Here is a 72,089-nt window from a genome sequence, read left to right on the forward strand (position 1 = left end):
CTGAAAATATATCTGAATGGCCTTGTCCTGCGAATCTGCAGAGAGTCCAACAGGTAAATGTGGTTCAGTGAGAAATATAGTATTTGTTTACAATCTGGCCCTGCTTTGAGTTTGGAAATAATAGAGAGGTTGTCTCTGGCACAAAATGTCAGCGAGAGAGTAGTTTACATTTTTCTATCTTGAATAAGTCTTTACCCAAATAGGACAGGATCTCTGTCAATGTGTTTCATTATATAAACGTCACAGGCCACTTCCCCTCCCTATTCTATCTCCCTGCTCTCGATCTCCTCCCTATCCAGTTCATTATTAATGCTGATCATTATATTGGCATATTTATTCTCTTTCATCTCAGACAGTCCCTCGGGATCAAGGATGACTTTTTTCCACTCCAGTTTGATGTGTTCTGAAATGGCTGATAAGTCCAATGCATGATCTGCAGACTCTGTCTCATCAGGGACAGGTGGTGCTGGAAGGGTCAGGTAAATGACTGCTTTGGCGGTGTGGGTGCTGCCTTCGCTGCGTCGAGTTCGCATTTGCATGCTCCTGACAAATATCCCTGAAGAGTACAATGTCTTCCCAAATGAGGGATGATTTGAGGACATCTTGATGTGTTTCCACTGTCCACCTGGGGTTCTCCTACCACGACCAAGTTCTGAGTAGAGCAGCTGCTTCGGGATATTGGATTTACAGGTTCTTGGAGAGTCGCCTATTCATGGTAAGTGAAAGACTAACACTGACTGTCTCAACACATGTCAGTTGTTGTCTGCGAGTGTGAGGCACTGGAATACTTTCCCTTACAGAATGTCCCAGATAAAGTAAGGAAAGATGGAGTGGACAAGCCTCTGTCATTCTCCATACTGAATTATAGTGAGTTGGATGTTTAGTCAGTCCAAAACTGTTCTTGTTGGGTGAGTAGGCAACGGAATCGAGATCAGTTCCCGTCCCTGTGTGACTGTCACTCAAACTGCCCTGTGTGTGCAGGATTAACCCTGAGTCCCTCTATCGAGCTCTGTCTGCTATATCTGGAAAAATGCTGAACCTTTCACTTGTTGGTCTGCTCAAACTGAGTTCAAGGCCTGAGTAGTGAACAGAATGTCTCCTTAATTATTGCTATTAGTTATTGCTATTACTGAGAGTTATTGCTATTACTGAGAATTGGTTGAGGGAAGGGCATGATTGGCAACTAAATATCCCAGGATATCGATGCTTCAGGCGGGATAGAGAGGGAGGTAAAAGGGGTGGAGGAGTTGCATTACTGGTCAAAGAGGATATCACAGCTGTGCTGAAGGAGGGCACTATGGAGGACTCGAGCAGTGAGGCAATATGGACAGAACTCAGAAATAGGAAGGGTGTGGTAACAATGTTGGGGCTGTACTACAGGCCTCCCAACAGCGAGCGTGAGATAGAGGTACAAATATGTAAACAGATTATGGAAAGATGTCGGAGCAACAGGGTGGTGGTGATAGGAGATTTTAATTTTCCCAACATTGACTGGGATTCGCTTAGTGTTAGAGGTCCAGATGGAGCAGAATTTGTAAGGAGCATCCAGGAGGGTTTTCTAGAGCAGTATGTAAATAGTCCAACTCGGGAAGGGGCCATACTGGACCTGGTGTTGGGGAATGAGCCCGGCCAGGTTGTTGAAGTTTCAGTAGGGGACTACTTTGGGAATAGTGATCACAATTCAGTAAGCTTTAAAATACTCATGGACAAAGATGAGAGTGGTCCTAAAGGAAGAGTGCTAAATTGGGGGAAGGCCAACTATACCAAAATTCGGCAGGAGCTGGGAAATGTAGATTGGGAGCAGCTGTTTGAAGGTAAATCCACATGTGATATGTGGGAGGCTTTTAAAGAGAGGTTGATTAGCGTGCAGGAGAGAAATGTTCCTGTGAAAATGACGGATAGAAATGGCAAGATTAGGGAACCATGGATGACAGGTGAAATTGTGAGACCAGCTAAGAGGAAAAAGGAAGCAGACATAAGGTCTAGGCGGCTGATGAAAGACGAAGCTTTGAAAGAATATCGGGAATGTAGGACCAATCTGAAACGAGGAATTAAGAGGGCTAAAAGGGGTCATGAAATATCTTTAGCAAACAGGGTTAAGGAAAATCCCAAAGCCTTTTATTCATATATAAGGAGAAAGAGGGTAACTAGAGAAAGGATTGGCCCACTAAAGGACAAAGGAGGAATGTTATGCTTGGACTCAGAGAAAATGGGGGAGATTCTAAATGAGTACTTTGCATCGGTATTCACCGAGGAGAGGGACATGATGGATGTTGAGGTTAGGAACAGATATTTGATTACTCTAGGTCAAGTCGGCATAAGGAGGGAGGAAGTGTTGGGTATTCTAAAGGGCATTAAGGTGGACAAGTCCCCAGGTCCGGATGGGATCTATCCCAGGTTACTGAGGGAAGCGAGAGAGGAAATAGCTGGGGCCTTAACAGATATCTTTGCAGCATCCTTAAACACGGGTGAGGTCCCGGAGGACTGGAGAATTGCTAATGTTGTCCCCTTGTTTAAGAAGGGTAGCAGGGATAATCCAGGTAATTATAGACCGGTGAGCCTGACGTCAGTGGTAGGGAAGCTGCTGGAGAAGATACTGAGGGATAGGATCTATTCCCATTTGGAAGAAAATGGGCTCATCAGTGATAGGCAGCATGGTTTTGTGCAGGGAAGGTCATGTCTTACCAACTTAATAGAATTCTTTGAGGAAGTGACAAAGTTGATTGATGAGGGAAGGGCTGTCGATGTCATATACATGGACTTCAGTAAGGCGTTTGATAAGGTTCCCCATGGCAGGCTGATGGAGAAAGTGAAGGCGCTTGGGGTCCAAGGTGTACTAGCTAGATGGATAAAGAACTGGCTGGGCAACAGGAGACAGAGAGTAGCAGTAGAAGGGAGTTTCTCAAAATGGAGACGTGTGACCAGTGGTGTTCCACAGGGATCCGTGCTGGGACCACTGTTGTTTGTGATATACATTAATGATTTGGAGCAAAGTATAGGTGGACTGATTAGCAAGTTTGCAGACGACACTAAGATTGGTGGAGTAGCAGATAGTGAAGGGGACTGTCAGAGAATACAGCAGCATACAGATAGATTGGAGAGTTGGGCAGAGAAATGGCAGATGGAGTTCAATCAGGGCAAATGCGAGGTGATGCATTTTGGAAGATCCAATTCAAGAGTGAACTATACAGTAAATGGAAAAGTCCTGGGGAAAATTGATGTCCAGAGAGATTTGGGTGTTCAGGTCCACTGTTCCCTGAAGGTGGCAACGCAGGTAAATAGAGTGGTCAAGAAGGCATACGGCATGCTTTCCTTCATCGGACGGGGCATTGAGTACAAGAGTTGGCAGGTCATGTTACAGTTGTATAGGACTTTGGTTCGGCCACATTTGGAATACTGCGTACAGTTCTGGTCGCCACATTATCAAAAGGATGTGGATGCTTTGGAGAGGGTGCAGAGGAGGTTCACCAGGATGTTGCCTGGTACGGAGGGCGCTAGCTATGAAGAGAGGTTGAGTAGATTAGGATTATTTTCATTAGAAAGATGGAGGTTGAGGGGAGACCTGATTGAGGTGTACAAAATCATGAGAGGTATAGACAGGGTGGATAGCAAGAGGCTTTTTTCCCAGAGTGGGGGTTTCAATTACTAGAGGACACGAGTTCAAAGTGAAAGGGGAACAGTTTAGGGGGGATATGCGTGGAATGTTCTTTACGCAGAGGGTGGTGGGCACCTGGAACGCATTGCCAGCGGAGGTGGTAGATGCGGGCACGATGGAGTCTTTTAAGATGTATCTAGACAGATACATGAACGGGCAGGAAGAAAAGAGATACAGAACCTTAGAAAATAGGCGACATTTTTAGAGAGAGGATCTGGATCGGCGCAGGCTTGGAGGGCCGAAGGGCCTGTTCCTGTGCTGTAATTATCTTTGTTCTTTGTTCTTAATTCGTTAAATAATACTATGATTGAACAGCAGGTTGTGATCGACTCAGCCAAAGTTTGTAAAAATTCCTGTCAATAAATCTTCCAAAAGGGAGTGTGAGGATCTCCTGGTTCCGACTGTCTAAGGGATACAGGACTAGGAATCAGCAACTAACCCCAGAGATTCACAGTAAAGACTGTGTAAATGAGGACATTTAACAACCGGGAGCTGAAACTCTGGGACGGGCTCTATTGTCACTGTGTTTGTGTGTCCGGTATAATCGCGGCAGGTCCGTGTCTCTTGTTTAGAATGAAACTATGAAGATCGCCATTCCGTATTACACACATTGACCGCGGGTTTCACTCCGGTTAGACAAACCTTTGCTGACTGAAATTAATTCTTCAAGGTCCCACCAAACACACCGGCTCCCTCCTTCCTCCCATGTTTCTGTCGGATTGTTTTGAGAGGAGAGTTTGAATAATAACAAACACCCTCCAGGGAGAGGCGGCAATTTGAACATCTAAATGGGATCAGCTCCCGGCTTTCTAGGTTATAGATTCCCTGCACCCCTCCCCACCCTCCCTCCACCCTAACCCCATGTTCAGTTTCATTGTTCAGACATTGATGAGGGTGAAATGGGCAAAGTTCCCTTAAATAAAAGCAAAATACTGCGGATGCTGGAAATCTGAAATAAAAACAAGAAATGCTGGAACCACTCAGCAGGTCTGGCAGCATCTGTGGAAAGAGAAGCAGAGTTAACGTTTCAGATCAGTGACCAAAGTTCCCATTGAGTTTTGAAGCTGAATTGTTGCAGAGATCTGCGCACGCGCGATATAACCCAGCCCACTATGACGTCATCATGAGGCGAAGACCGCATGCACACCCCTCCCCCAGCTGTGCCTGTGAGCGCCATTCACCGAGTGAGTGGAAGATTGTTTAGTCATGTCAAGCAGGAGAAGATCTTAAGAACATAACAAAGATGACCAAGAGTAGATTATTTGACCTCTCCACCCTACTCTGCCATTTAATATGATCATGGCTGATGTGATTGTGCTCAACTAGACTTTCCTGGCTGTCCCAAGAACGATTTGCTGCCTTGCAGATCAAAAATCTATCCATCACAGCCATGGACTAACAGTTATATAATGCACCCCACACTCAATTACATGACGTGAAACAGATGGACACAGTACAAATATGATTCACATCGATTAGGAGTGCCTAAAAACACTGAGTCCACAATGCCATTCAATAATATTTCCTTACAGGTACAGAATGAATGCCACACTCACAAACTCTACCAGTCACAGAAAAACACAGAATAAGCAACACATTCACAAACAATACCAGAGACACAGAGATACTGAATGAATCACATTCTCACTGTCAGTTGCGGAGATGGATGAAAAATGAACTAATCCACACTCACATTCAGTTTGAGAGACTGATGGATACAGAAATATATTCACACTCACAGGCAGTACCAGAAACTGACATACAGCACATGAATCCTACCTCATACAGAGTACCAGAGGCTGACATGATGAACTGGAACCAGACATAGTCGCATAACAGAAAATAAATGTTACAGAATAATGTACTCATTTAGATACGTCAAACTCACATAGTGTTGGTGGTATAATGCTGAGAATATCTGCTTTCCAAGCAGTTGACCTGAGTTCTCTGCTTCAGGTCAGACCTCAATTCTTGTATAATGCAGCTTCATTTTATAACTTAAAGATGATCAATGTGATTTCCAAATTAAAACTTACAAAAGACTCTCATCATCCATGTGCATCTCCCACAATGCTGAACTTCAATTTTCTTTCAACGAAATTTATGTTGAAGAAGACATGTCCTCTAAACTAATAAATGAGTTCACAGTCAGAAACAAGAGTGTGCAGATCTTTGTTAAATAATAATAAAAAGGGAGATAGGTAAAGTTCAATTCACACACGGTGCTCTGGGTAAAGATTGAACCTACATTCAGATAACAGAGAATGAATTAATGTAAGGTAAACTCACACTCTCAGACTAGGAACTGACGGGGACAGAGTACAAACTACACACAGACAAAATATTTTAAAAAAACTGTTTTAAAACCGAACAAGTCAATGCAATTTATAAAATGATTCTCATCATCCATGTACGTCTCCCGTAAATTTATCATTTTTTGAATAAATATAGATTTAAAATAGCCTTTAAACTGATCAGTTTTCAGTCAGAAACTAATAGTAAACATAAAGTTATTTACAGCACCGAAGGAGGCTATTTGGCCCATCGAGTCCATGACAGCTCTCCACAGTGCAATCCAATCACACTCACTCCACCGCTCGATCCCTGTAGCTCTGCAAGTTTAATTCCTTCAAATGCTGTGTCAATAATCTCTTGAATAATTGATTGTCTCTACTTCCAGCTCCCTTGTGGGAAGTGACTTCCAGATCATCACCACTCACTCCGTGTTCACCCGACATCTCCTGCCCAAAATACTGAATTTCTGTCACTGTGTCCTTGTACAATGAGCTAATGGGAAGTGTTTTTCCTTGTCTCACTTGTCATGATGTTTCACACTTGATGTAAATGTCCCTTCAGTCAGCTCGTCCACTGATCTTGCCTGTCACCTTTCCACCAATATGCCTGACTTTCTGACTCCCTCTACTACTGTCTCTTCAACTGTTTCAATGTTGTTGATTCAATGGAGAACAAACCCATCTCTATCGACTTCACACATTCTGATAAATCTACTCTGTACCCTCAAATAACCAGAACTGGATGCAATACTCCACTACAACACTGTCACTGTGCTTATTTTACACATCCGTATTTCTTGCTTTGAAAGAAGCAGCGAACTCGAATGGAACACGAAGCCGGTGCTCTTATTTTAAACATACAGAAACAAGGAGTATGGAATTCAAACCCACGCATGCAGAGCACAACAGATTAGCAGTTCATCGTTTTAATCACTCGGCCACCTTGTCTTCTGTGAGTAAGCTGAAGTGCGGAGGAATGATCCGTGCAGAATGAAAAAGGTGACGGGCTGGTGCCAGCAAAACTGAAACAGTTGAAGAGAGAGTAGCAGAGGGATTGAGAAAGTCAGGGATATCGGTGGATAGGTGACAGGCAAGAGCAATGGACTGAGCTGACTGCTGTGAAATGTTGTGGCTTCGCAGAACACTAAATTTGATTTGTTATCTAAAGTAAGCAATCAGATAAATACAGAACCTCAAGAATTGACTTCATTGTAAACCAGCCAATCACGAACATGGTTTTCACCCATCCTTCATTAACATAGATCTCTGGGGATGTGTATAAACTGCGAGTTCCGAATTTAAGAGCCACCCACAACGTCTCTCAAAAAGCTACAACATTATCTCTATAATATCAATTTGTTTTGATATTTTTAGCAAGTGACTTGTATTTTCTAAATGCCTTTGTGATCTCTGTTTTAATCCCACAGATTCTGGTTAACACAGTTTCACTGCCCGTGCGATCTTCCTGTCTCTACTTAATAATGTCCCGATCATTAATTACTGACCATTTGTGAGCTTTGTTAATGGACGCGTTCATATTCGGCCCCTTTGCTATATTTCGATAATAAAATCTGATTTAACGCACATACATCATTTCTCAGTCACTCATATCCCGAGATCAAGTTTGTCCTCAATAAGTAATCAGCACATTATCTAGAAACCCCGGTGGTGTGGGAACCCTCAGTCTCACTCTTTGACACCTGACACTAAGATTATAAACTCCGCTGTTGTCTCTCACCAATAGGGTTCAATCTATAATCAGCGATGCAGTATCATTCGGAACATTGAGCTGAAATGGTTACAGAATGCTGTGAAAGAGGCTTTCTGTCCGCTGGTTATACAATGTTTCAAAAAGGATAGAGAGTGAACTCGAATCGATGGCGGAATGTGAAAGCCAATCTGGAAATTGTTACCACATGCAGAATAATACAATATAAAAAAGATTTTAAAATATTTGCGGTAAAACCAAGTTACCTAAAAATGTGATGATCTATATTGAAGCCGCTCTGTGTTTTACAAATATATTGGCGGGATTTTCAAATTTGAAAAATCGTTTGCAGTCTGACAATTTCGCGCCGTTATTTTCCGCCCTCATCTCCTTGGCGTCTCCGGATTGGTGAATTCAGCCGCTCTCTGATTGGTCACATGAAGAGTACAATGACACCCAATACAGAGTGACAAATCACCAGTGCCCCCGACACCATTCCTCTCGAAGGTATAAATGGGACTATTGTGGGCGGTTCTCAGCAGTCTTCCTGAAAGTATTTGTCAGATTGTGGAAATGTCTGGAAGAGGGAAGACCGGTGGTAAAGCTCGGTCCAAGGCCAAGTCTCGCGCCTCCCGGGCTGGACTGCAGTTCCCTGTGGGCCGTGTTCCCCAAGAAAACCACCGCTCGGAGCACAAGAGCAAGTGAAGCGGCCTGACTTAAATCTGCGAACCCAAAGGCTCTTTTCAGAGCCACCCACTTTATCTGTTAAAAGGCTGCTTGCTGTCTGAGAAGGCAATTTTATAATGCTAGCGCTGCTTTGTATTGGCCTACAACGAGGGCACTTGCCCCATCGTGTATGTCCCGGCCGAAAAACGGCCCACCTATTCTCATCCCACCTTCCAGCATTCAGACCGTCGCCCTGCAGATTACAGCATTTAAGATGCATATCCAGATTCCTTTTGAATGAGTTGGGGGTCTCTGCCTCAACTACCCTTTCAGGCAGTGAGTTCCAGACCACCACCACCCTCTGGGTGAAAATAAAATTCTCGTTTTCCCTCTAATTTTTCTGCCTATCACTTTAAACATATGCCGCACAGTCACTGAACTCTCTGCTCAGAGTCTTCACCTCCACTCTCTCCAGGCTCGCCAAAATGTTGCACATTTCAATCAGATCTCCCCTCAGCCATCTCAGTACTGGATTCGGGCATTTAGCTGCTCGCCTCTGGCGATATTTGTCAGGGAGTTTAGCAAATCTACCGTTTATGCAAACGTAAGCTTTTACACAATGATCGGCTCTCTAATAAAATGATCTACTCTAAACCACATTTCTCTGACAACAGGAGATCGCAGATCTTTGTTTTGCCGATTTGGTGGCTGTTAAAAGAGATGTTGTGTTATTTGATGCCAATCTCAGATCAGGGCAGGGTGAGTTTAGGCGCGCTCCCCGCGGATACGGCGGGCCAGCCGGATGTCTTTGGGCTTGATGGTGACTCGCTTGGCATGGATGGCGCACAGGTTGGTGTCCTTAAAGGGCTCCACCAGGTAAGCCTCGCTGGCCTCCTGCAGGGCCATGACGGCCGATCTCTGGAGGCGCAGGTCTGTCTTGAAGTCCTGCGCGATCTCCCGCACCAGGCGCTGGATGGGCAGTTTGCGGATGAGCAGCTCGGTGGATTTCTGGAAGCGGCGGATCTCCCCCAGAGCCACAGTGCTGGGTCTGTAACGGTGAGGTTCTTCACTCCGCCCATGGCTGGAGCGCTCTTGCGGGCCGGTTTGGTCGCCAGCTGCTTGCGGGGAGCTTCCCCTCCGGTCGATTTGCGCGCTGTCTGCTTGGTTCTGGCTATTTTGGTAGAAGATGTGGAACAAAGACACTGCAAATGTTGAGGCTGCTCAGGGACTGTCTATTTAAGACAGTAGAGGGACCGCCCTTGTGTTGTGATTGGATGCAGCCCCGTCCATCAGTCAAGTTTGAAATCAGCTCCGGGAAGTCAAAGGGCGGCGGGAAATGCTGTGCACTGATTGGTTGAACTGTAACTGAAACTGAAATTTTATCAATTTCAAAAAGGCCGCTAATTTCAGATGAGCAAACAAGGCAAAGATTAAAAAGCACCTAATTTGGCGGGAACAATTATAAAATCTCACTCCTTGCACGTTTATTTCTTTCCTCCTAGATCCCACTCTGTGTTTTACAACACAGTTTGAATAGTTTTCTCTGGCGGGAATAAAGCGCCAGTCATTACTTACTATAACGGCAGTAAATTCCGCTTCGTGCCGGCAGTTCAGACCCTCAGGAATAAATTATCAAATGCAAACGTTTAATTCATGACGCGTTCGATAAATAATGAAGAGAAAAAGACAGTGAAATTTATGTGACATGTAAATTTACTGAGAGAATGGAATGATGCATAAAAGCCGTTGTTGATAAAGATAAACAATATTCAGATAACTTGATCTTATTAATTCAAGTTGCCATGTCACTGCTCTCTCTGTGAGTCTTTGGGTGGCTCTTAGAAGAGCCTTTGTGTTTGGTACAAAGGGTGGATTTGTTTAGCCGCCGAATCCATAGAGATTGCGGCCCTGGCGTTTCAGAGCGTACACCACATCCATGGCGGTGACCGTCTTGCGCTTTGTGTGCTCAGTGTTCGTGACCGCATCTCTGATCACATTATCCAGGAAAACCTTCAGCACCCCGCGGTTCTCCTCATCGATCAAACCCGAGATGAGCTTTACTCCACCACGGCGAGCCAGGCGGCGGATTGCTGGCTTGGTGATACCCTGGATGTTATCACGAAGCACTTTGCGGTGCCGCTTTGCTCCGCCTTTGCCCAATCTTTTGCCTCCTTTACCTCTTCCAGACATGACATTTCTTCACTCAACTCGTTGCTGAATGAGAAACGAGCTGTTTCTGCTGCCTTTTTTATGCAGCTCGCCCGGACCTGACTGAAAAACGGGCAGAGAGTGAGAGGCAGGGCAGGGAGGAAATTGAGTGACAGACAGAGCTGTGAAATGTCTTTCATCCTCCAGCTCCGCCTCCCACTTGCTTCAACCGCCAATTCAAAAACAAAACTCTCAACAATAGAGCTCAGCACAAAACTTCCAGACTCGGCCTTTATAGTCAAAGATAACAGAAACCCGGAGCTGTCAAATAAGGATCTATAACAATTAAAAGTTGATCATCTACCCGCCTAAGCACAGTGCTTCCGATCACAAGTCAACCCGTTTCCACACACCTCCCCTCCCAGACGGATTGAGTATTTTGCTAACACCTTACCCCAGCTGAATTAGAGAAACTCATGTATTGGGGTTTGAGTTGTGACGCGGGAATTCTCGCCAGTATTCCTGTGTTAGACCCTCTCACTCTGAATTAGTGAAAGGAGCATGAACTGTGACTGTACCGAACATATCCCCAGTTGCAGTGAGGACGGGACATCCCTCTGTTTTGTTGCAGAGAGTGGGGGAAGGGCTGAGTGTAGTGTATGTCAGCGAGTCACCAGGGATCCTGTATTTACTTCCCATCATTTCTATGTGAAATGTGCACACGGCGGCGTGACAGGGATCATTTGATAGGGGGATCAGCTCTTTCCTGAGAAATGTGGGTGGCTCTGAAAAGAGCCTTTGGGTTCAGATGACTGCAAGTTTCCCGTGCAGTTTCACTTCTTTCCAGGGGCTGCTTTCTGAGCCTTTGCTGCTTTCGGCTTTGTTTTGCCCCTTGATGATTGAACTTTCTTGAGCACCTTTCCGCACTCTTGGGTTTTTTGGCCTTCTTCACAGGAGACTTTTTCGGAAGCGCTGCTTACTTCGCTGGGGATTTCTTTGGCGTTGCCGCCTTCTTGCTGGTCACTTTCTTGCCTGCTGCTTTCTTCGCTGCCGATTTCTTGGCTGCTAGTTTCTTGACTGGTAATTTCTTGGCTGCTGATTTCTTTGCTGTCACTTTCTTGCCAGCTGTTTTCTTCACGAAAGTTTTTTTGCCTGCTCCTGACTTGACTTTCTTTCCCACATTTCCCTGGGTTCCCTGCTTAGGGATTCTGAAGGAGCCGGAGGCGCCCGTTCCATTGCACTGCACCAGGGAGCCTTTATTCACATTCCTCCTGATACTTTGCTTGATTTGTGTCCTGTACTTCCCCACATCCACACCGCTCCGACCCAGAGCCTTCTTTATGGCGGGCAGTGAGGTCCCCTTGCGATCGGAGCAATCCGCCACAATCTTGAGGATCTTCTCGCTCAACGTGGGACCGGCTGACTTGTTCCGGGGAGCCGCTTTCTTCTTCTTGGGAGTCTTGACTTCAGCGGCGGCGGCTGGAGGAGCCGTTTCGGCGCCTGCTGTATCGGTCATGTCCGGGACTCTGCACAAATTCTCCCTGTCAGTCAGAACTGGGTCAGAAATGAAGCCGGTGGTGGCGGCACAGAGCAACTTAAAGGCAGTGAGCGGACGGGGGCGGAGACAACCTGCTGTTTCTCTCTGGTCCTAAACACTCAAATTCCACTGAAATTCGGGTACTGCAAAATCCCAGACTAGATCCTTCCTGTCTCTAACATCAGAATCCTTGCTGTCGAAAAGTTTGTACTTGAAGTAAAGACTCAATTTTTGACTGAAACCCGTTTTTTACTGCACTGATGGCGCTCTCTCCCCCGATCGCTGACATGTTCTCCACTTTTGGACTGAAATCTTGAAATCAACAAAGAAACTACACTGAATTCCCACTTTGGGGATGAGAAGGGGAGCAATGTGCTTCTGTGACTGGAAAATCTTTTTATTTTACACAGGAGGGACTCGGACTCGGACCCACAAACACAGTGACATTAGACTAACCCGTCAGCACCTTTAATACACTCTCTCCGACACAATATTCACATCTACACATTTTCATGTCGAACTGTTCGCTAAATGTAGAGTTCCCAGGACAGGTTTTGATCTCTCTGCTGAGGTCAATAGACCCTTCAGCTCTACTCTATCCAGGCCGTTCAACATTTTATACATTTCAATCAGATCTCCCGTCAGCCTTCTCTGTACCAAGGAGAACAACCACAGTCTTTCCAATCTTTCCTCATAGCTGCATTTTTCAGTCCCAGCAACATCCTCGTAAATCTCCTCTGTACCCTCTCTGGTGCAGTTACATCCTTTCTGTAATGAGGTGACCAGAACTGCACACAGGACTCAAGTTGTGGCCTAACCAATGATGATAAGGTTCCAGCATAACCTTCCTCCTCATATATTCTATACCTCGGCTAATAAAGGCATGGATTCCATATGTCTTCTTAACCATATTACCGCACTGCCCTGTCACCTTCAGGGATCTGTGGACATTTACTCCAAGGTCCCTCACCTCCTCTGCACCTCTCAGTATTTTCTCATTAATCGTGTATTCCTTTGCATTGTTTGACCTCCCCAAGTGCATCACGTCACACTTCTCCGGGTTGAATTCTATGCACCACTTTTCTGCCCTTCTGACCTGACCATAAACATCTTCCTCCAGTCCACAGCAATCCTCCTCTCTATCTTCCACACGGCCAATATTGGTGTCGTCTGTAAACCTCTTGATCGTGTCCCTCAACATTTATGTCCAACTTGTTCATATAGATCATCAAAAAAACAGGGGACCCATTACTGAGCCCTGGGGAAAACCACTGGAAGCAGCCCTCCAGTCTCAAAAGCAGCCGTCAACAATTACTCTGCGTTTCCTTCCACTGAGGCAATTTTGCATCCACCTTGCTGCATTTCCCTGGATCCCATGAGATTTTATTTTATAAAGAGTCTGCATTTTGGGGGCCTGTCAAAAGCTAAAATTAATGTAGAATCCATCAACTGCACTACCCTGATCTGTCATTCTTTTTAAAATTCAATTCAGTTGGTATGTGCCTTTCTAAGTGACAGTTTATCTTGTCTCAGAATAGATTTCAATAATTTACCCACTGCTGAGGTTAGACTGACTGGCCTGTAATTATTGAGTTTTAGGCTGAACTGTAAGATTCGTTTTATCTCGAAAGATCCGCCTGGGGAAACAGACGTTACAATCTCATTAAATTGATCTGTGACTGTAACTATCAGATATTAACTCCTGCCCCATTCCGGCAAACACATCGACTCTCTCGGAGGATCACTTTGAGAATTTGAGCTAATGAACAGCAAACATAGTGCAGAGAATGATCTCAAGTTGAGCTTGGTAAAGGGGTCATCTCCCAGCTGGAAACCTTCTCTAATCTTGCCCACAGTCCCGGTTCCATTGCTCAAAATCAGATAAAACTGAACTGGAGAAAGTTCCGATTGATTATTGTTGTTCAAACTGTTGCCGAATGAAGCACATGCGCGGTACAGCCCCGCCTCCACCGGTGATTGTGAATGAGCGAACGGGCGCATGCGAGCTCCCCTACTCCAGCAAATCTGTTGAACGCCATTTACTCAGTGAGCGGGAAGAGTTTGTTTTTAACAGAGGGAATGGAGATATTGCAGCCTAGGGGTAAGGCAGTAAACAGCAATCTGCTTCCAGCAGCACATTGCTTTGGGATACTGTCCGCAGTCTGGACCAGAGATCTCCATTGACTCCGGGGCAAGTTCAGGGAGAGTCGCGGGCTGTTTGTGAGAGGCACTGTGGAGGATGAACTGATCCCGGAACATGGAGTGAGCGGCGGAATGGAGAGGCCTTTCTCGGCCTGTGTGTGCACTAGGTAAGTGAGACCGAACGTGAATAAGCTGCTGTTGAAAATCTTTTCTGTTTCTCGCCTCAGTTCTGTAATACATGTTCGTGGTTTAACTCCTGTTTCACGCTGTTTACTGTGAGTGTACCTTTCAAGAATTCACCTGCCTCGGCTCAACTATCACCAGTAACCTGTCTGTAGATGCAGAAATCAACAAGCGCATGGGTAAGGCTTCCACTGCTATGTCCAGACTGGCCAAACCTGATCTGCACAAACATCACTCAGGTAATCGCAATCTTGGAAGAGTGCAGATGTTGGCTTGTTTCTGGATGTCACTAAATTGTTGTAAATCGGTTAAAACACCTGATCAGCAGATGCTGAGATCTGCAGTGAAATCAGACACTGACATTCTTTGTATTTCTGGTGAGTATTTGTGGTTAGTAATAATGATTATTAATTGAAATGTTACATTAATCTCTTTTCTCGCTTCCACCTCAACTGATCTTCAGTTACAAGATATATTGTTCTTCCTTTCTGTCGGCAAATACTTCCAGGGAACAAAATGAATGTGATGATTCCCAGGCACAAGGAAATGTGCAGTCAGCTCCTTGCAACACAGAGTAGGTTTGTTATCACTCCCAGAGGCCATCAGTTAATTCCAGAGTCACATGGAGCAGAAATAGTCAAACTCTCACTGATCCCAAGTTCAGAGACACATTTTCAATCCAGCAATCAAACAAAGCAGAAGAGACAGACATTGTTTCGAATCCATTCCAATTCTGTACTGCTGAAAGTTAGGTGCCTCAATCTCAATTCAAAAGCACACCCACGATCAAAGTGAAAGACACTATATCAATCTCACAAGAGGGACACATCCTGGAGACAGTAAGATAGAGAGTGAATCTCACCCTCACATACCTGAAACTGTGTGCAGTTCTGGTCACCTAATTACAGAAAGGATGTAACTGGACTGGAGTGTGTTCAGAGGAGATTTATTTGGATGTTGCCAGGGCTGGAAAAATGCAGCTGTGTGGAAAGATTGGATAGGCTGCGGTTTTTCTCTTTGGAACAATGAAGGCTGAGGGGAGATCTGATTGAAATTTATAGAATTTTGAGGGACCTGGACAGTTTGGCGGTGAAGGGTCTATTCACATTAACAGAGAGGTCAGTGACGAAGGCCAGAGATTTAAAGTGATTGGTAGAAAAATTAGTGGGGAGATGAGGGAAAGAAAATCACCCAGAGGGTGTTGGGGGTCTGGAACTCACTGCCTGAAAGGATAGTTGAGGCAGGAACCCTCAACTAATTCAGAAGTACTCTGGCTCGGCACCTCAAATGCCGTCAACTGCAGGGTTCCGGACCAAGTCCTGGAAAGTGGGATTAGAACAAGTGGCCTCTTTCCGTGCCTTAAACTTTCTATGATTCTGTGGAACTGATGATTAAAAGAAAATAAACACATTCCTATACTGTAAACAGACAGACACAGAGTGAAATTCACAATTACAAATTATTAAAGAGTTAAAGTAAAGATTAAAACCTCCAGCCACAGAAGGGAGACTGACAGCTACAGTGAAGAAAATAAAACCACTCACATGCAAGAGACTGTCAGATAGAAAATAACACCAGAGTCGCCTAACAGAGACAGACAGTTACCACGTAAAACACATGGACACATACCAGAGACTGAGAGGGACAAAGGAAAATCAATTCTCCAATAAGAGAAATTGAATGAGAGGAATAACACACATACTTGTGCAGTAGACATTGATAGCTGCAGAACAAAAGAAAATGTGCACACACACCTATCAGGAACTGTAAGCTGCAGATTAAAACACACAGACCAAAATAGAAAGGTTCAGAGAAAAGCCCCATATCACACACTCGAGTTTGAAAGATACAGAATAAATCCACACTGTTATATATTAATTTACAGGTGCAGCTTAACAGTGACACTCACATACCAGAAACCAACTGGTGCAAAGGAAAACTCACTCAAGTAACAGAAACTGACAGGTAAAGATCAAAAACCATAATTATATACAGAAAATGGCAGGTATAGAATAAAACAACAATCACATATTGGAAGTTGGCAGGTGGGGGGGCGGGGGGGGGGGACCCCTGCATGTTCCATAAACTGACAGGTACAGAGTAAAATAAACATTCATATACTATCAATGGACAGGTGCAGATTTAACCCCTCATTCAATTAACAGAAGCTGAAAGGTGCTCACTCAAATTCCAAAATTGAAAGATACAGAATAAACCCACATTCACACACCAGATACTGACAGGAACAGAACCCACATGCCACTCACAGAAACAGATAGGGACAGAACAAAGGCCACAATCACATACCAGAAACTGACAGGGAAAGATAAAAACCTTCACACATTTCAGAAAGTAACAGGTGCAGGATAACTGCCTCCCTCACATATGAGAAACTGACAGATATAGATTGACACCCAGACTCGCATACTAGAAAATAACAGGTAAAGATTAAAATCTACATTTACATATCAGAAAATAGCAAATGCAGTATAAAAGCCACACTCAACTAGCAGAGACTGACAGACACAGAGTGAAATCCACAGTGAATTCCAAGAAATTTACTGTTAGAGAGTGAAAATCTCTCATCCATAACTGACAGACACAAAGAAAACCCAACACTTGCACTTCACACTCTGACAGATGCAGAATAAAACACACACATAATTAAGAAGATTTATAAACCAGATACTGACAGATACAGACTAAAACTCAATGTCACTTAACATAAACTGACAGATGCAGAATAAATTCAGCAGTCACAGACCAGAGAATGAAATGTACAAAGTAAACCTCACAGACACATGTCAGAAATTGCCATGTACAGATTAAAAATCACACTCACATTCTAGAGAATGTAGAGATGTGGTGTACAATCCGGACTCAAAAGCCAGACTAAAAATCGTACTTGTATACCAGACCGTGACATAGACAGGTTAAAAACCATAAGTGCACATTAGAAATTTAAATGCACAGGTTAAAACTTAAATTTACAAACCAGACAATCAAAGATAAAGAGTGAACACCACTCATATACAAGAAAGTGTTCGATTAACAGTCAAACCCACATTCACATGCAATAAACTGAGGGGCACAAGTTCAAGAAACACAAACAAACATCAGAAACTGAAAGATACAGAATAAGATGTTTCTCACATAAAACAAAGTGACAGATACAGATAAACCAACACTCAAAATCAGAAACTGACAGAGATAAACTGTAGACTAGGGATTGAGAGAGAAAGAGTGAAACTTACACCCGTGTCCAAGAAACTGAATAATACAGCAAAAGAAGTGAAAAAAAACACTCACCCACGATAAAAGAATAAAACTGCACTAACACACCAGAAACTGACAGGCATGAAGCAAACCCCCGTGCCACCCCCCACCCCCTCCCCCCGCACCCAATACAGAAAAACACAACAGAAACTGACAGCCATGAAATAAAAGCTACACACACATACCAGAAAGTGACAAGTACAGTTCCATACTGAAAAATACAAGGAAACAAGATAAAAACCAACACTCACGATTCTGAGTTAGACTGAGGTCGAGTAAAATCTTGATGCAAATTCCAGAGACTGACTGGTACAGATATAAAACTCAATCAATAAGAAAGTGCGAGGTGCAGAGTAAACCCCACAAATGGGGATCAGAATGAAACTGGTACAAAGTAAAATTCAAACCAACTTTTCAGAAACAGACAGGTAACAAGAAGAAAGAAAGACACAACCTCAAAGACCAGAGTATGAGGGTTACAGAGTAAAACCCATGCTCGTTAATCAGGAATTGCCATGTACAGATTAAAAATCACACTCACATTCTAGAGAATGTAGAGATGTGGTGTACAATCCGGACTCAAAAGCCAGACTAAAAATCGTACTTGTATACCAGACCGTGACATAGACAGGTTAAAAACCATAAGTGCACATTAGAAATTTAAATGCACAGGTTAAAACTTAAATTTACAAACCAGACAATCAAAGATAAAGAGTGAACACCACTCATATACAAGAAAGTGTTCGATTAACAGTCAAACCCACATTCACATGCAATAAACTGAGGGGCACAAGTTCAAGAAACACAAACAAACATCAGAAACTGAAAGATACAGAATAAGATGTTTCTCACATAAAACAAAGTGACAGATACAGATAAACCAACACTCAAAATCAGAAACTGACAGAGATAAACTGTAGACTAGGGATTGAGAGAGAAAGAGTGAAACTTACACCCGTGTCCAAGAAACTGAATAATACAGCAAAAGAAGTGAAAAAAAACACTCACCCACGATAAAAGAATAAAACTGCACTAACACACCAGAAACTGACAGGCATGAAGCAAACCCCCGTGCCACCCCCCACCCCCTCCCCCCGCACCCAATACAGAAAAACACAACAGAAACTGACAGCCATGAAATAAAAGCTACACACACATACCAGAAAGTGACAAGTACAGTTCCATACTGAAAAATACAAGGAAACAAGATAAAAACCAACACTCACGATTCTGAGTTAGACTGAGGTCGAGTAAAATCTTGATGCAAATTCCAGAGACTGACTGGTACAGATATAAAACTCAATCAATAAGAAAGTGCGAGGTGCAGAGTAAACCCCACAAATGGGGATCAGAATGAAACTGGTACAAAGTAAAATTCAAACCAACTTTTCAGAAACAGACAGGTAACAAGAAGAAAGAAAGACACAACCTCAAAGACCAGAGTATGAGGGTTACAGAGTAAAACCCATGCTCGTTAATCAGGAATTGCCATGTACAGAATTAAAAACCTCTCATTCACACGAGAAACTTACAGGTACCAAGGAAATCCCACACTCACACTTCAGAGACTGACAAATATTCAGAAAAAATACCGTTTTAACAGAGATTGACAGGAACAGAATTAAGCACACCATCAAGATAAACAAATGGCAGATTCAGCATAAATCACAAATTCCCATTGCAGAGATTGACATGCACAGAGTAAAATGAACACCTATTCCGCAGAAATTAACAATCACCCTTTAAAAGTACAGTCACAGAATAGAAACTGTCCGTTCAAGGTCGAAGCAGATTCACAGAACAAATTGAAATATGCAATGTGAACCTCCTACTCAAATACCAGAAGCTAATAGGTGCACAGTAAAAAGTAAAACTGATAATGACATACCAGACACAGACAGACAGAAAAAAGCCAATATCACGTAGCAGAATCTGACAAATACAGAATAAAATGTATAGTAGCATATCAGATATTGACAGGAAAAGCACAACCATAAAGCAACAAGTACAGAATAATGGCCATACTGACAAGTGTGATATTGATAGGTACAGGGAAAACGTTACACTCACCAGAGACATGCAGAAACAGAATAAAACCCACATACAGATAAGGTAACTCAGAGGTACACAGTAAAATCCATATTCACATGCCAGAAACAGACAGGGAAAGTAAAACATACCCTCACAAATCATGCACAGACAAGTACTGAGTAATAGCGGCATTCACATTACAGAGACTGACAGATGCAGGGTAAAATCCACAATCAATTACCACAAACAAAAAGCTACAGATTAAAACAGATATTTCCTTTGCAGTAAATGACAACATGCTGGGTAAAATCCACATTCCCATATCAGAAATGAAAGGGTGAAGAGTGATCCCACATTCACTCGCCAGAATAAAGAAGGTACAGTGTAAATGAAAGCAGAAAATGCTGGAAATACTCTGCAAGTCTGGCAGCACCTATGGAGAGAGGGAGACAGTTAAAATTTCAGAACAATGATGAACGGCCATTGACCTGAAAGGTTAACTCTGTTTATGTCTCCACAGATGTTGGCAGGCCTGCTGAGTGTTTTACAGCATTTTCTGTTTTTTAATTTCCAGCATTCACAGTATTTTGCTTAGTATTATGTTCAATGTAAAGAGCTTTCATCTATTCCAGAAATTTACAAGTACAAAACAATGCTCATTCTCACATAACAGATAGTGAGACATTCAAAACAAAACCACTGTTCACTTCAGCAGAAACTGTCAGGTACATTACAAAACCAACACTTACATACCAGAAGCTGATAGATGCATAATAAAACCCACACTCACATCAGAAGTTGGCAGGTACTGTGGAAACCCCATATGTGTTTATCAGATACAGAGAAAAAACCACAGTCACATTCCACATTCTGGGATAAAGAATAAATCCCTCACTCTCATACTATACAAAGAGGGACAGATAGTTGGACAGATCGAGATGTGTAAGAGTTTCTTCATTGTTTTTTAAATATAAACAAACAGATCATGTCTTTCAGACTGACAGATGGAGAATGACTTCCACACTCATACTGTACCAGTGATGAACAGACACAGAACGAATGCTATTCATATGCACACCTTTATGATTATTTGTAGTGTATGTTTATGGGATGTGAGCATCTCCAGGAAGGCCAGTAATAGTTGTCCATCCCTCATTGCCATTTAGAAGATGGTGTCTTGTGGCCTTCTTGCTCCCTCCAGTCTTTGTAGTGTAGGTACACCCAAAGTGGTGTTAGGTAGGGAGTTGCAGAATTTGGACTGAATGATGATGCAGGAATGGTGTTATTTTTCCAAGCCAGGATGACATATGAACTGGTGATCAAATTGCAGGTGGTCATGTTCTCATACGTTTCCTGCCCATGTTCTACTTTGTAGCAGATGTCGTGGGTTTGGCAGGTGCTGTTTCATGGTGCTTCCTCTGGTTGATGCAGTACGTCTTGTAGATGGTACACACTGTGCACTGGTGGTGGAGGGAGTAAATGGTTAAGCTGGTGAATGGTAAGCCACTCAAGCCTACTGCTTTGTCCTGGATGGTATAGGGTTTCTTGAGTATTGTTAGAGGTGCATACATCCAGGCAAGTGGGGAGTAATCCATCAGACTTCTGACTTGTGGCTTGTCAGTGGTGGAAAGTCTTTTAGGAGTTTGGACGTGAGTTACTAACCACAGAGTTTCCGGCTTCTGAGCAGCTCTGGAAGCCATAGTGGTAATATGGCAGGAAAAGTGTAAATCCTGCAGTCATTTCCCATAAAGTAACATGCACAGAATAATGGGCATATGAAACAAGATAATGACAGGCCGAGGACACAAGCCACAATCACTAATCATAGGCTTGTGGATACAGAATAAAACCCACAATCACATACCAGTAACTGAGAGATGCATCGTAAAATCCACATTCATATGTCAGGAACAGAAAGGGAAAGTAAAAACACTTGCTGACAAATCTGACGCAGACAGACACAGAGTAATAGCAACATTCACATTCCAGAGACTGACAGATATAGAGCTAGAGCTCCAATCAATTACAAGAAACAAACAGGTACAGAATAAAATACATACTTGCTTTGTAGTAACTGACAGATACAGAATAAAATCCACATTCACATATCAGAAACTGACAGGTGAAGAGTAAAAGACACAGTAACATATCACAAACTGACAGATACAGGGTGATCTCACATTCACTTGTCAGAATATAAAAGGTAAAGAATAAAAATCTTTCTTCCAGACCAGAAACTGACTGCACAGAATAAAGGAGCGCCTTTCATTGCAGTAACTGACCAGAACAGAGGAAAATCCATATTCACATGTCAGAAACTGACAGGAACAGAAAGAACACACACTCACATACCAGAAATTGGCACACAGAATAAAATTCACACGCGCATTTCAGAAATTAACTTTACAGATGAAAATCCACAATCATACAGCAGAAAGTGAGATGTACAATTAAACCCAGCTTCTGACACGTGAGGCTAACACACACAGAGTAAAAACAATGCTCATGTCACATACCAGAAACAGGCAGATGCACATCACAACCCACACTCACATATCAGATACTGGCAGTTACCGTGTAAAATAACTCTTAAAGATCACTGACAGGGATATGATACACTCCACATTCATTCATCAGAAACTTACAGATACAGATAATAAACAGTACTTACATAAAACAGATTGGCAGGAACAGGTTAAAACATACCATCATCTATAGATGTCTGATAGGGACAGAATACAGTCGAGGCCTCCAAACCAGAGACTGACATGTTGAGTGAAAACCAGACTCACCTGTCATCAATTAACATGTGCAGTGTGAAGCTCTTCAAACATATTACTGACTAACAAGTACAGAGGCAAAATCAAACAACCTTCCATAGCAGAAACTGACAGGTACAGATTAAACTCCAAATTCACATATCGGACACTAACAAAGAGAAAGGCCCAGACTTCCATAACTTTAGTTTCAATAATTAATAAGTACATTATTTAGAAACCCCGGTTGTGTCGGAACCCTCAGTCTCACTCTTTAACACCTCACACTGAAAATCCACACTCTCTTTTGTTTCCCACGAATCGGGACCAATTTATAATGCGAGATGCGTTTTTTCTAACATTGATCTGAAATGTATCCGGTTACAGAATGTTGTGAATGAGGCTTTTTGCCTGCCGGTTACAGACTGTTTTAAAACAGGACAGAGAATGAAGCCGAATAGATGTCGGATTGTAAAAGCGAATCTGGAACTTGTGAGAAAATGTGAAATAATACAATATGGGGGATATTTTTACATCCCTGTCGTAAGGCTATATGATCTATTAACGTGATCTGCAGTGAAGCCGCTCCTTGTTTTACAAATCTGTTGGCGGGCTTTTCAAATTTGAAAAAGAAGCTGTTTGGAATCTGCCGATCCTGAGCGGTTATATTCCGCCCTATTAACGTGATGCCTCCGGATTGGTGAACTAAGCAACTATCTGATTGGTAACATGAACAACACAATGAGAAGCTGCACAGAGTGACCAATCACCAGTGTCCTCACTATCATTCATCCAGAAGGGATAAGTGGACGGATTTGATCATTCTTCCTGAACTGTTTTGTAATGTAGTTTTTACAGATTTTTATGATGAAAGATTTTTTTTTGGAGGGGGCGGGTGGGGTGTTAATGTTTGGAAGAGGGAAAACCGGTGGTAAACCTCAGTCCAAAGCCAAGTCTCACTCCTCTCAGTCTGGACTGCAGTTCCCGGTTGTTCGTGTTCACTGGCTCCCGAGAAATAGGGAACGATGCTGAGCGTGTCGGTGCCGGAGCCCCGGTCTATCTGGCTGCTGTGCTCGAGTATCTGACAGAAGGAATCGTCGAACTAGCCGGCAACGCGGCCCGGGAAAACAAGAAGACGCGCATCATCCCCAGACACCTCCAGCTGGCCCAAAGGCTCTTTTCAGAGCCACGCACTTTATCTGTGAAAGGGCTGGTTCCTGTCTGAGAGACGGCAATTTTATAATGCAAGCGCTGCTTTGTGTTGGTATGATTCGGGATTTAGCCGCTTGCCTCTGGAGATATTTGTCAGGCATTTTAACAATTCCAGCGTTTCTGCGCAAATAAAGCTTTTGTTTAGTCCTAAACTGCTCGCCCCTCCAATAAAATGATCTGTGCACATTGGTTTCGCTGCTCTCGACCACATTTCTCTGCTGCAGAGATCGCAGCTCTTTGTTTTGCCGATTTGGTGGCTCTTAAAAAAGCCGTTGTGTTATTTGATGCCAAACTCAGTTCGGGGCAGGGTGAGATTAGGCGCGCTCCCCGCGGATACGGCGGGCCAGCTGGATGTCTTTGGGCATGATGGTGACTCGCTTGGTTGGCGACAGGTTGGTGTCCTCAAAGAGCCCCACCAGGTAAGCCTCGCTGGCCTCCTGCAGGGCCATGACGGCCGAGCTCTGGAAGCGCAGAGGTCCTGAAGTCCTGCGCGATCTCCCGCACCAGGTGCTGGAAGGGCAGTTTGCGGATGAGCAGCTCGGTGGATTTCTGGTAGCGGCGGATCTCCCGCAGAGCCACAGTGCCGGGTCTGTAATGGTGAGGCTTCTTCACTCCGCCCATGGCTGGAGCGCTCTTGCGGGCCGCTTTGATAGCCAGCTGCTTGTGGGGAGCTTTCCCTCCGGTCGATTTGCGCGCTGTCTGCTTTGTTCTGGCCATTGTGGTAGAAGATGTGGAACAAAGACACTGTAAATGTTGAGGCTGCTCAGGGAATGTCTATTTAAGACAGTAGAGGGACCGCCCTAGTGTTGTGATTGGATGCAGCCCCGTCCATCAGTCAAGTTTGAAACCAGCTCTGGGAAATAAAAGGGCGGCGGGAAATGCTGCGCCCTGATTGGTTGAACTGTAACTGAAATGTAATCGTACTCAAAAAGCCCGCCAATTTCAGATAGCAAAACAAGGCAAAGATTAAAAAAGAAACCTAATTTGGCGGGAACAATTATGAAATCTGACTCCTTGCAGCTTCATTTATTTCGTCCGAGATCCCACACTATCTTCCCACTCGGTTTGACTCGGCCCTCACGAATACATTACCACTTGCAGCCGTTTCATTCATGACGCGCTGAATCAACATGGAAAAGAAACATACAGTAAAACAACGCGACAGAGTTGGGTATCCTGGTACATGAATCACAAAATGTTAGTATGCACGGACAACATGAGTTTAGGAAGAGAAATGGAATGATGTCAGTTATTGGTGAGACTGTATCTGTAATACTGTGTACAGTTTTGGTCTCCTTACTGATGAAAGCACAGAAATTGCATTTGAAGCAGTTCAGAGAAGGTTCACTCGACTGATCGCTGGGATGAAGGGGTTATCTTCTGGGAAATAGTTGGACCGGTTGGCCTGTATCCATTGGAATTAAGGAGAATGAGAAGTGATCTTATTGAAATCCATAAGATCTTGAGATCACTTGGCAGGGTGGATACTGAGAGGATGTTTCCCCTTATGAGAGAGACTCAACCAGGAACACAAGGATACTTGCTAAAAGTGAAAGACACAGGAAGCATCTGTAAAGTGTGTAGATTAAACAAATTAGGATAATCGGAACAATTCGGAACCTAATATGGTAAAATAAAGGGTGATAGGGGATATCATCGATACACTTAGCAAGGGGTGAACAGAACATTGTTGGCACACTTAGAAGGAGAAGATAGACTATGGTCAACACAGCAAGAGAAGAAGAAGGAGAGAAGTCCATGCCCCAGCAAGCGCAGAAGCAAGAACCAGTACTGAGTGTTACTGTATACTTATTGTTGTTGCTAAGGATTGACTTTGTGCATCTTAGTTAAGCCTAATAAACTCTCTGACTTGATCGCGGAACTTGACTCTGTACCTTGTTGGTCCATGTTGGTCCGGAATCTCAAGGTGAGACGGGTTGGATATTCTCTGTCTCACCTCTGTTCAGGTAACATCTACCTGAAACTTACAGCTCTTTACTATTCACATACATTTCTTTGTATTTTGTCCTCCTCAAACTTCCAAATTATGGTCCTTTGAAAGCAATGTTGTTAATAAAGGTTTCTGTGTCAGCCGACTGCATACTTCTTCGCATTAAAAAGACATCAGTTCACTACTACACTCTGTCTCCTATCCTTTAGCCAACTACCATCTCAGCATACCAGCATCAATTTTTAACATGAACTTCTATTTTCTGTGTAACTCTGTTATGTACGACTTGATCGAATGCCTTTTAAAAAGCAGATATCCAATATCGATCCAACTACCTTCAGCAAAGTCAACCCCAAGAATTCAATCAGGTTAGTCGCACATGATTTGTCCTTAGCAAATCGGTATTGCATGTCGCTTATTAACTCATCATTCTTCAAGTTGAAGTTCATTTGATCCTTGACACTTGTCTCCAATTGTTTTCGACCTCTGATGGACTGTCGTCACCAGCTTTTTCCATCCCATTTCTAGAACAGGACTGTAACATTTGCACTGTTTCAGGCAACTGGAACTACTTCAATATCCAAACATTATCGTCAGGATTTCTGTTATCTCCCTCAGCAATCTGGGATGCTTTCCATCTGGACTCATTAACGTGAAGTGATCCCAATCTATTGAGAACCTCCTTTCTGTCTATTTTCATTCTATCCAATATCTCTGTACCCCTTCTCTACTGGGACATTAACTTCATCCTTGCTTTTGTGAACAGACATATAACGCTCTCATTCATTACCTTTTCCAACACAAGGAGATTTCCGTTCTTTATCCCTAAAAGCTCCGCAATTTCTTGCACTATCATTTAGCATTTTTGTATATTTATCAATAATTTTTATTCTCTCTGCTGTTACTCATTAATATTTTCGTATAATCTCTTGCAAACATTTTTCTTTTTTTCCCTGCACTCTCACTATTCTGCCTGGTTGGATTCATGGTGATGTCGAGGATATGGGATATTTGTATAAATCACTGCCATTATTATTTAAGTGATTGGCGCTGCAAACAATCTTTGAGTCATATTGATCAAAAGCAAATTATGGGTAAGGTGTGTGAGGCTGAGACTGGAAGGTTGTCTGAATAAGGCAGGAGAGCAGGTGCAGGGGCGGCTCCTCAATTGGCCAAAACAATCTGGTCGAAGTGCAAGAGTGAGTCCGAGTATTTTCAGGATGAAGGATAAACATCTGATAGTCTCTGTTTAATATCAACGGAGTGAAACTCTTGGTCACGGAAATGATACCTGAAAGGCCTTGTGCTGTCAATCTGCCGAGTGTACGGGAGGGAAGGATGGAGTGGAAGAGCCTCTGTATTTCTCCAGTACTGAATTGTAGTGGGTTGGATGTTAAATCAGTTTGTAACTCTGCCTGTTGAGTGAGTAGGCGACAGAAACGATACCAGTTCCCATCCCTGTGTGACTGTCACTCCTTCTGTTGTGTGTGTGCAAGATTAAACCCTGAGTCCCTCTATCCAGCTCTGGCTGCTATATCTGGAAAGATGCTGAATCTTTCAGTAGTTGATCTGCTCAAACCGAGTTCAAGGCCTGAGTGGTGAACAGAATTTCACATTAATTGTGTGAATAATACGATGATTGAACAGCAGGTTATGATCGACTGGACCAAAGGCTGGAAAAATTCCTGTCCATAAATCTTTCAACAGGGAGTTCGATGATCTGCTGGTTCCGAGTGTTTCAGGGAAACAGGAGTAGAAATCGGCAGCTGAGCCCTGAAAATTCACAGCAAAGACTGTGTACATGAGGACATTTAACAACCGGGAGCTGAAACTCTGGGACGGGCTCTATAGCCACTGTGTTTGTGTGTCCGGTATAATCGCGGCAGCTCCATGTCTCTCTTGTTTAGAATGAAACAATGAAGATCGCCATTCGGTATTACTCACATTGACCGCGGGTTTCACTCCGGTTAGACAAACCTTTGCTGGCTGAAATGAATTCTACAAGGTCCCAGCAAACACACCGACTTCCTCCTTCCTCCCATGTTTCTGTCGGATTGTTTTGAGAGGAGGGTCTCAATAATAACAAACACCCTGCAGGGAGAGACGGCAATTTGAACATCTAAATAGGATCAACTCCAGGCTTTCTAGGTTATAGATTCCCTCCACCCCACCCCACTCTCCCTCCACCAATCCCCACCCTTCCTCCACCCTAACCCCATGTTCAGTTTCATTGTTCACACATTGATGAGGGTGAAATGGGGAAAGTTCCCATTTATTTTCGTTGCAGAGAGCTGCGCACGCGCGGTATAGCCCCGCCCACTGGAGACGTCATTATGAGGAGAAGAGCGCATGCTCCCCCAACACTGGTTCTGAGTGTTCAGTGAGTGAGCGGAAGATTGTTTAAATCAGCTGCGAATGGAGACATCCGGGTCCCGGGTTAAGTGAACAAACAACATCTGCTTCCAGCAGCAACACCAGGTTTGGGAGCGAGTCTGCAGATGTGTTCAGAGATTAACATTGAATAGCGGGGAAGTTCAGCAGGAGTCGGGGACTGTGTGGAATGTACACTCGAGCCCTGGATCCCCGAGTCCAACCCGAGCGGAACCCGAGCACATGTGTCCGCCTCGGCTCGGGCCCAGCTTGCGGCTCCGGCCTTCGGGCTCGGGTCCAGTTCGGGTCGGGTCGGACACACTCGGTCAGTCTCTGCTGGTCAGTATTGAAATTTTAAAAAATCTGACCGGAGCTGGGAGTCCGGGTCGGAATTGAGTCTGCGCAGTGAGCCGGTGCCGGCACTGTCATCACGCATGCGCTGCACCTTTTTTTGGTTGGGTGTCAGGAAGGGTTGAGTCGGGTCCGCTGTTGTTCGGTCGGGTTCTTGCTGTATGTGTAGACAGGAGTCCTGACAGTGAACAGTTTAATTTTTTTTATATAAATACTGTATATTTTATAATCATTTTACGATAATTATTCATTCAGGACCTTCCTGCTCTCTGCATTTCAGCTGCTCACTCGATAAACTTGCCGCAAGTATTTCAACCTGTAAAGCAGTAGTTTACATAATGTATAATGATATTTACTGAGCCTTCTGGCAATCGCTGTGTTTATATTAAGCAATACAGATACTGGTAAAGTGTGGAAACAACTCCATGGGTTTCTATTTAACTCATGACCAAACAATCACTGACATTGTGCTCCAATCATCATCTTTTAAACAATCTTTCAACCAGCTGAAACAGATTTAGTTTAGATTTTTAGTTTAGAGATACAGCACTGAAACAGGCCCTTCGGCCCACCGAGTCTGTGCCGACCATCAACCACCCATTTATAATAATCCTACACAAATCCCACATTCCTACCACATCCCCACCTGTCCCTATATTCCCCGACCACCTACCTATACTAGGGGCAATTTATAATGGCCAATTAACCTATCAACCTGCAAGTCTTTGGCATGTGGGAGGAAACCGGAGCACCCGGAGGAAACCCACGCAGACACAGGGAGAACTTGCAAACTCCACACAGGCAGTACCCAGAATTGAACCCGGGTCGCTGGAGCTGTGAGGCTGCGGTGCTAACCACTGCGCCACTGTGCCACCCCATTGTTTATCTGACAGTGCCACAAAAACTTACAAAGATGTCAAAAGATAGATGGACACTCTGAAAGCTTTGGAGGTTTGAGATTCATCCATGACATCAAATAATCTAGGCTAAGAATATTTTTCTTTAAAAAAAGTGATAGGTAACTTCATGCAAAATTGTATTAAATGTCAATGCTGGAAATTGTTCAACATGCTTTGTCAATGTTAACATATATGTTTTGTTTTGAGTTGTCGGCTATTCGAGGTGCTGGCTATTATGTGTATACTGATCAACCAGAAGTCTTCAATCAAACAGTAATGTAGATCTGCAGTACTGTAGACTAATGATCAGACAGCACCTGGAATCTGCAGTACTGTAGACTAATGATCAGACAGCACTGGGAATCTGCAGTACTGTAGACTAATGATCAGACAGCACTGGGAATCTGCAGTACTGTAGACTAATGATCAGACAGCACCGGGAATCTGCAGTACTGTAGACTAATGATCAGACAGCACCGGGAATCTGCAGTACTGTGGACTAATGATCAGACAGCACTGGGAATCTGCAGCACTGTAAACTAATGATCAGGCAGCACCGGGAATCTGCAGTACTGTAGACTAATGATCAGACAGCACCGGGAATCTGCAGTACTGTAGACTAATGATCAGACAGCACCTCTTTACCCTCTCTCGTGCAGTTATATCATTTCTGTAATGAGGTGACCAGAACTGCACACAGTTTCAGGTATGTGAGGGTACGGTTCAATCTCTATCTTTCTGTATCCAGGATGTGTCCCTCTTGTGAGATTGATATAGTGTCTTTCAATCTGATCGTGGATGTGCTTTTGAATTGAGATTGATGTACCTAACTTGCAGCAGTACAGAATTGGAATGCATTGGACACAATGTCTGTCTCTTCTGCTTTGTTTGATTGCTGGATTGAAAATGTGTCTCTGAACTTGGGATCAGTGAGAGTTTGACTACCTCTGCTCCATGTGACTCTGGAATTAACTGATGGCCTCTGGGAGTGATAGCATACCAACTCTGTGTTGCAAGGAGCTGACTGCACATTTCCTTGTACCTGGGAATCATCACATTCATTCTGTTCCCTTGAAGTATTTGCCTACAGAAAGGAAGAACAACATATCTTGGAACTGAAGATCAGTTGAGGTGGAAGCGTGAAAAGAGATTAATGTAATATTTCAATCCATAATCATTATTACTAACCACAAATACTCACCAGAAATACAAAGAATGTCAGTGTCTGATTTCACTGCAGATCTTAGCATCTGCTGACCAGGTGTTTTGGCCGATTTACAACAATTTAGTGACATCCAGAAACAAGGCAACATCTGCACTGCTCCAAGATTGGGATAACCTGAGGGATGTTTGTACAGATCAGGTTTCTATTTCCATCTGACATTATAACATAAGAACCTAAGAAGTAGGAGCAGGAGTAGGCCATTCAGCCTCTCGAGTCTGATCCGCCATTCAATGAGATCATGGCTGATCTGATCATGGATTCAGCTCCATTATCCTACCTGCTCCCCGAACAAATTACTCCCATACAGATCAAAAGTTTAACTCATCCTTGAATATATTTAACAACCCAGCCTCCAGTGCTCTCTGAGGTAGAGAATTCCAAAGATGACTGACGCTTTGAGAGAAGGAATTCCTCCTTACCACCGTCTAAAATGGGAGACTCCTTATTCTGAAACTGTGCAGCCTGGATCTTGATTCAACTATTCACTGTACACTCACAGTAAACATCGTGAAACAGGATTTAAACCACGAACATGCATCACAGAACTGAGGCGAGAAACAGCAAAGATTTTCAACAGCAGCTTATTCACGTTCTGTCTCACTTACCCAGTGCACAAACACAGGCCGAGAAAGGCCTCTCCATTCCGCCGCTCACTCCATGTTGCGGGATCAGTTCATCCTCCACATTGCCTCTCACAAACAGCCCGCGACTCCCCCTGAACTTGCTCCGGAGACAATGGCGATCTTTGATCCAGACTGCAGACAGGGTCCTAAAGCAATGTGTTGCTGGAAGCAGATTGCAGTTTGCTGCCTTACCCCGAGGCCGTAATATCTCCATTCCCTCTGTTAAAAACTAACTCTTTCCGCTCACTGAGTAAATGGCGTTCAACGGATTTGCTGGTGGAGGGGAGCGCGCATTGCGCTCGTTCGCTCATTCACAATCACTGGTGGGGGCGGTGCTGTACCGCGCATGCGCCTCATTCGGCAATGGTTGGAAAAACAAAAAACAATCGGAACTTTCTCCAGTTCAGTTTTATCTGATTTTGAGCAATGGAACCGGGACTGTGGGCAAGATTAGAGGAGGTTTCCAGCTGGGAGATTACCCTTTTACCAAGCTCAACTTGAGATCATTCTCTGCAATATGTTTGCTGTTCATTCGCTCGAATTCTCAAAGTGATCCTCCGAGGGAGTCGATGTGTTTGCAGGAATGGCGCAGGAGTCAATTTCTGACAGTTACAGTCACAGATCAATTTAATCAGATTGAAACTGTCTGTCGCTGAGAGTCATAGCGAAGGGTTTGAGCTGAAAGATTACAGAGAGTTCAACAGGGCATAGAAAGTTACACTTGGGACATTGTATGGCTCACTCTCTGACACTTTCCCGGACTGTTAGATTAATAATGTGTCCTCCTCTGGCACCATATCAGTGAGAGATGAGGTTGTAACGTCTGTTTCCCCAGGCGGATCTTTCGAGATAAAAACGAATCTTACATTTCATTCGACAGCTCAATAATTACAGGCGACTCAGTCTCACCTCAGTAGTGGGAAAATTATTGAAATCTATTCTGAGATACAAGATAAACTGTCACTTAGAAAGGCACATACAAACTGAATTGAATTTTTAAAAAGGATTATAGATGAGGGTAGTGCAGTTGATGGATTCTGCATGAATTTTAGCTTTTGACAAGGTCCCAAAATACAGAATCTTTAAAAAATAAAATCTCATGGGATCCAGGGAAATGCAGCAAGGTGGATGCAAAATTGGCTCAGTGGCAGGAATTGTTGAAGGCTGCTTTTGAGACTTGGAGGGCTGCTTCCAGTGGTTTTCCCCAGGGCTCAGTAATGGGTCCCCTGTTTTGTTGATGATCTATACAAACAATTTGGACATAAATGTTGAGGGACACGATCAAGACGTTTGCAGACGACACCAATATTGGCCGTGTGGTTGATAGCGAGGAGGATTGCTGTGGACCGGAGGAAGATGTTTGTGGTCAGGTCTGAAGGGCAGAAAAGTGGCAAATAGAATTCAATCCAGAGAAGTGTGACGTGATGCCCTTGGGGAGGTCAAACAATGCAAAGGAATACACGATTAATGGGAAAATACTGAGAGGAGCAGAGGAGGTGAGGGACCTTCCAGTAAATGTCCACAGATCCCTGAAGGTAACAGAGTGGGGCGGTAATATGGTTAAGATGACATATGGAATCCTTTCCTTTATTGGCCGAGTTATAGAATATAAGAGGAGGAAGGGTATGCTGGAACTTTATCATCATTGGTTAGGCCAGAACTTGAGTTCTGTGTGCAGTTCTGGTCACGTCATTACAGAAAGGATGTAACTGCACTCGAGAGAGTACAGAGGAGATTTATGAGCATGTTGCCAGGACTGAAAAATGCAGCTCTGAGGAAAGATTGAATAGACTGTGGTTGTTCTCCTTGGAACAGAGAAGGCTGACGGGAGATCTGATTGAAATGTATAAAATGCTGAAGGGGCTGGATAGAGTGGAGCTGAAGGGTCTATTTACCTCAGCATTGAGATCAAAACCTGTCCTGGGAACTCTGCATTTTTCGAACAGTTCGGCATGGGAATGTGTAGATGTGAATATTGTGTAAGAGAGAGTGTATTAAAGGGGCAGGCGGGTTAGTCTAATGTCACTGTGTTTGTGGGTTAGGACTCATCGCCGGATTTCCGAGTCCCCTTTGTGTCAAGTAACAAGATGTTCCAGTCAAAGAAGCACATTGCTCCCCTTCTCATTCCCAAAGTGGGAATTCAGTGTAGTTTCTTTGTTCATTTCAAGATTTCCGTCAAAATGTAGAGAACACGTCAGCTATCGGGGGAGAGAGCGCCATCAGTGCAGCAATAAAACGGGTTTCAGTCAAAAATGGAGTCTTTACTTCAAGTGCAAACCTTTCGACAGCAAGCATTCTGATGTCAGAGACAGGAAGGATCAAGTCTGGGACTCTGCAGTACCCGAATTTCAGTGGAATTGGAGAGTTTAGGGCCAGAGAGAATCACAGAGAGGCAGCAGGAGCCGGGAGCTGACAGAAGGTTGTCTCCGCCTCCGTCCGCTCACTGCCTTTAAGTTGCTCAGTGCCGCCACCACCGGCTTCATTTCTGACCCAGTTCCTACTGACAGAGAGAATTTGTGCAGAGTCCTGGACATGACCGATACAGCAGCCGGCGAAACGGCTCCTCCAGCCGCCGCCGCTCAAGTCAAGACACCCAAGAAGAAGAAAGCGGCTCCCCGGAACAATTCAGCCGGTCCCACGTTGAGCGAGAAGATCCTCAAGATTGTGGCGTATTGCTCCGATCGCAGGGGGACCTCACTGCCCTCCATAAAGAAGGCTCTGGGTAGGAGCGGTGTGGATGTGGGGAAGTTCAGGACCCAAATCAAGCAAAGTATCAGGAGGAATGTGAACAAAGGCTCCCTGGTGCAGAACAGCGGTACGGGCGTCTCCGGCTCCTTGAGAATCCCCAAGCAGGGAACCAAGGGAAATGTGGGAAAGAAAGTGAAGTCAGCAGCAGCCAAAAAACCTTCAGTGAAGAAAACAGCTGGCAAGAAAGTGACAGCAAAGAAATCAGCAGCCAAGAAATTACCAGTCAAGAAACTAGCAGCCAAGAAATCGGCATCGAAGAAAGCAGCAGGCAAGAAAGTGGCCAGCAAGAAGGCGGCAACGCCAAAGAAATCCCCAGCGAAGAAAGCAGCGCTTCCGAAAAAGTCTCCTGTGAAGAAGGCCAAAAAACCAAGAGTGCCACGGGCGGAAAGGCACTCAAGAAAGTTCAATCATCAAGGGGCAAGACCAAACAGAAAGCAGCAAAGGCTCAGAAAGCAGCCCCTGGAAAGAAGTGAAACTGCACGGGAAACTTGTAGACATCTGAACCCAAGGGCTCTTTTCAGAGCCACCCACATCTCTCAGGAAAGAGCTGATGCCCCGATCAAATGATCCCTGTCCCCCCGCCGTGTGCACATTTCACATCGAAATTATGGGAAGTAAATGCAGGATCCCTGGTGACTCACTGACATACACTACACTCAGCCCTTCCCCTACTCTCTGTAACAAAACAGAGGGATGTCCCGGCCTCACTGTAACTGGGGATATGTTCGGTACAGTCTCAGTTCATGCTCGTTTCACTAATTCAGAGTGTGAGGGTCTAAAACAGGAAACTGGCGTGAAATCCCGCGTCACAACTCAAACCCTAATACATGAGTTTCTCTAATTCAGCTGGGGTAAGGTGTTAGTAAACTGATCAATCCGTCTGGGAGGGGAGGTGTGTGGAAACGGGTTGACTTGTGATCGGAAGCACTGTACTTAGGCGGATATATGATCAACTTTTAATTGTTATCGATCCTTATCTAAAAGCTCCGGGTTTCTGTTATCTTTGACTAGAAAGGGCGTGTCTGGAAGTTTTGTGCTGAGCTCTGTTGTTGAGCAATGTTTTTTTTTTGAATTGGCGGTTCGAGCAAGTGGGAGGCGGAGCTGGAGGATGAAAGACATTTCTCTGCTCTGTCTGTCACTCAGTTTCCTCTCCGCCCCGCCTCTCACTCTCTGTCCCTTTTTCAGTCAGGTCCGGGCGGGCTGTGTAAAAAAGGCAGCAGAAACAGCTCGTTTCTCATTCAGCAGTGATTTGACTGAAGAAGCGTCATGTCTGGAAGAGGTAAAGGAGGCAAAGGACTGGGCAAAGGCGGAGCAAAGCCCGGCACCGCAAAGTGCTTCGTGAAAACATCCAGGGCATCACCAAGCCAGCAATCCGCCGCCTGGCTCGCCGTGGTGGAGTGAAGCGCATCTCGGGTTTGATCTATGAGGAGACCCGTGGGGTGCTGAAGGTTTTCCTTGAGAATGTGATCAGAGATGCGGTCACGAACACTGAGCACGCCAAGCGCAAGACGGTCACCGCCATGGATGTGGTGTACGCTCTGAAACGCCAGGTCCGCACTCTCTTTGGATTCGGCGGCTAAACAAATCCACCCTTTCTACCAAACACAAAGGCTCTTCTAAGAGCCACGCAAAGATCACAGAGAGTGCAGTGACATTGGAATTGGAATTAATAAGATCAAGTTATCTGCATATTGTTTATCTTTATCAACAACGGCTTTGATACATCATTACAGTCTCTCATTAAATTTACATATCGCAGAAATTTCACTGTCTTTTTTTGTTCGTTGTTTATCAAACGCATCATGAATTAAACGGTTGCATTTGATAATTTATACGTGAGGGTCTGAACTGCCGGCACGAAGCGGGATTTACTGCCGTTATAGTTAGTAATGACTGGCGCTTTATTCCCGCCAGAGACCACTATACAAACTGTGTTGTAAGACACAGAGGGGGATCTAGGACTTTAGAATTAGAATTAGAACATTACAGCGCAGTACAGGCACTTCGGCCCTCGATGTTGCGCCAACCTGTGAAACCTAATTCTAATTCTAATCTAATCTACACCATCTGACCTGCAATATTCCATTTTCATCCACATGTCTATCCAATGACCACTTGACCAATGACTAATAAATAAAGCTACAGGGAGTGATATTTTATAATTGTTCCCGTTATATTAGGTGTCGTTTCAAAAAAAATCGTTGCCTTGTTTGCTAATCTGAGATTGGCGGGCTTTTTGAAATTGATTAAATTTCAGTTTCAGTTGCAGTTCAACCAATCAGGGCCCAGCATTTCCCGCCGCCCTTTTCCTTCCCAGAGCTGGTTTCAAACTTGACTGATGGACGGGGCTGCATCCAATCACAACACTAGGGCGGTCCCTCTACTGTCTTAAATAGACAGTCCCTGAGCAGCCTCAACATTTACAGTGTCTTTGTTCCAGATCTTCTCCCATAATGGCCAGAACCAAGCAGACAGCGCGCAAATCGACCGGAGGGAAAGCTCCCCGCAAGCAGCTGGCTACCAAAGCGGCCCGCAAGAGCGCTCCAGCCACGGGCGGAGTGAAGAAGCCTCACCGTTACAGACCCGGCACTGTGGCTCTGCGGGAGATCCGCCGCTACCAGAAATCCACTGAGCTGCTCATCCGCAAACTGCCCTTCCAGCGCCTGGTGCGGGAGATCGCGCAGGACTTCAAGACAGACCTGCGCTTCCAGAGCTCGGCCGTCATGGCCCTGCAGGAGGCCAGCGAGGCTTACCTGGTGGGGCTCTTTGAGGACACCAACCTGTGCGCCATCCACGCCAAGCGAGTCACCATCATGCCCAAAGACATCCAGCTGGCCCGCCGTATCCGCGGGGAGCGCGCCTAAACTCACCCTGCCCCGAACTGAGTTTGGCATCAAATAACACAACGGCTCTTTTAAGAGCCACCAAATCGGCAAAACAAAGAGCTGCGATCACCTGTTATCAGAGAAATGTGGTCTAGAGCAGCGATACCAATGTGCACAGATCATTTTATTCGAGGGGCGATCATTTTAGGACTCAACAAAAGCTTTATTTGTGCAGAAACGCTGGAATTGTTAAAATGCCTGACAAATATCTCCAGTGGCAAGCGGCTAAATCCCGAATCATACCAACACAAAGCAGCGCTTGCATCATAAAATTGTCGTCTCTCAGACAGGTACCAGCCCTTTCACAGATAAAGTGGCTGTCTCTGAAAAGAGACTTTGGGCCAGCTGGAGTTGTCTGGGGATGATGCGGGACTTCTTGTTGTTGTCCCGGGCCGCGTCACCGGTCAGCTCGAGGATTTCAGCTGTCAGAGACTCTTGCAGAGCAGCCAGATAGACCGGGGTTCCGACACCCACACGCTCAGCAGAGTTCCCTATTTCTCAGAAGCCAGTGAACACGGCCCACCGCGAACTGCAATCCAACCCAGGAGGAATGAGACTTGGCCTTGCCCCGAGCTTTGCCACCGGTCTTCCCTCTTCCAGACACTATTTCCCCCCCCAAAAAATATACTTTATTCACAAAAATCTATAAAAACTACATTACAAAACAGTTGAGGAAGAATGATCAAATCCGCCCACTTATCCCTTCTGGATGAATGATAGTGAGGACACTGGTGATTGGTCACTCTGTGCAGCTTCTCATTGTGTTGTTCATGTTACCAATCAGATAGTTGCTTAGTTCACCAATCCAGAGACATCATGTTAATAAGGCGGAAAATAACCGCGCCGGATTGGCAGACTCCAAACCGTTTCTTTTTCAAATTTGAAAAGCCCGCCAACAGAATTCTAAAACAAGGAGCGGCTTCACTGCATATCAAGTTAATAGATCATATAGCCTTACGACAGGGATGTAAAAATATCCCCCATATTGTATTATTTCACATTTTCTCACAAGTTCCAGATTCGCTTTTCCAATCCGGCATCTATTCAGATTCATTTTCTGTCCTGTTTTGAAACAGTCTGTAACCGGCAGGCAAAAAGCCTCATTCACAGCATTCTGTAACCGGATACGTTTCAGATCAATGTTAAAAAAAACAAATCACACATTATAAATTGGTCCCGATTCGTGGGAGACAAAAGCGGAGTGTGGATTTTCAGTGTGAGGTGTTAAAGTTTGAGACTGAGGGTTCCTGCACCAACGGGGTTTCTGAATAATGTACTTATTAATTATTGAAGCTGTGCTGATGGGTGGTCTGGGCCTTTCTCTTTGTTAGTGTCCGATATGTGAATTTGGAGTTTAATCTGTGCCTGTCAGTTTCTGCTCTGGAAGGTGGTTTGATTTTCCCTCTGTACATGTTAGTCAGTAATATGTTTGTGTAGCTTTACACTGCACATGTTAATTGATGACAGGTGAGTCTGGTTTTCACTCGACATGTCAGTCTCTGGTTTGGAGGCCTCGACTATATTCTGTACCTATCAAACATCTATATATGAGGGTGGGTTTTAACCTGTTCCTGTCAATCTGTTTTATGTCAGTACTGTTTATTATCTGTATCTGTAAGTTTCTGATGAATAAATGTGGACGGAATCGCATCCGAGTCATTGATCATTAAGAGTTATTTTACACTGCAACTGCCAGTATCTGATATGTGAGTGTGGGTTGTGATCTGCATCTGCCCGTTTCTGGTATGTGACATGAGCATTGTTTTTACTCTGTGTGTGTTAGCCTCACGTGTCAGAAGCTGGGTTTAGTTGAACATCTCACTCTCTGCTGTATGATTCTGGATTTTCATCTGTAATGTTATTATCTGAGATGGGCATGTGAATTTTATTCTGTGTGCCAATTTCTGGGATGTGTGTGTGTGTTCTTTCTGTTCCTGTCAGTTTCTGACATGTGAATATGGATTTTCCTCTGTTCTGGTCAGTTACTGCAATGTAAGTCGCTCCTTTATTCTGTGCAGTCAGTTTCTGGTCTGGAAGAAAGATTTTTATTCTTTACCTTTTATATTCTGGCAAGTGAATGTGAGATCACCCTCTATCTGTCAGTTTGTGACATGTTACTGTGTCTTTTACTCTTCACCTGTCAGTTTCTGATATGTGAATGTGGATTTTATTCTGTATCTGTCAGTTACTACAAAGCAAGTATGTATTTTATTCTGTACCTGTTTGTGTCTTGGAATTGATCGGAGCTTTTACTCTATATCTGTCAGTCTCTGGAATGTGAATGTTGCTATTACTCTGTGTCTGTCTGTGTCAGATTTGTCAGCAAGTATTTAACTTTCCCTTTCTGTTCCTGACATATGAATGTGGATTTTACTATGTATCTCTCAGTTACTGGTATGTGATTGTGGGTTTTATTCTGTATCCACAAGCCTATGATCAGTGATTGTGACTTGTGTCCCAGGCCTGTCACTATCTTGTTTCATATGTCCATTATTCTGTGCATGTTACTTTACGGGAAATGACTGCAGGATTTATTCTTTTCCTGCCATATTACCACAATGGCTTCAAAAGCTGATCAGAAGCCGGATATTCTGTGGTTAGTAACTCATGTCCTAACTCCTTAAAGACTTTCCATCACCTACAAGCCACAAGCCAGAAGTCTGATGGATTACACCCCAGTTGCCTGGATGTGTGCACCCCAAACAACACTCAAGAAACTCTATACCATCCAGGACAAAGCAGCAGGCTTGATTGGTTTACCATTCACCAGATTAATCATTTACTCCCTCCACCACCAGTGCACAGTGTGTACCATCTACAAGATATACTGCATCAACCTGAGGAAGCACCATGAAACAGCACCTTCCAAACCCCCGACATCTGCTACCAAGTAGAACATGGGCAGCAAATGTATGAGAACATTACCATCTGCAAGTTCATCTCCAGTTCATATGTCATCCTGGCTTGAAAATATAACACCATTCCTGCATCATCATTCAGTCCAAATTCTGCAACTCCCTACCTAACACCACTTTGGGTGTACCTACACTACAAAGACTGGAGGGAGCAAGAAGGCCACTCGACACCATCTTCTAAAGGGCAATGAGAGATGGACAACAATTACTCTCCTTTCTACAGATGCTCATTATCCCATAAACATACACTTCAAATAATCATAAAGGTGTGTATATGAATAACATTTGTTCTGTATCTGTTCATCACTGGTACAGTATGAGTGTGGAAGTCATTCTCCATCTGTCAGTCTGAAAGACAGGATCCGTTTGTTTATATTTATGGAACAATGAAGGAACTCTTACACATCAGGATCTGTCCAACTATCTGTCCCTCTTTGTATGGTATGAGAGTGAAGGATTTATTCTTTATCTCAGAATGTGGAATGTGACTGTGGGTTTTTCTCTGTATCTGTCAATTACTGATAAACAGATGTGGGTTTTCCACTGTACCTGTCTACTTCTGATGTGAGTGTGATTTTAACTCTTTTCTGTCAGTATCCGATGTATGAGCACGTGCTTCAATCTACCTGCTAACTTCTGATGTGAGTGTGGGTTTTATTATGTATCTATCAGCTTCTGGTATGTATGTGTTGATTTTGTCATGTACCTGTCAGTTTCTGCTGAAGTGAACAGTCGTTTTGGTTTGAATCTCTCACGATCTGTTATATGAGAATGAGTATTGTTTTGTCCTTGTCAATTTCTGGAATAGCAGAGAAATGTGGTCTAGAGCAGCGGAACCAATGTGCACAGATCATTTTGTTGGAGGGGCGAGCAGTTTAGGACTAAACAAAAGCTTTATTTGCCGATCATTGTGTAAAAGCTTTCGTTTGTATATACGGTAGAATTGCTAAAATCCCTGACAAATATCACAAGAGGGGAGCCGCTAAATGCCCGAATCCAGTACGGAGAAGGCTGAGGGAAGATCTGATTGAAATGTATAACATTTTGGCGGGACTGGAGAGAGTGGAGGTGAAGAGTCTTAGCAGAGAGGTCAGTGACAATGGGGCATATGTTTAAAGTGATTGCTGGAAAAATTAGAGGGAAAACGAGGATTTTATTTTCACCCAGAGGGTGGTGGGGGTCTGCCACACACTGCCTGAAAGGGTAGTTGAGGCAGAGACCCCCAACTTATTGAAAAGGAATCTGGATATGCATCTCAAGTGCTGTAATCTGCAGGGCGATGGACTGAATGCTGGAAGGTGGGATTAGAATAGGTGGGTCGTTTTTCGGCCGGCACCGACACGATGGGCTTTACCACCGGTCTTCCCTCTTCCAGACATTTCCACAATCTGACAAACACTTTCAGGAAGACAGCTGAGAAAAGCCCACAATAGTCCCATTTATACCTTCGGGAGGAATGGTGTCGGGGGCACTGCTAATTGGTCACTCTGCACTGGGTGTCATTGCACTCTTCATTTGACCAATCAGAGAGCTGCCAATCCGGAGACGCCAAGGAGATGAGGGCGGAAAATAACGGCGCGAAATTGTCAGACTGCAAACGATTTCTCAAATTTGAAAAGCCCGCCAATATATTTGTAAAGTACAGAGCGGCTTCAATATAGATCATCACATTTATAGGTAACTTGGTTTGACAGCAAATATTTTAAAATCTTTTTCATATTGTATTATTCCACATGTGGTAACAATTTCCAGATTCACTTTCACATTCCGCCATCTATTCGGGTTTACACTCTATCCTTTTTGAAACATTCTATAACCAGCGGACAGAAAGCCTCTTTCACAACATTCTGTAAGCATTTCAGCTCAATGTTCCTAATGATACCGCATCACTGACTATAGATTGATCCCTATTGGTGAGAGATAACAGCGGAGTGTATAATCTTAGTGTCAGGTGTCAAAGAGTGAGACTGAGGGTTCCCACACCACCGGGGTTTCTAGACAATGTGCTGATTACTTATTGAGGACAAACTTTGATCTCGAGATATGAGTGACTGAGAAATGATGCCTGTGCGTTAAATCAGATTTTGTTATCGAAATACAGAAGAGGGGCCGAATATGAACGCGTCCGTGAACAAAGCTCACAAATGGTCAGTAATTAATGATCGGAACATTATTAAGTAGAGACAGGAAGATCGTACGGGCAGTGAAACTGTATTAACCAGAATCTGTGGGATTAAAACAGAGATCACAAAGGCAGTTAGAAAATAATCATTTTTAGCAAATAATATTTGCTAAAAATATCAAAACAAATTGATATTATAGAGATTAATGTTGTAGCTTTTTGAGAGACGTTGTGGGTGGCTCTTAAAGTTCGGAACTCACATTTTATACACATCCCCAGAGCTCCATGTTAATGAAGGATGGGTGAAAACCATGTTCGTAATTGGCTGGTTTACAGTGAAGTCAATTCTTGAGATTCTGTATTTACCTGATTGGATATCTAAAGTAACCAATCAAATTTAGTGCTCCGCGAAGCCACAATATTTCGCCGCAGTCAGCTCATCCATTGCTTTTGCCTGTCACCTATCCACCGATATCCCTGACTTTCGCACTCCCTCTGCTACTCTCTCTTCAACTGTTTCAGTTCTGTTGTCACCAGCCCGTCACCTTTTTCATTCTGCCCGGATCATTACTCCTCACTTCAGCTTACTCACAGAAGACAAGGTGGCCGATAGATGAAAACGATGAACAGCTAATCTGTTGTGATCTGCATGCGTGTGTTTGAATTCCATACTCCTTGTTTCTTAATGTTTAAAATAAGAGCACGGGCTTCGTGTTCCATTCGAGTGCACTGTTTCTTTCTAAACAAGACATACGGATGTGTAAAATAAACACAGTGACAGTGTTGTCGTGGAGTATTGCATCCAGGTCTGGTTATTTGAGGGTACAGAGGAGATTTATCAGAATGTGTGAAGTAGAGATGGGTTTGTTCTCCATTGGATCAACAACATTGAAACAGTTGAAGAGACAGTAGTAGAGGGAGTCAGACTGTCAGGGATATTAGTGGATCGGTGACAGGCAAGATCAGTGCACGAGCTGACTGAAAGGAGATTTACAACAAGTGTGAAACATCATGACAAGTGAGACCAGGATAAACAGTTCCCATTAGCTCATTCTACAAGGACACAGTGACAGAAATTGAGGATTTTGGGCAGGAGAATTGGGGCGAACACGGTGTGTGTGGTGATGATCTGGAACTCACTTCCCACAAGGGAGCTGGAAGTAGAGACAATCAATTATTCAAGAGATTATTGACACAGCATTTGAAGGAATTAAACTTGCAGAGCTACAGGGATCGAGCGGTGGAGTGAGTGTGACTGGATTGCACTGTGGGGAGCTGTCATGGACTCGATGGGCCAATAGCCTCCTTCGGTGCTGTAAATAACTCTATGTTTACTATTAGTTTCTGACTGAAAACTGATCAGTTTAAAGGCTATTTTAAATCTATAGTTATTCAAAAAATGATAAATTTATGGGAGGCGTACATGGATGATGAGTATCGTTTTATAAATTGCATTGACTTGTTCGGTTTTAAAACTGTTTTTTTAATATTTTGTCTGTGTGCAGCTTGTACTCTGTCCCCGTCAGTTCCTGGTCTGTGAGTGTGAGTTTACCTCTTTATCTTTCATTCTCTGTTTCTAAGTGTGGGTCCAATCTTTACCCAGAGCGCTGTTTGTGAACTGAACTTTACCTATCTCCCTTTTTATGATTGTTCAACAAAGATCTGCACTCTTTTTGCTGACTGAGAACTCATTTATTAGTTTAAAGGACATGTCTTGTTTAACATAGATTTCATTAAAAGAAAATCGAAGCTCAGCATTGTGGGAGATGCACATGAATGATGAGAGTCTATTTGTAAGTTTTAATTTGGAAATCACATTGATAATTTTTAAGTTATAAAATGAAGCTGCATGAAGCCAGAATTGAGGTCGACAGTTGAAGAGACAGGAGCAGAGGGAGTCAGAAAGTCAGGGATATTGGTGGATAGGTGACATCAAGATCAATGGACGAGCTGACTGAAGGGACATTTACAACAATTGTGAAACATCATGACAAGTGAGACAAGGAAAAACAGTTCCCATTAGCTCATTGTACAAGGACATAGTGACAGAAATTGAGGATTTGGGGCAGGATATGTCTGGCGAACACGGACTGAGTGGTGATGATCTGGAACTTACTTCCCATAAGGGAGCTGGAAGTAGAGACAATCAATTACTTCAAGAGATTATTGACACAGCGTTTGAAGGTATTAAACGTGCAGAGCTACAGGGATCGAGCGGTGGAGTGAGTGTGACTGGACTCACCGGACACACAAACACAGTGACAATAGAGCCCGTCCCAGAGTTCCAGCTCCCGGTTGTTAAATGTCCTCATGTACACAGTCTTTGCTGTGAATCTCTGGGGTTAGTTGCCGATTCCTTGCCCTGTATCCCTTAAACACTCGGAGCCAGGAAATCATCGCTGTCCCTTTTGAAAGATTTATTGACAGGAATTTTTCTAAACTTTGGCTGAGTCGATCATAACCTGCTGTTCAATCATAGTATTATTCAAAGAATTAATGAGACATTCTGTTCACTACTTGGGTCTTGAACTCGTTTTGAGCAGATCAACAAGTGAAAGGTTCAACATTTTTGCAGAGATAACAGACAGAGCTGGATAGAGGGACTCAGGGTTAATCCTGCACACACAGTAGGAGTGACAGTCACACAGGGACGGGAACTGATCTCGATTCCGTTGCCTACTCACCCAACAAGGACAGTTCGGGACTGACTGAACATCCAACTCACTATAATTCAGTGCCGGAGAAAGACAGAGGCTTGTCCACTCCATCTTTCCTTACTGTATCTGGGACATTATGTAAGGGAAAGTGTTCCAGTGCCTCTCACTCGCAGACAGCAACTGACATGTGTTGAGACAGTCAGTGTTAGTCTTTCACTTACCATGAATAGGCGCCTGTCCAAGAACCTGTAAATCCAATATCCCGAAGCAGCTGCTCTACTCAGAACTTGGTCAAGGTAGGAGAACCCCAGGAGGACAGTGGAAACACTTCAGAGATGTCCTCAAATCATCCCTCATTTGGGAAGACATTGTACACTTCAGGGATATTTGTCAGGAACATGCAAAGGTGAACTCGAGGCAGCGAAGGGAGCACCCAAACCTCCGATGCAGTCATTTACCTGATCCTTCCAGCACCACCTGTCCCTGATGTGACAGAGTCTGCATATCATGCATTGGACTTATCAGCCATTTCAGAACCCATAAAACAGGAGTGGAAAAAAGTCATCCCTGATCGCGAGGGACTGTCTGAGATGGCAGAGAATAAATAAGCCAATATAATGATCAGCAATAATAATGAACTGGACAGGGAGGAGATCGAGAGCAGGGCGATAGAATAGGGAGGGGAAGTGGCCTGTGACGTTTATATAATGTAACACATTGACAGAGATCCTGTTCTATTTGGGTAAATACTTATTCAAGATAGAAAAATGTGAACTAGTCTCTCGCTGACATATTGTACCAGAGCCAACCTCTATTATTTCCAAACTCAAAACAGGGCCAGATTATGAACAAATACTGTATTTCTCACTGAACAACTTTTACCTGTTGGACTCTCTGCAGATTCGCAGGACAAGGATGGTTGCATCTACACACATTACAGATGTTACCCGATTCTTTCTATTTTAGCAAGGATCCTAAAGGTTACATTCTTGCTGATGCCAGAACTTTTTTTTCTTTAATTCTGCCTTCATCTCATCTCTCTGCCTGCAAGGAGTGCTGGTGTCTCTCCCATTGTTCTCACACAAAGGTTTAAACAAAGTATAGACTTGAAAACACATTTCATAATAAAGCAAGCAACAGATCAAACAGACTTCAATATATTGATGTACAAAGCATATCATTCGTCCGATTACTTTCGCTGTCCTTATTTTTTACAAACGTAAAATATGTCACGGTCCATCTCCCCCACATTGTGGATTCTCCTCCAGCTACATGACTTGCCTTTTTTCCAATGGCTACGTGCATCTTCCACACTGACACATTTCTCAACATGACATTTTGACATAGTTCAGTGAAGATGAACGTCATGCTTTACAATCCAACCTTGACATTGCGGTTCTTGCATAAATGTAAGCTATGTAAATGCTCTAAACTTTACACAGCGGTGAGCAGTGTTCAGTGGTGCAGTGGTTAGCCTCACAGCTCCAGTGACCCGAGTTCAATTCTGGGCACTGCCTGTGTGTAGTTTGCAAGGTCTCCCTGTGTTTGCGTGGGTTCCCTCCGGATGCTCCAGTTTCCACCCACATGCCAAAGACTTGCAGGTAGATAGGTAAATTGGCCATTAGCCAATGTGTAGGTAGGGAAATATAGGACAGGTGGGGATGTGATAGGAATATGGGATTAGTGTAGCATTAGTATAAATGGGTGGTTGATGGTCGGCACAGTCTCGGTGGGCCGAAGAGCCTGTTTCAGTGGTGTTTCTCTAAACTAAACTAAAATCTGGTGTATTGGACAGAAACTATCAGTTGATCTATCAAAGTCTCTTGGTGTTATGCTCCTAGCCATGCTTACAACACAACTATTCTTTTCTTCTTGAAAAGCTTGGATAGATGGTTCTGGATTGTGTATCTCAGTAAGTGGTTGTTCTCCTGACAGCAATGTGGATTGAGGGGAAATTTGATACAGGTGTTCGTAATTTAGACAAGGAGAACCTGTTCCCATTAGTTGATGGTGCAAGAACTAGGAGAGAGAGAAAATTGGTTTTGGGGAAGAGATGCAGGGGAATGTTGTTTTACCTGCTGCAACTGTCTGTCCACAAGTGTGGTGGAAGCAGAGACAATCAATGATTTCAATAGGAAACTGGAGAAACACTTGAAGGAAACAAACTTGCTGCAGAGCGACGTCGAACAAGCAGGAGAATGAATCTGATTGGATGATGAGAATATTTTATCAACTTCAATTCTGTAATAGCTTTGACATTTTATTCCTTTGTAAAATACTGCAACATAAAGATGACCTGCGATTGGACATTGCGGTGACCAAGCACAACAGCTCCTTGCAGATCTCCACAATGTACAAAAATAAAGCACCATGCACACCGGCTCTTTTAAGATCCACTGACAGCCTCTCAGAAAGAATCGATTTACTGCAGTTATTTGAATACCAACTGCTCACATTTCAGCTGAAGGTAACTTAGAGATCTCCGACAAGACCGTTCATGGATCAGTTCGATCATTGCGTCACTTTTTAATTCCCTGCCTTCAAATAAATACCGGCCAACGATCTGTATTGTACCTGTCAGTTCCTGGTATGTGAATGTTGATTTTACTCTGCACCTGTCAGTTCCCGGTATGTCAATGTTGATTTTACTCAGTACCTTTCAGTTCCTGGTATGTGAATGTTGATTTTCTTCTGTACCTGTCAGCTTCTGGTATGTGAATGTTGATTTTACTCTGTACCTGTCAGTTCCTGGTTTGTGAATGTTTATTTTACCCTGTACCTGTTAGTTCCTGGTATGTGAATGTTGATTTGACTCTGTACCTGTCACTTCCTGGTATGTGAATGTAGATTTTACTCTGTATCTGTCAGTTCCTGGTATGTGAATGTTGATTTTACTCTGTATCTGTCAGTTCCTGGTATGTGAATGTAGATTTTACTCTGTATCTGTCAGTTCCTGGTATGTGGATGTTGATTTTACTCTGTACCTGTCAGTTCCTGGTATGTGAATGTTGATTTTACTCTGTACCTGTCAGTTTCTGGTATGTGAATGTTGATTTTACTCTGTATCTGTCAGTTCCTGGTATGTGAATGTTGATTTTACTCTGTACCTGTCAGTTCCTGGTATGTGAATGTTGATTTTACTCTGTACCTGTCAGTTTCTGGTATGTGAATGTTGATTTTACTCTGTATCTGTCAGTTCCTGGTATGTGAATGTTGATTTTACTCTGTACCTGTCAGTTCCTGGTATGTGAATGTTGATTTTACTCTGTACCTGTCAGTTTTTGGTATGTGAATGTTGATTTTACTCTGTACCTGTCAGTTCCGGGTATGTGAATGTTGATTTTACTCTGTACCTGTCATTTCCTGGTATGTGAATGCATATTTGACTCTGGACTTGTCAGTTTTTGGTATGTGAATGTTGATTTTACTCTGTATCTGTCAGTTCCTGGGATGTGAATGTTGATTTTACTCTGTAACTGTCAGTTCTTGGTATGTGAATGTTGATTTTATCCTGCATCTGTCAGCTTCAGCAATGAGAGGGGTCAACAGAAGATCGTTAGCTCTTGGAAGGAGAAGGTAGAACACAGTCAAGAAAACACAGCAAAGGAAGAAGATAGAGAGAAGTCCGTGCCGCAGCAAGCACAGAAACAAGAACGGATGTTGTGTGTTCCTGAATATCTATTACCATTGTTAAGTATTAACTTTGTGCATCTTAGTTAAGCCTAATAAACTCTCTGACTTGGTCACATAACTTGAGTTTGTACCTTGTAGGTCTATCTTGGTCAGGAATCTAAAGGTGAGATGTGTTGGGTATTCTCTGTCTCACCTCTGTTCAGGTAACAACTACCTGAAACTTCCAGCTCTTTACTATATGCATACATTGCTATGTATTTTGTCCTCCTCAAACTTCGAAAATGTGGGCCCGATAAAAACATTATTCTTTGTACAGTTTTCTGCGTCACCCCACTGCATAGTTCTGCCTAGTAAGCAAAAAGGATCAGTTCATGACGAAATTCTAAAATAAAAGCAAAATGCTGCGGATGCTGGAAATCTGAAATAAAAACAAGAAATGCTGGAAATATTCAGCAGTTCTGGCAGCATCTGTGGAGAGAGAAGCAGAGTTAACGTTTCAGGTGAGTGACCTTTGATCAGAATATTTGCAGCACTTTCTGTTTTTATTTCAGATTTCCAGCATTCACAGTATTGTCTTTTTATTAACGTAAACGTATTGCTCAGGTACAAGTTAAAATGATTGCAAAGCGTTATGTTTATCACACCGACGCCCGAAGCAGACAGTATCGTAAGCCATGGTGGTGCAGCGTTGAGCACAGCTGCCTTCCAAGCGTTTGACTTGTGTTCGATTCCCGGCCGTCGCACTCTTAAATTGCAGGTTTACTTCATGTTGCAGTATTTTACAAAGGAAAAAAAATGTCAAAGTCTTGACAGAATTGAAATTGAAAAAATATTCTCATCATCCAAGCAGATTCATTCTCCTGCTTGATCAGCGTCGCCCTGGAGCAAGTTTGTTTCCTTCAAGTGTTTCTCCAATTTCCGATTGAAATCATTGATTGTCTCTGCTTCCACCACACTTGTGGGCAGACAGTTGTCGCAGGTAAAGCAAAAAGTGCTTCCTCACATTTCCCTGCATCTCTTTCCCAAAACCATCAATCTGTGTCTCCTCGTCCTTGTACCATCAACTAATGGGAACAGGTTCTCCTTGTCTAACTTACCTATACCTGCATCAGATCTCCACTCAATCCACATTACTGGAAGGAGAACAACCACTTACTGAGATAACACAATCCAGAGCCATCGATCCAAGCTTTTCAATAACAAAATAATAGTTTTGTTGTAAGTAAAATAGATGGGAGCCAAACATCAAGAGACTTTGATAGATCTGATTGTCTCTGCCCAACGCACCAGATTTTCTGTTTCACCTGAACACTGCTCACCGCTGTGCAAAGTTTAGAGTATTTTCATAGCTTACATTTATGCAAGAACTGCAATGTCAATGTTGGATTGTAAAGCATGACGGTGATCTTCACTGAACTATGTTAAAATCTCATCTTGAGAGATGTATCAGTGTGGAAGATGCACGGAGCCACAGGAAAAAAAAGACAACCCATGCAGCTGGAGGGGGATCCACAATGTGGGGGCGATGGACCGTGACATATTTTGCGTTTGTGACAAATAAGGACAGCTAAAATAATAGGATTAATGATATGCTTTGTCCATCAATATATTGAAGTCTGTTTGATCTGTTGCTTGCTTTATTATGAAATGTGTTTTCAAGGCTATACTTTGTTTAGACATTTGTGTGAGGACAATGGGAAAGAAACCAGCACTCCTTGCAGGGAGAGAGATGGGATAAAGGCAGAGTTAAAGAAAAAAATGTCTGGGATCAGTAAGAATGTAACCTTTAGGATATTTGGTAAAATAGAAAGAATCGGGAAACATCTGTAATGTGTGTAGATTCAACCATGAACTAACTAGTGTCAAACAATGATGTCAACCTGGACCAATTAAGACACTTAGAACAATGCAAAACTAATATGGTAACATCCTTGCACCACAAGAAGGATAAAAGAAAGGGTTTAACAGTACATCGTCATCACACTTAGACAGGGGTCAACAGAAGATCGTTGGTACTTAAAAGGAGAAGATAGAATACAGTCAATAAAACACAGCAAGGGATGAAGAAGGAGAGAAGTCCGTGCTGCAGCAAGCACAGAAACAAGAACGGGTGTTGTGTGTTACTGAATATCTATTGCCTTGTTAATTATTAACTTTGTGCATCTTAGTTAAACCTAATAAACTCTCTGACTTGATCACAGAACCTGAGTTTGTACCTTGTATGTCTATCTTGGTTAGGAATCTAAAGGTGAGATGGATTGGGTATTCTCTGTCTCACCTCTGTTCAGGTAACATCTACCTGAAACTTACAGCTCTTTACTATTTGCATGCATTACTGTGTATTTTGTCCTCCTCAAACTTCAACATTGTGGGCCCTATCGAAGTAATGTTCTTCGTACAGTTTTCTGCGTCACCCCACTGCATAGTTCTGCCCAGTCAGCAGAAAGGATCAGTTCACTACTAAACTCTAAAATAAAAGCAAAATACTGCGGATGCTGGAGATCTGAAATAAAAACAAGAAATACTGTAAATACTCAACAGGTCTGGCAGCATCTCTGGAGAGAGAAGCAACGTTAACGTTACTGGTCTGTGACCCTACTTCAGAACGAGCAAATATTCGAATTGTCAAAGGTTATAAGCAAGTAAAGCGGGGGTGGGGCAAGAGATAACAAAGGAGAAGGAGTAATTAAGACAAGGTCACAGAGTAGCTTCCTATCCTTTAACCAACTACCATCTCAGGATGCCAGGGTCAATTTTTTACATGGATTTCTATTCTCCATGTAAGTCTGTTATTCACTACTTGATTGAATGCCTTTGGAAGAGCATATATCCAATAATTACTGTACTACCTTCAGTCACTTCAACCACAAGAATTCAATCATGTTAGTCGCACATGATTTGCCCTGAGCAAATCCGTACTGGTTGTCCTTTATTAACTCACCACTGATGTCAAAAACAATAGTCTTTGTTACCAGATTTTTCCTTCCCCTGATTCTGCCTGCTTGTAATCATGGTAATAGGGTGGATATGGGATATTTTGTACAAATCATTATCATCATTATTTCAATGATTGTCGCTGCAAACAACCTTTGAATTATATAGATCAAAAGCAAATTAATGGTAACGTGTGTGACACTGAGACTGGAAGATGGTCGGAATAAAGCGGAGGAAGGGGTGAGGGGGCGGCTCCTAAACTGTCCAAACGGATCTCGTCGAAGTGCAAAAGTGAATCCGAGTTTTTGAGGGATGAAAGTTAAACATCTGATAGTCTCTGCTTAATGTCATCAGAATGAATCTCTCAGTGACTGAAAATATATCTGAATGGCCTTGTCCTGCGAATCTGCAGAGAGTCCAACAGGTAAAAGTGGTTCAGTGAGAAATACAGTATTTGTTCATAATCTGGCCCTGTTTTGAGTTTGGAAATAATAGAGAGGTTGTCTCTGGTACAATATGTCAGCGAGAGAGTAGTTTACATTTTTCTATCTTGAATATGTCTTTACCCAAATAGAACAGGATCTCTGTCAATGTGTTACATTATATAAGCGTCACAGGCCACTTCCCCTCCCTATTCTATCGCCCTGCTCTCGATCTCCTCCCTATCCAGTTCATTATTATTGCTGATCATTATATTGGCATATTTATTCTCTTCCATCTCAGACAGTCCCTCGCGATCAAGGATGACTTTTCTCCACTCCAGTTTGATGCGTTCTGAAATGGCTGATAAGTCCAATGCATGATATGCAGACTCTGTCATATCAGGGACAGGTGGTGCTGGAAGGGTCAGGTAAATGACTGCATTGGAGGTGTGGGTGATGCCTTCGCTGCCTCGACTTCGCCTTTGCATGTTCCTGACAAATATCCCTGAAATGTACAATATCTTCCCAAATGAGGGATGATTTGAGGACATCTCTGAAGTGTTTCCACTGTCCTCCTGGGTTCTCCTGCCATGACCAAGTTCTGAGTGGAACAGCTGCTTCGGGGTATTGGATTTACAGGTTCTTGGAGAGGCGCTTATTCATGGAAAGTGAAAGACTATCACTGACTGTCTGAACACATGTCAGTTGCTGTCTGCGAGTGAGAGGCACTGGAAAACTTTCCCTTACATAATGTCCCTGATACAGTAAGGAAAGATGGAGTGGACAAGCCTCTGTCTTTCTCCGGCACTGAATTATAGTGAGTTGGATGTTCAGTCAGTCCCGAACTGTCCTTGTTGGGTGAGTAGGCAACGGAATTGAGACTATTTCCCGTCCCTGTGTGACGGTCACTCAAACTGCCCTGTGTGTGCACGATTAACCCAGAGTCCCTCTATCCAGCTCTGTCTGCTACATCTGGAAAAATGCTGAACCTTTCACTTGTTGATCTGCTCAAATCGAGTTCAAGACCGAAGTAGTGAACAGAATGTCTCATTAATTCTTTGAATAATACTATGATTGAACAGCAGGTTATGATCGACTCAGCCAAATTTTAGAAAAATTCCTGTCCATAAATCTTTCAAAATGGAGTGTGAGGATCTCCTGGCTCCGAGTGTTTAGGGGATACAGGACTAGACATCGGCAACTGAGCCCTGAAAATTCACAGCAAAGACTGTGTACATGAGGACATTTAACAACCGGGAGCTGAAACTCTCGGATGAGCTCTTTTGTCACTGTGTTTGTGTGTCCGGAATAATCGCGGCAGCTCCGTGTCTCTTGTTTATAATGAAACGATGAAGATCGCCATTCGGTCTTACTCACATTGACCGCGGGTTTCACTCCGTTTAGACAAATCATTGCTGACTGAAATTAATTCTACAAGGTCCCAGCAAACACATCGACTCCCTCCTTCCTCCCATGTTTCTGTCGGATTGTTTTGAGAGGAGGGTCTCAATAATAACAAACACCCTGCAGGGAGAGACGGCAATTTGAACATCTAAATGGGATAAACTCCCGGCTTTCTAGGTTATAGATTCCCTCCACCCCTCCCCACCCTCCCTCCACCCTAACCCCATGTTCAGTTTCATTGTTCACACATTGACGAGGGTGAAATGGGGAAAGTTCCCATTGAGTTTTGAACGCTGAATTGTTGCAGAGATCTGCGCAAGCGCAGTATAGCTCCGCACACTGGGACGTCATAATGAAGTGAAGAGCGCATGCGCACCCCTCACCCAACACTGTCTCTGAGCGTCATTCATTGAGTGAGCGGAAGATTGTTCAAATCATCTGCGAATGGAGACATCCGGGTCCCGGGGTAAGTGAACAAACAACATCTGCGTCCAGCAGCAACACCAGGTTTGGGAGCGAGTCTGCAGATGTGTTCAGAGATTAACATTGAATAGCGGGAAGTTCAGCGGGAGTCGGGGTCTGTGTGGAATGTGCACTGGAGGCCTGGATACCCGAGTCCAACCCGAGCGGGACCCGAGCACATGTGTCCGCCTCGGCTCGGGCCCAGCTTGCGGCTCCGGCTTTCGGACTCGGGTTCGGGTCGGACACACTCGGTCATTCTCTGCTGGTCAGTATTGAAATTTTAAAAAACCGACCGGAGCTGGGAGTCCGGGTCGGAATTGAGTCTGCGCCGTGAGCCGTTGCCGTCACTTTGCCCTCATCACGCATGCGCTGCAGCTTCTTGCAGGCTGAGTATCAGGAAGGGAAGAAAAGGGATGGTCGGGGAGGGTCGGGTTCGGGTCCGCTGTGGTTCGGTCAGGTACTGTGTGTGTGTGTGTAGACTAAAGTCCTGACAGTGAATAGGTTATATTTTTAATACAAATACAGTATATTTTATCATCATTTTGTAATAATTAATCACTCAGAACATTACTGCACTTTGCATCTCAGCTGCTCACTGGATAAACTTGCAGCAAGTATTTCAACCTGGAAAGCAGGAGTCTACATAATGTATAATGATATTTACTGAGCCTTTGGGCAATCACTGTGTTTATTTTAAGCAATACAGATACTGGTACAGTGTGGCACAACTCCATGGGTTTCTGTTTAACTCATGACCAAACAATCACTGACGTCGTGGCTCCAATCTTCATCTTTTTAAACAACCTTTCAAGTCCGATTAATACTGTGTTTGTCCGAACCGAGCCCAAGAGCTCGACCCGGAAGAGTGATCGACCCAAACCCGACACACGTCGTCAGGTCCTGTTGGGTTCGGGTCCAGTAGCAGGCCTTTAGCAGGTACTGGTCCTGGGACATGGAGTGAGTCAGGAGAAGAGAGAGGTATTTCTCAGGCAGTGTCTGGACAGGGTGAGAGAGACAGAATGAGAAGAACTCACCATTGAAAATCATTGCTGTTTTCTGTCTCCAAACTGTAATGCATGTTCCTGGTTCAGATCCATAGTCTCTCTGTTCATTGTTATTGGACAGTGAACAGCAGTAAAAAATGGCTTCACTATAACGATGCGGCGGTTTTTTAAAGACTGGGTGAGAAATATAAGGACACATTTTAAACAGTGTCTGCTTGTTTTCCCTTCAACAACAGGACTTGGAAGTAGAAATCTGACTTAAAGCCTGGCTGCCTGACCCAAACACGATTAAACCCGACTACATGTGTCCAAAGTTGATTTTACACTTCAGTACACTATGGATGTAAAACAAATGCTGTCGACTGGAGAATGTTTAGCAGTGGAAAGTCCTGAAGCTGGAAAACGTAAATCTTCTGTGTGGGAACATTTCAATGTTTTTGTTTTCCGCAATAGTAAAAGTTCAAGTGGATTTGTACAATGTAAATCTTGCAAACTCCTACTAAAATATCACAGCAAAAAGACAGGAAATTCATCTTTGCAGCGGCACACTGTAAAAGGATGTACTCTACCCGCAGCAGGGCCAAGTCAGTCAGACTTAACTTCCTTTGTACGGACAAGAAAAAAAAACATACCCACTCACAAGAAATCAGAAATTATAGACAAATGCGTGAGTTTCTGTTGCAAGGATATTCGATCTTTCCACACTGTCTCTGGTGAAGGGTTTGTTGAGCTAGCACAAGAGATTATCAATATAGGTGCGACATACGGTCAAGTATCAGCATCAAGTGTGTTACCAAATCCAAGTACAGTTTCAAGAAGGTGTCGTGATGTGGCCAAAGAAAAGAGAAAATAACTAATTTCTCAGATTACTGACATACTGAAGGATGTGAATGTGGGAAAGACAACTGACATGTGGACGGACGACTACAATAAAATCCATTATATGTCGATAACTAGTCATTACATCACAGTAGATTTTAAACTTCATGTCAAAGTTTTAACAACAGCAATGTTTCCACTGGAGGACGTCAAAACTGGCAGAAACATCAGACAGGAGATTTTAAATCTGCTCGTGAATGCATTTGGATTCGACCCAGCAAATTTACATAAACTAGTCTGGGTGATAGGTCAAGGCACTAACATAGTGTTTTCTCTTAGACCAGATCGACGTCTGGATTGTCAGGACCATGTATATAACACGGTCCTTCAACATTCACTTGATCCAAAGGAATTAGCTTCTGAAGCTCTGGATGTTGCAGAAACTATACATCATGCCAAAGACTTGGTGACATATATTAAACAGTCTGATCTTGCTGCACAGTTGTCTAAAACTTTAAATCCAATGGAAGAAACGAGGTACAGTACTGTGTATCTGACACTGAATTCAATTCAGGATATTTATCATGAGCTGCACGAGAAACTGGAACAGCGTGAGGAAAGCTCCAGGCTGGAAAATATCACCCCTGATGTCTTGCAGTTTTTGGTGGATTTCCTCCGACCATTTTATGAAGCTCAGAGGGAACTCGAGGGAGACCAATATCCTACATAGAACCTGGTAATTCCGTGGTTACAGAAACTTAAACGACTCTGTATGCCACTGTCTTCAGATACTCCAACACAAGCAGTTGTCAGGGAACGGAACAGACAGTGGCTTCTCAAGAAAGTTAAAATAAATGACGAGCACAAAATACCGACATTTCTCTGGCCTAAATTTAATCAGCTGCGAATGTTATCCAAACATTATAGGGAAGAAGTTTATTCTGAAGTGCGCAGACTTATCAACAACATTAAAACAGAAGACCCGGTGAAGGAAACGACAATGGTTGATAATGAACATACAGCTGCCAAAAAAGCAGTGACTGCATTTGCTGAATGGGAGAATGTTCATGAAGAAATACACACAAATGATGAAGTGCAGCAGTACACAGCACAGAGACCTGCTGTGTCGGCGATGGAAAACGAACGTGATCTGTTGGGCTGGTGGAAGGAACACAGTGTTTCATACCCTAAATTGACCAGGCTGGCTAGAAGTATACTTTGCATTCTGGCGAGCTGTCGCATCAGGGAGAGGAACTTCAGTGTAGATGGAAGGACAATCAACCAGTGGAGGACTGTCCTTCAGCCTTCCACTGTTGACTCTATTCTTTTTTTAAATGACAATTTATAAGACCTTTTGTTCTTTTCTTTGCTATGTCTATAACAGAGACTACTGACTTGCTGTGGCTGTGACTGAGACTACTTACTTGCTCTGCCTGTAACTGAGACTACTTACTTGCTATGTCTGGGACAGGGACCACTTACTTTCCCTGTCTGTGACTGAGACTACTTACTTGCTATCTCTGTAACTGAGAATACTTACTTGCTCTGTCTGTGAATGGGACGACTAAACTGTTATCTCTGTAACTGAGACTACTTACTTGCTATGTATGTAACTGAGACTACTTACTTGCCCTGCCTGTAACTGAGACTACTTACTTGCCCTGCCTGTAACTGAGACTACTTACTTGCCATGTCTGTAACTGAGACTACTTACTTGCTCTGTCTGTAACTGAGACTACTTACTTGCTCTGCCTGGAACTGAGACTACTTACTTGCTCTGTCTGTAACTGGGACTACTTACTTGCTCTGCCTGGAACTGAGACTACTTACTTGCTCTGTCTGTAACTGAGACTACTTACTTGCTCTGTCTGTAACTGAGACTACTTACTTGCCCTGCCTGTAACTGGGACTACATACTTGATATGTCTGTGAATGGGACGTCTGACCTGTTATGTCTGTAACTCAGACTACTTACTTGCTGTGACTGTAACTGAGACAACTTACTTGGTCTGCCTGGAACTGAGACTACTTACTTGCTCTGTCTGTAACTGAGACTACTTACTTGCTATGTCTGTGAATGGGACGACTGACCTGTTATGTCTGTAACTGAGACAACTTACCTGCTCTGCCTGTAACTGAGACTACATACTTGCCCTGCCTGTAACAGAGAAAACTTACTTGCTATGTCTGTGAATGGGACGACTGACCTGTTATGTCTGTAACTGAGACTACTTACTTGCTCTGTCTGCAACTGAGACTACTTAATTGCCCTGCCTGTAACTGAGACTACTTACTTGCTATGTCTGTGAATGGGACGACTGACCTGTTATGTCTGTAACTGAGACTACTAAATCCAATGTTCACCTCACTGCTGATTGGGTGCCTCGTTGGAGTAGGCTGTTTGTTTTCTTTGTAATCTGCGGTTTGACACGATTTGTTTCTGTTTTATTTGGTTATTATCACAGTGCTGTTTGTGGGAACTTGCTGTGGGCAATGGCTGTTGTGTTTCCTACTTTACAACAGTGACTACAATTCACAAAGATCTTCATTGGGTGGAAAGTGGTTTGGGACGTCCTGTGATTGTGAAAGGTGCTCCAGAAGAGCAAGTCTTTCTTTGTGGAGAGAAAATGGAAAATATCATGAGAAGACTGCTTAAAAATCATGAGGGAGTCAAGACATTGTTTTAAAGTCTCAGAAGAGACAGGCTGATATTTCTGACAGAAAAGAGAAACACTGTCTGTATTTGAAAGTTATCTACAAAAACTTACTTCCACTCTGAGAGTTGAGATCTTTAATTTTATGTACTCAAGGAGTTTGAAGACAGATTTTGAGTAAATACATAACTGTATTTGATAACTTTTAGATTATTTGTTTTGCATTTTAATACTTCAAATCAGGGTTTCAGGGATGTTTTATCTCTTCTAAGACTGAACTGTAATCTTATAGAGGAACAAGACAGTCCAGTGTGGAAAACAATTAACAAGCATCACTTGCGGATTGTTTATATGGCAGTGCTACAAAAACATACAAAGATCTAAAACATCGATGGACAATCTGAAAACTTTGGAGGGTTGAGATTCACCTGTGACATCAAATAATCTGTGTTTAGAAAATTTTCTTTAAAAAAGTGACAGGAAACTTTATGTAAAAATGTTTTAAATGTCAATGCTAGAAATTGTTCAACATACTTTGTCAACATTAACATATATGTTTTGCTTTCCTTTGCAGGCTATTCAATGTGCAGGCCATTATGTGTATGCTGATCAACCAGATGTCTTCAATCAATCAGTACTGTAGATCTGCAGTACTGTCAACTAATGATCAGACAGCACCGGGAATCTGCAGTACTGTAGACTAATGATCAGACAGCACAGGGAATCTGCAGTACTTTAGACTAATGATCAGACAGCACTGGGAATCTGCAGCACTGTAGACTAATGATCAGACAGCACTGGGAATCTGCAGTGCTGTAGACTAATGATCAGACAGCACCGGGAATCTGCAGTACTGTAGACAAATGATCAGACAGCACCGGGAATCTGCAGTACTGCAGACTAATGATCAGACAGCACTGAGAAAGCCTACTATCTGATCTGTAATTTTTCCAACCAATCAATCTTTCCTTTCACTGAAGATAACTTGCAAGTACAGCAAGCAATTAACAAGGTAAATGGGATGTTGGCGTTCATTGCAAGAGGATGAGTATAGGAGTAAAGATATCTTGCTGCAATGAAATAGAGACTTGTTGAGACTGTACCTGGGGTATTGTGTGGAGTTTTGGTCTCTTACTTATAAAAAGATATACTTGTCATAGAGGTAGTGCAAGGAAGGTTCACCAAACTAATTCCTGGGATGAAGGGATTACCTTATCAGGAAAGATACAGCAGACTGGGCCTTTATTCTCTGGAGTTTAGAAGAATGAGAGGTGATCTCATTCAAACATACAAAATTCTTACAGGACTCGACAGGGTAGATGCAGGAAGGATGTTTCCCCTGACTGGGGATCTAGAACCAGGGGACACAGTCTCAGAATAAGGAGCAGGCCATTTAGGACTGAGATGAGGAGGAATTCCTTCACTCAGAGGCTGGTGAATCATTGGAATTCTCTACCCCAGAGGGCTGTGGATGCTCAGACATTGAGTATGTTGAAGATGGGGATCGGTACATTTCTATATATTAAAAAATGTCAAGGGTTACAGGTGTTGAAGCAGAACAATCATGATCTCATTGAATGGTGGAGAGGGCTCAAAGGGCTGAATGGCTTATTCCTGTTCCGAGTTCTTATGTTCTTGTGCTGTGGTCAGGGTAAGGGGGAACAAAACTGTGCTGCTGTACTACAGTGCTGTCCAACACTGACACTTTGTGTCACCGGGTTCCCACTGTGTAAATGACAATGATGAAACTGTAAAGTTCTAACCCTCACCTGTTCTTGTCTTGCAAGGAATACTTCTCCTTTGTGCAGGAACCGGAATCGATGTGATGTTTCCCAGGACCAAGGAACAGTGCAGCCCAGATCCTTCTAACACACAGTAGGTACGTGATCATTCCCAGAGTGTAAAGGCACAGACAGCTCACCAGTTCCACTGTCAGGGACACCAGAAGGAATCAGTCTCACACTGATCCCAAGATCCAGACACACATTTTCAATCCCAACAAGGTAAACAGGGCAGGAGAGACAGACATTGTATCCAGTTCAACCCAATTCAGTGCTGCTGAGAGGTAGAGACATGAATCCCAGGTCAACTATCAGATTTAAACAGAATCAGACAGTCATTTACAGCCCAGAGGAGGCTATTCGGCCAATTGACTCCATGTTTACTCTCCACGAAGGAATACAGTCAGTCCCACTCCCTGGCTGGATCCCCATAGCCCTGCAAGTCTATTTCTCTCGGGTGACCATGCAACATCCTACTGAAGTCAGTGATTGTCTCCACTTCCACGTCCCTTGTGGACAGTGAGTTCCAGGTCATTACCACCCCCTGTGTAAAACAGTGTTTCCTCATATTCCACCTGAATCTCTGGTCAAAAACATTCAATCTGTGTAACCTAGTCCTTGTACCATTTGTTAATGGGAACAGTTTTTCCCTTTCCAGCTTGCCTGTTAATATCTTGTAAACTTGAGTTAAATCTCCCCTCAATCTCATTTGTTCTGAGGAGAACAAGCCCAGCTTTTCCAATCTAACCTTGTAACTAAAATCCTCCATCCCTGAAACCATTCTGATAAATCTCCTCTGCACCCTCTCAAGGACCCTCCCATCCATGCTGAGGGATTGTGACCAGAACTGGACACAGTAGTCCAGTTGGGGGTCTAACCAGAGCTTTATAAAGGTTCAGCATAACCTCCCTGTTTCTGTACTCAATGCCTCTGTTTATAAAGCCCAAGATCCCATATGCTTTACTAACCGCTCTCTCAATATGTCCTGCCAGCGACAGTGATCTGTGCACTTGCACCCTCAGGACCCTCTGTTGCTGCAAATTCTTTAGAACTGTGCCAATAATTATTTATTGCCTCTCCCTATTCCTTCTGCCAAAAACATCACCTCACACTTGTCAGTATTAAATTCCATCTGCCACCTCTCTGCCCATTCTACTAGCCTATCTATGTCCTGTTGCAGGCGGTAAATATCATCCTCACTGTTTGCCTCACCTTCATGTTTGGTGTTGCCATCAAATTTTGAAATAGACTCTGTGCATGCTGAGCTACAAATTAAATATTAGATAGATCTGACACACTGTACTCGATTGAAAGGTGTTGGATTCATAGCAGGAAGATGCTCCAGGACACAAATTAAAATGTCACCCACTTAACCTACAGTATGAGTTTAAACAATATTCATCCCAATAGTGTAACCTCACACCAAGCTTCGATGCAAGTTCAAAATTCTGTGCAGTATCAGATTGAGTGATGCTGTAAAATAAAGAAACCCCGAGGGACAACTTTGATCACAGTTCAGCATTCATCCACATTATGCAGCTGCAAGATGCAGTATCAATTGTTTTCAGCCCAGAGCTACACATTACATCCCATTTCAAACTGAAAGATACTGTGTCAATTCCATCACTGTACATTGAGTTCCAGAATACAAGCCAGTCTAAAAACCTCATGCACTATCATTAGTGCTGTTTAGCTTGGACTAATAGTATGTCTCTTTCTTGTGATTATAGGGAGACTGAGACAATAGTAGTTAAAAAGACTCTCATATTAGTTAAATAAAACCAACAGCATCAAACACTGTGTTGCCATCATTTAAATTAAATGTCAAGCAAATATATTGTGCGGGATTAATTCTGTTACTTTCAGTGTCTGTTACTGTGTGAGAGTGTGGGATTAATTCTGTATCTGTCACTGTCTGTTACTATGTGTGACTGTGGGATAAATTCAGTATCTGTCAGTGTCTGTTACTGTGTGTGAGTGTGGATTAATTCTGTATCTGTCACTGATTGTTACTGTGTGTGAGTGTGGGATTAATTCGGTATCTGTCAGTGTCTGTTACTGTGTGTGAGTGTGGTATTAATTCAGTATTTGTCAGTGTCTTACTGTGTCTGAGTGTGGGATTAATTCTGTTTCAATCAGTGTCCGTTACTGTGTTTGAATGTGGGATTAATTCTGTATCTGCCAGTATCTGTTACTGTGTGTGAGTGTGGGATTAATTCAGTATCTGTCAGTGTCTGTTACTGTGTGTGAGTGTGGGATTAGTTCAGTATCTGTCAGTGTCTGTTACTATGTGTGACTGTGGGATAAATTCAGTATCTGTCAGTATCTGTTACTGTGTGTGAGTTTGGGATTAATTCTGTATCTGTCAGTGTCTGTTACTGTGTGTGAGTGTGGGATTAATTCAGTATCTGTCATTGTCTGTTACTGTGTGTGAGTGTGGGATTAATTCAGTATCTGTCAGTGTCTGTTACTGTGTGTGAGTGTGGGATTAGATCAGTATCTGTCAGTGTCTGTTCCTGTGTATGAGTGTGGGATTAATTCTGTATCTGCCAGTATCTGTTACTGTGTGTGAGTGTGGGATTAATTCAGTATCTGTCAGTGTCTGTTACTGTGTGTGAGTGTGGGATTAGTTCAGTATCTGTCAGTGTCTGTTACTGTGTGCGATGATGTGATTAATTCTGTGTCTGTCAGTATCTGTTACTGTGTTTGAGTGTGGGATTAATTCTGTATCGGTCAGTATCTGTTACGGTGTGTGATGATGTGATTAATTCTGTATCTGTCAGTGTCTGTTACTATGCTTGAGTGTGGGATTAGTTCAGTATCTGTCAGTGTCTGTTACTGTGTCTGAGTGTGGGATTAATTCTGTATCGGTCAGTGTCTGTTACTGTGTGTGATTGTGGGAATAATTCTGTATCTGTCAGTGTCTGTTACTTTGGGTGAGTGTGGGATTAATTCTCTAGCTGTCACTCTCTCGTACAGTATGTTGTTTGGGTCTAAGTCTCTAGCTGTCATAATCTGTTACTGTGTAAGTGTTAAATTAGTTCTGGACCTTTCTGTCTCTCTCTCTGTTGTCCGTGTGTGTGGAATTTATTCTGTATTCACTCTGCTCTGCTATAGTATGTTAGTGAGTGTTTCAGTCTGTATCTGCCACTCTGTGGGAATCCGGATTCATTCTGTATCTGACTTTCTCTGCTATTGTATCTTTGTGTGAGAGAAATTGATTCTGGACCTCTCAGTCCCTGGTGCAGTTTGTTCGTGTGAGATTCATTCTGCCTCTGACACTCTGATTCAATATGAATGAGAGATTAATTCTGTATCACACACTGTCTGGTACTGTGTGTGTTTTTGTATTTTACCTGCATCTGTCAGTCTCTGCTATTTTTTCATGTTTGGGATTAATATTGTTACTGTCAGTCTCTGTTGCAGTATGTGAGCATGGGATGTATTTTATATTTATATCAGTCTCTGCTACTGTGCGTGTCGAATTCTACCTGTATCTGTCTGTCCATGGGAAAGTGTGTGTGTGTTTTGGATTCATTCTCCGTGTTCATTACTCTATGAGAGTGTTGGATACTTTCCCTATCTGTCTCTGCTACTGTCTGTGAATGTGGGGTTCATTCTGTATCTCTCAGTCACTGGTACTGTTTGTGTGTGTTAGATTCTTTCTGTCTATGTCAGTTTGTGCTAAAGTACGAGTGAGTGATTAATGCTGTTTGTGTCATTCTCTGTTGCAGTCTATCAGTTCGAGTTTAATTCTGTATTTCTCAGTGTCTGGTATTGTTTGTGAATATGGGATTCATTCAGTATTTGTCAGTCTATATAGTTTATTGTCAGTGTGCACTATATTTTTTATCTGTAAGTCTCCGTTACTGCATCTGAATGTGTGTGTGTTTTCTGTGTGTGAGAGAGAGAAATTCATTCTCTGTCAGACTCTGGTACTGTGTATAAGTGGGATTAATTCTGTATTTTTCAGTCTCTGGCACTGTATGTGAATGTGTGGTTCAGTTTGTCTATGTCAGTAGTGTGTGTGTGTGGCATTCTGTCTGTACCTATCAGTCTGTGGTACTGTTTGAGGGGTCTGACATTCCCTGCTACAGTGTGTAAGCATGTGATTCACTCTGTTTGTGGAACTGGAGGAGAGTGTGAGATTTAGTCTGTATCTGTCAGTCTCTTGTATGTTTGTGCATCTGCTGTTCATTTGTCAGATGTATTTCATTTGCATCTCACCTCTGGTCTCTCAAATAATATATTTCACATTAATACCTCAGTAGGTATTTACGTCACATTTAATTTAAATGATGACAACACTGGGTTTGATTCTGTAGATGTTATTTAACGAATATGAGAGTGTTATAACTACCATTGACTCAGTCTCACTGTAAACACATCAGTGATACATAATTTTACCCCAACCTTTACAGCACTAATGATAGTGCATGAGGTTTTTAGACTGGCTTGTATCCTGGAGCTCAATCTACAGTGATGGAATTGACAAAGTATCTTTCAGTTTGAAATGGGATGTAATGTGTAGCTCTGGGCCGAAAACAATTGATACTGCATCTTGCAGCTGCATAATGTGGATGAATGCTGAACTGTGATCAAAGTTGTCCCTCGGGGTTTCACTATTTTACAGCATCACTCAATCTGATACTGCACAGAATTTTGGACTTGCATCTAAGCTGGGTGTAAGGTTACACGATTGGGATGAATATTGTTTAAACTCATACTGTAGGTTAAGTGGGAGACATTTTAATTTGTTTCCTGGAGCATCTACCTGGTATGAATTCAACACCTTTCAATCGAGTCCAGTGTGTCAGATCTGTCTAATATTTAATTTATAACTCAGCGTGCACAGAGTCTATTTCAAAATTTGATGGCAACACCAAACATGGAGGTGAGGCAAACAGTGAGGATGATATGAACCGCCTGCAACAGCACATAGACAGGCTAGGAGAATGGGCAGAGAGGTGGCAGATGGAATTTAATACTGACAAGTGTGAGATGATGCATTTTGGCAGAAGGAATAGGGAGAGGCAATATATAATTATTGGCCCAGTTCTAAAGATTTTGCAGGAATAGAGGGTCCTGAGGGTGCAAGTGCATAGATCATTGCAGGTGGCAGGAGGTATTGAGAGAGTGGTTAGTAAAACATATGGGATCTTGGGCTTTATAAACAGTGGCATTGAGGACAAAGGCAGCGAGGTTATGCTGAACCTTTACAAAGCTCTGGTCCAGTTCTGGTCACCATACCTCAGCATGGATGGGAGGGTCCTTGAGAGGGTGCAGAGTAGATTTACCAGAATGGTTTCAGGGATGGAGGATTTTAGTTACAAGGTTAGGTTGGAAAAGCTGGGCTTCTTCTCCTCAGAACAAAGGAGATTGAGGGGAGATTTAACTGAAGTGTACAGGATTTTAACAGGCACGCTGGAAAGGGAAAAACTGTTCCCATTAACAATTGGTACAAGGACTAGTTTACACAGATTGAATGTCTTTGACCAGAGATTCAGGGAGAATATGAGGAAACACTGTTTTACACAGAGTGTGGTAATGACCTGGAACTCACTGCCCAAAAGGGAGGTGGAAGTGGAGACAATCACTGACTTCAGTAGGATGTTGGATGGTCACCTGAGAGAAATAGACTTGCAGGGCCACGGGGATCGAGACAGGGAGTGGGACTGACTGTATTGCTTTGTGGAGAGTAAACATGGAGTCAATTGGCCGAATAGCCTCCTCTGCTGTATATGACTCTATTTATATCTGAGAGTTGAGCTGGGATTCATGTCTCTACCTGTCAGCATTACTGAATTGGTTTGTACTGGATACAATGTCTGTCTCTCCTGCTCTATTTACCTTGTTGGGATTGAAAATATGTGTCTGGATCTTGGGATCAGTTTGAGACTGACTCCGTCTGGTGTCCCTGACAGTGGAACTGGTGAGCTGTCTGTACCTTTACACTATGGGAATGATCACGTACCTACTGTGTGTTAGAAGGATCTGGGCTGCACTGTTCCTTGGTCCTGGGAAACATCACATCTATTCCGGTTCCTGCACAAAGGAGAAGTATTCCTTGTAAGACAAGAACAGGTGAGGGTTAGAACTTTACAGTTTCATCATTGTCATTTCCACAGTGGGAACCCTGTGATACAAAGTGTCAGTGTTGGACAGCACTGCAGTACAGCAGCACAGTTTTGTTCCCCCTTAACCTGACTACAACACATTAACAGAAGAACTATGAGCAGGAGTAGCTCATTCAGCCCTTTGAGGCCTCTCCACCATTCAATGAGATCATGGTTGATCTACTTCAACACCATTTTCCTGCACTATCCTTGTAACCCTTGATGTTTTTAGTCTATAGAAATGTATCGCTCTCCATCCTGAACATACTCAATGACTGAGCATCCACAGCCCTCTGGGGTAGAGAATTCCAAAGATTCACCAGCCTCTGAGTGAAGAAATTCCTCCTCATCTCAGTCCTAAATGGCCTGCTCCTTATTCTGAGACTGTGTCCCCTGGTTCGAGATCCCCAGTCCGGGGAAACATCCTTCCTGCATCTGCACTGTTGAGCCCTGTAAGAATTTTGTATGTTTGAATGAGATCACCTCTCATTCTTCTAAACTCAAGAGAATAAAGGCCCAGTCTGTTTAATCTTTCCTCATAAGGCAATCCCTTCATCCCAGGAATTCGTTTGGTGAACCTTCATTGCACTCCCTCTATGACAAGTATATCTTTTTATAGGCAAGAGACCAAAACTGCACACAATACCCAGGTACAGTCTCAACAAGGCTCTATTTCATTGCAGCAAGACATCTTTACTCCTATACTCATCCTCTTGCAATGAAGGCCAACATACCATTTACCTTGTTAATTGCATGCTGTACCTGCAAGTTACGTTCAGTGAAAGGAAAGATTGATTGATTGGAAAAATGACAGATCAGATAGCAGTCTTTCCTTGTGCTGTTTGATTGTTAATGTACAGTACTGCAGATTCCCGGTATTGTCTGATCATTCGTCTGCAGCACTGCAGATTCCCGGTGCTGTCTGATCATTAGTCTACAGTACTGCAGATTCCCGGTGCTGTCTGATCATTGGTCTACAGGACTGCAGATTCCCGGTGCTGTCTGATCATTAGTCTACAATCCTGCAGATTCCCGGTGCTGTCTGATCATTAGTCTACAGCACTGCACATTCCCGGTGCTGTCTCATCATCAGTCTACAGTACTGCAGATTCCCGGTGCTGTCTGATCATTCGTCTACAGTGCTGCACATTCCCGGTGCTGTCTGATCATTAGTCTACAGTACTGCAGATTCCCGGTGCTGTCTGATCATTAGTCTACAGTACTGCAGATTCCCGGTGCTGTCTGATCATTAGTCTACAGTACTGCAGATTCCCGGTGCTGTCTGATCATTAGTCTACAGTACTGCAGATTCCCGGTGCTGTCTGATCATTAGTCTACAGTACTGCAGATTCCCGGTGATGTCTGATCATTAGTCTATAGTCCTGCAGATTCCGGTGCTGTCTGATCATTAGTCTACAGTACTGCACATTCCCGGTGCTGTCTGATCATTAGTTTACAGTACTGCAGATTCGCGGTGCTGTCTGATCATTAGTTTACTGTACTGCAGATTCCCACTGCTGTCTGATCATTAGTCCACAGTACTGCCGATTCCAAGTGCTGTCTGATCATTAGTCTACAGTTCTGCAGATTCCCGGTGCTGTCTGATCATTAGTCTACAGTACTGCAGATTCCCAGTGCTGTCTGATCATTAGTCTACAGTACGGCAGATTCCCGGTGCTGTCTGATCATTAGTCTACAGTGCTGCAGATTCCCAGTGCTGTCTGATCATTGGTCTACAGTACTGCAGATCTACATTACTGTTTGATTGAAGACTTCTGGTTGATCAGCAAACACATAATAGCCAGCACCTCTAATAGCCGACAAAGCAAAACAAAACATGTATGTTAACATTGACAAAGCATGTTGAACAATTTCCAGCATTGACATTTAATACAATTTTGCATGAAGTTACCTATCACTTTTTTTAAAGAAAAATATTCTTAGCCTAGATTATTTGATGTCATGGATGAATCTCAAACCTCCAAAGCTTTCAGAGTGTCCATCTATCTTTTGACATCTTTGTAAGTTTTTGTGGCACTGTCAGATAAACAATCTGTTTCAGCTGGTTGAAAGATTGTTTAAAAGATGATGATTGGAGCACAATGTCAGTGATTGTTTGGTCATGAGTTAAATAGAAACCCATGGAGTTGTTTCCACACTGTACCGGTATCTGTATTGCTTAATATAAACACAGCGATTGCCAGAAGGCTCAGTAAATATCATTATACATTATGTAAACTCCTCCTTTACGGGTTGAAATACTTGCTGCAAGTTTATCCAGTGAGCAGCTGAAATGCAGAGAACAGGAAGGTCCTGAATGAATAATTATCATAAATTGATTATAAAATATACAGTATTTATATAAAAAATTAAACTGTTCACTGTTAGGACTTGAGTCCACACACACACCAACAACCCGACCGAACAACAGCGGACCCGACCCAACACTTCTTGACCCCCAACCGGCAAAAATCTGCAGCGCATGCGTGATGACAGTAACGGAACCGGCTCACTGTGCAGACTCCATTCCGACCCGGACTCCCAGCTCCGGTCAGTTTTTTTTATTTCAATACAGACCAGCAGAGACTGACCGAGTGTGCCCGACCCGAACCCGAACTGGACCCGAGCCCGAAAGCCGGAGCCGCAAGCTGGGCCCGAGCCGAGGCGGACACATGTGCTCGGATCCCGCTCGGGTTGGACTCGGGTCTCCAGGCCTCTCGTGTTCATTCAACACAGTCCCCGACTCCCGTTGAACTTCCCCGCTATTCAATGTTAATCTCTGAACACATCTGCAGACTGGCTCCCAAACCTGGTGTTGCTGCTGGAAGCAGATGTTGTTTGTTCACTTACCCCGGGACCCTGATGTCTCCATTCGCAGCTGATTGAAACAATCTTCCGCTCACACACTGAATGACGCTCAGAGACAGTGTTGGGGGAAGGGGAGCGCATGCGCTCTTCTCCTCATGATGACGTCTGCAGTGGGCGGGGCTATACAGCGCGTGCGCAGCTCTCTGCAACGAAAATAAATGGGAACTTACCCCATTTCACCCTCATCAATGTGTGAACAGTGAAACTGAACATGGGGTTAGGGTGGAAGGGAGGGTGGGGAGGGGTGGAGGGAATCTATAACCTAGAAAGCCGGGAGCTGATCCCATTTAGATGTTCAAATTGCCGTCTCCCCCTGCAGGCTGTTTGTTATTATTGAGGCCCTCCTCTCAAAACAATCCGACAGAAACATGGGAGGAAGGAGGAAGTCGGTGTGTTTGCTGGGACCTTGTAGAATTCATTTCAGTCATCAAAGGTTTGTCGAACCGGAGTAAAACCCGCGATCAATGTGTGTAATACCGAATGGCGGATCTTCATCGTTTCATTCTGAACAAGAGAGACACGGAGCTGCTGCGATTATACCGGACACACAAACACAGTGAACATAGAGCCCGTCCCAGAGTTTCAGCTCCCGGTTGTTAAATATCCTCATGTGCACAGTCTTTGCTGTGAATTTTCAGGGCTCAGCTGCCGATTTCTACTCCTGTATCCCTGAAACGCTCGGAGTCAGGAGATCCTCGAACTCCCTGTTGAAAGATTTATGGACAGGAATTTTTCCAGCCTTTGGTCCAGTCGATCATAACCTGCTGTTCAATCATAGTATTATTCACACAATTAATGTGAAATTCTGTTCACCACTCAGGCCTTGAACTCGGTTTGAGCAGATCAACTACTGAAAGATTCAGCATCTTTCCAGATATAGCAGCCAGAGCTGGATCGAGGGACTCAGGGTTTAATCCTGCACACACACAACAGAAGGAGTGACAGTCATACAGGGATGGGAACTGGTATCGTTTCTGTCGCCTACTCACCCAACAGGCAGAGTTAGAGACTGAGAAAACATCCAACCCACTGCAATTCAGTACTGGAGAAATACAGAGGCTCTTCCACTCCATCCTTCACTCCCATACAGACGGCAGATTGACAGCACAAGGCCTTTCAGGTATCATTTCCGTGACCAAGAGTTTCACTCCGCATGATATTAAACAGATATTTATTCTTCATCCTGGAAATACTCGGACTCACTCTTACACTTCGACCAGAGTGTTTTGGCCAAATGAGGAGCCGCCCCTGCACCCGCTCCCCTGCCTTTTTCAGACAACCTTCCAGTCTCAGCGTCACACACGTTACCAATAATTTGCTTTTGATGAATATGACTCAAAGATTGTTTGCAGCGCCAATAACTTCAATAATAATGGCAGTGATTTGTACAAATATCCCATATCCTCGACATCACCATAATTCCTTCCAGGCAGAATAGTGAAAGTGCAGGTAAAAAAAGAAAAATGTTTGCAAGAGATTATGAGAAAATATTAATGAGTAACAACAGAGAGAAACAAAAATCATTGATAAATATACAAAAATACAAAATGATGGTGCAAGAAATTGCGGACCATTTAGGGATAAAGAAAGGAAATCTCCTTGTGTTGGAAAAGGTAATGAGAGCGTTATATGTCTGTTCACAAAAGCAAGGATGAAGTTAATGTCCCGGTAGAGGAGGGGTACAGAGATATTGGATAGAATGAAAATAGACAGAAAGGAGGTTCTCAATAGATTGGGATCACTTCACGTTAATGAGTCCAGATAGAAAGCATCTCAGATTACTGATGCAGATAACAGAATTCCTGACGATAATGTTTGGATATTGAAGTAGATCCAGTTGCCTGAAACAGGGCAAATGTTACAGTCCTGTTCTAGAAACGGGAAGGAAAATGCTGGTGACTACAGACCAATTAATTTTATCATCAGTGGTCGAAAACAATTGCAAACAAGTGTCAAGGATCAAATGAACTTCAACTTGAAGAATGATGAGTTAATAAGGGACAAGCAGTACCGATTTGCTAAGGACAAATCATGTGTGACTAACCTGATTGAATTCTTGGGGTTGACTTTGCTGAAGGTAGTACTGTAGATATTGGATATCTGCTTTTTGAAAGGCATTCGATCAAGTAGTACATGACAGAGTTACACAGAAAATAGAAGTTCATGTTAAAAATTGATACTGGTATGCTGAGATGGTAGTTGGCTAAAGGATAGGAGACAGAGTGTAGTAGTGAACTGATGTATTTTTTAATGTGAAGACGTATGCAGTCGGCTGACACAGAAACCTTTATTAACAACATTGCTTTCAAGGGACCATAATTTGGAAGTTTGAGGAGGACAAAATACATAGCAATGTATGTAAATAGTAAAGAGCTGTAAGTTCCAGGTAGATGTTATCTGAAAAGAGGTAAGACAGAGAATACCCAACCTGTCTCACCTTGAGATTCTTGACCAAGATGGACCTACGAGGTACAGAGTCAAGTTCTGTGATCACGTCAGAGATTTTATTGGGCTTAACTAAGATCTACAAAGTTAATCCTTAACAACAGCAATAAGTATACAGTAACACTCAGTACTGGTTCTTGCTTCTGAGCTTGCTGGGACATGGACTTCTCTCCTTCTTCTTCTCTTGCTGTGTTGATCATAGTCTATCTTCTCCTTCTAAGTGTGCCAACAATGTTCTGTTCACCCCTTGCTAAGTGTATCGATGATATCCCCATCACCCTTTCTTTTACCATACTAAGTTCTGAATTGTTCCGAGTATCCTAATTGGTTCAATCTATACACTTTTCAGATGCTTCCTGTGTCTTTCACATTTAGCAAGGATCCTTGTGTTCCTGGTTCTCGTCTTTCTCATAAGGGGTAACATCCTCTCAGTATCCACCCTGCCAAGTGCTCTCAAAATCTTATGTATTTCAGCAAGATCACTTCTCATTCTCCTTAACTCCAATGGATACAGGCCAACCTGTCCAACCATTTCCCAGAAGATAACCCCTTCATCCCAGCGATCAGTCGAGTGAACGTTCTCTGAACTGCTTCTAATGCAATTTCTGTGCTTTCATCAGTAAGGAGACCAAAACTACACAGCATTACAGATGCAGTCTCACCAATACCCTGGACAACTGTAGCAAATCTTCCTTACTTTCATAGTCCATTCCTCTTGCAATAACTGACATCATTCCATTTGTCTTCCTAAACTCATGTTGTCCGTGCATACTAACTTTTTGTGATTCATGCAACAGATACCCAACTCTGTCGCGTTGTTTTACTGTATGTTTCAGTTCCATGTTGATTCAGCGCGTTATGAATGAAACGGCTGCAAGTGATAATGTATTCGTGAGGGCCGAGTCAAACCGAGCTGTAAGACAGTGGGGGATCTCGGACGAAATAAATGAAGCTGCAAGGAGTCAGATTTCATAATTCGTCCCGCCAAATTAGGGTTTTTTTAAATCTTTGCCTTGTTTTGCTATCTGATTTTTAATCTGTACATGTCAGTTTCTGACATGTGTCTGTGAGGTTTACTTTGTACATTTCATTCTCTGCTCTGTGACTGCTGAATTTATTCTGTATCTGTCAGTTTATGGAAAGTGACTTTGAGTTTTAGTCTGTATCTGTCAGTATTTGGTATATCAATCATC

The 72,089-nt window shown here is 43.2% G+C and overlaps 6 protein-coding genes across 6 annotated transcripts; 3 read left to right on the forward strand and 3 right to left on the reverse strand.

The window, feature by feature from the left end:
• Nucleotides 1-10,201: 10,201 nt before the first annotated feature.
• LOC137361682 (histone H4-like) lies at nt 10,202-10,513 on the reverse strand. The gene has a single exon (XM_068026386.1). It carries the CDS (start codon nt 10,511-10,513, stop codon nt 10,202-10,204), a length of 312 nt encoding a protein of 103 aa, XP_067882487.1.
• Nucleotides 10,514-11,447: 934 nt separating this feature from the next.
• On the reverse strand, nt 11,448-11,987 carry LOC137361663 (histone H1-like). Its single transcript, XM_068026371.1, has one exon. The coding sequence runs from the start codon at nt 11,985-11,987 to the stop codon at nt 11,448-11,450; it is 540 nt and encodes a 179-aa protein (XP_067882472.1).
• An 11,935-nt stretch (nt 11,988-23,922) lies between these two features.
• LOC137361680 (histone H3, embryonic-like) lies at nt 23,923-24,325 on the reverse strand. Its single transcript, XM_068026383.1, is given in 2 exon segments — nt 23,923-24,082; nt 24,084-24,325. Coding segments are annotated over 2 exon segments (402 nt in total).
• Nucleotides 24,326-33,559: 9,234 nt separating this feature from the next.
• Nucleotides 33,560-34,616, forward strand: LOC137361674 (histone H1-like). Its single transcript, XM_068026378.1, has 2 exons — nt 33,560-34,244; nt 34,540-34,616. The coding sequence occupies exons 1-2, from the start codon at nt 33,560-33,562 to the stop codon at nt 34,614-34,616; spliced, it is 762 nt and encodes a 253-aa protein (XP_067882479.1).
• Nucleotides 34,617-35,041: 425 nt separating this feature from the next.
• Nucleotides 35,042-35,355, forward strand: LOC137361675 (histone H4 type VIII-like). Its single transcript, XM_068026380.1, is given in 2 exon segments — nt 35,042-35,092; nt 35,095-35,355. Coding segments are annotated over 2 exon segments (312 nt in total).
• Nucleotides 35,356-36,228: 873 nt separating this feature from the next.
• LOC137361664 (histone H3) lies at nt 36,229-36,639 on the forward strand. The gene has a single exon (XM_068026372.1). It carries the CDS (start codon nt 36,229-36,231, stop codon nt 36,637-36,639), a length of 411 nt encoding a protein of 136 aa, XP_067882473.1.
• Nucleotides 36,640-72,089: the final 35,450 nt, after the last annotated feature.

This window comes from Heterodontus francisci, unplaced genomic scaffold, assembly GCF_036365525.1.
Source record: "Heterodontus francisci isolate sHetFra1 unplaced genomic scaffold, sHetFra1.hap1 HAP1_SCAFFOLD_91, whole genome shotgun sequence".
Lineage (NCBI taxonomy): Eukaryota > Metazoa > Chordata > Chondrichthyes > Heterodontiformes > Heterodontidae > Heterodontus > Heterodontus francisci.

Coding starts and splice junctions, on each gene's coding strand:
- LOC137361682 (XM_068026386.1), bottom strand. CDS start 10,513: ATGTCTGGAAGAGGTAAAGGAGGCAAAAGATTGGGCAAAGGCGGAGCA.
- LOC137361663 (XM_068026371.1), bottom strand. CDS start 11,987: ATGACCGATACAGCAGGCGCCGAAACGGCTCCTCCAGCCGCCGCCGCT.
- LOC137361674 (XM_068026378.1), top strand. CDS start 33,560: ATGACCGATACAGCAGCCGGCGAAACGGCTCCTCCAGCCGCCGCCGCT. Junction 34,245..34,539: donor AAAGCAGCCCCTGGAAAGAA/GTGAAACTGCAC, acceptor TCACTAATTCAG/AGTGTGAGGGTCTAAAACAG.
- LOC137361664 (XM_068026372.1), top strand. CDS start 36,229: ATGGCCAGAACCAAGCAGACAGCGCGCAAATCGACCGGAGGGAAAGCT.